The sequence below is a fragment of the Triticum dicoccoides genome, chromosome 5A (assembly GCF_002162155.2).
Source record: "Triticum dicoccoides isolate Atlit2015 ecotype Zavitan chromosome 5A, WEW_v2.0, whole genome shotgun sequence".
NCBI lineage: Eukaryota > Viridiplantae > Streptophyta > Magnoliopsida > Poales > Poaceae > Triticum > Triticum dicoccoides.
In genome coordinates, this window is record NC_041388.1 from 633155136 (window position 1) to 633226703 (window position 71568).

General features: G+C 47.3%; 3 protein-coding genes and 1 pseudogene across 3 annotated transcripts; 2 read left to right on the plus strand and 2 right to left on the minus strand.

Moving 5' to 3' along the window:
* Nucleotides 1–7484: 7484 nt before the first annotated feature.
* LOC119298198 (histone H2A-like) lies at nt 7485–8146 on the minus strand. Its single transcript, XM_037575690.1, has one exon. It carries the CDS (start codon nt 8051–8053, stop codon nt 7592–7594), a length of 462 nt encoding a protein of 153 aa, XP_037431587.1. The 5' UTR covers nt 8054–8146; the 3' UTR covers nt 7485–7591.
* Nucleotides 8147–13740: 5594 nt separating this feature from the next.
* LOC119303610 lies at nt 13741–20244 on the minus strand (annotated as a pseudogene).
* Nucleotides 20245–24778: 4534 nt separating this feature from the next.
* On the plus strand, nt 24779–31105 carry LOC119300252. The gene is made up of 3 exons (XM_037577275.1): nt 24779–24809; nt 28787–28966; nt 30902–31105. The coding sequence occupies exons 1-3, from the start codon at nt 24779–24781 to the stop codon at nt 31066–31068; spliced, it is 378 nt and encodes a 125-aa protein (XP_037433172.1). The 3' UTR covers nt 31069–31105.
* An 863-nt stretch (nt 31106–31968) lies between these two features.
* On the plus strand, nt 31969–41553 carry LOC119300253 (protein argonaute MEL1-like). Its single transcript, XM_037577276.1, has 24 exons — nt 31969–32712; nt 34647–34852; nt 34946–35095; nt 35197–35330; nt 35428–35537; nt 35645–35751; nt 36119–36257; nt 36334–36450; nt 36626–36733; nt 36818–36889; nt 37194–37313; nt 37599–37736; nt 37881–38023; nt 38106–38168; nt 38245–38308; nt 38417–38552; nt 38660–38936; nt 39043–39548; nt 39806–40047; nt 40141–40795; nt 40904–41046; nt 41129–41191; nt 41270–41333; nt 41428–41553. The coding sequence occupies exons 1-20, from the start codon at nt 31969–31971 to the stop codon at nt 40252–40254; spliced, it is 3690 nt and encodes a 1229-aa protein (XP_037433173.1). The 3' UTR covers nt 40255–40795; nt 40904–41046; nt 41129–41191; nt 41270–41333; nt 41428–41553.
* The last annotated feature ends 30015 nt before the right edge of the window (nt 41554–71568 follow it).

Below are 71568 nucleotides of genomic sequence, written 5' to 3' on the forward strand. Positions count from 1 at the left end.
TGCAGAAGTTTCTCTTATTACATCTTTAGAGGAAGGAACTCAAGTGTAAAAGGGGCGGAGCAGCTCCGCATTCCAAGCTCACGGCTCGTCGATCTGGCGATCAACATTGTAGAGGTGATACGCTCCGTTGTGGAGGACTCTGGTGACGATGAAGGGGCCTTCCCAAGTAGGAGCAAGCTTGTGTGGTTTCTGCTGATCCACTCGGAGGACCAAATCTCCTTCTTGGAAGGCTCGACTCTTGACATTCCTAGCGTGGAATCGACGCAAGTCTTGCTGATAAATGGTCGATCTGATCATGGCCATCTCTCTCTCTTCTTCCAGGAGGTCGACTGCATCTTGTCGGGCTTGTTCTGCTTCGTCTTTAGTGTAGAGCTCGACTCGGGGCGCGTTGTGAAGAAGATCACTCGGCAGAACTGCTTCGGCTCCATAAACCAGAAAGAATGGAGTTCTTCCAGTCGACCGGTTTGGGATGGTCCTCAATCCCCAAAGAACTGACGGAAGCTCGTCGACCCAAGCACCTGCCGCGTGCTTGAGATCGCGCATCAATCGAGGCTTTAGTCCTTTGAGAATCAGACCATTTGCTCTTTCGGCTTGTCCATTCGACTGGGGATGGGCGACCGATGCGTAGTCGACTCGTGTGCCTTGAGAGGCGCAAAAAGCTCTGAACTGGTCCAAATCGAAGTTTGACCCATTGTCAGTGATGATGCTATGCGGGACTCCATATCTGAATGTTAGTCCTCTGACGAAACTGATAGCAGTGCAAGCATCAAGATTCTTGATGGGCTTAGCTTCAATCCATTTGGTAAACTTGTCGACTGCCACCAGCACATGAGTGAAAGCGCTCCTGCCTGTTCTCAGTGGACCAACCATGTCTAGTCCCCAGACAGCAAAGGGCCAGACGAGTGGAATGGTCTTCAGGGCTGATGCAGGTTTATGTGACATGTTGGAGTAGAACTGGCACCCTTCACACTTGTCGACTATCTCTTTTGCCATCTCATTTTCTCTTGGCCAGTAAAATCCCGCTCGGTATGCTTTAGCCACAATTGTCCGAGAGGACGCATGGTGACCACAGGTCCCCGAGTGGATATCATCAAGGATTATCCGACCCTCTTCTGGTGTTATGCACTTCTGACCGATTCCAATCGCGCTTTCTCTATACAACTGTCCCTTTATGACTGTGAAGGCCTTGGATCGGCGGACGATCTGTCGAGCCTCTTCCTCGTCTTTCGGGAGTTCTCTCCTTAGGATATACGCGATGTACGGTATCGTCCAGTCGGGAGTGATTGCCAAGATTTCCATGATTAGGTCGACCACAGGAGGAACTTCGACTTCAGTCGGATCTGTGGCACTTTTCGGCTGCAGGGCTTCTTCTGTAAAAGGATCTTCTTGGACTGACGGTGAGTGAATGTGTTCCAAGAACACGTTGCTGGGAATGGCTTCTCTCTTGGAGCCTATCTTTGCCAAGTCGTCAGCTGCCTGATTTTTTAGTCGGGGGATGTGATGAAGCTCCAACCCCTTGAATTTCTTTTCTAGCTTTCTCACTGCATTGCAATAACCAGTCATAGCCAGACTCCTGACGTCCCACTCCTTCATCACCTGATTAACCACCAAATCTGAGTCGCCATAGACCATGAGGCGATGGACGCTGAGTGAAATGGCCATGCGCAACCCATATAAAAGTGCTTCATATTCTGCTTCATTATTGGAGGAATCGAAGTGAATCTGGAGAACGTATCTGAGCTTATCTCCTCGGGGGGAGACTAATACCACCCCAGCATCGGAACCATTCATCATCTTAGATAAATCGAAGAACATGGTCCAGTGCTCCGAGTGAACTTGAGTCAGAAGTTGCTGTTCAATCCACTCGGCGACGAAATCTGCGATTGCTTGGGACTTGATAGCCTTCTTTGCTTCAAACCTGATATCTAAGGGAAGGAGTTCAATCGCCCACTTAGCCACTCAACCAGTTGCATCTCTGTTGTGTAGGATCTCTGACAATGGGGCGTCGCTGACGACTGTAATGGAGTGGTCAGAGAAGTAATGTGCAACCTTCTTCGTGGTCATATAAATCCCATATACAAGCTTCTGGTAGTGAGGATATCTTTGTTTTGAAGGGGTCAAAACTTCAGACACATAATAAACTGGGTGCTGAACTCTGAAGGCCTTTCCTTCTTCTTCCCGCTCGACCGTAAGTACTGAACTGACAACTTGTCCTGTGGCTGCAATGTAAAGCAGCAGAGGCTCTTTGCTGATTGGGGCAGCAAGCACCGGCTGGGTGGAGAGCAGAGCTTTGAGCTCTGCAAATGCTGCATCAGCTTCTGGAGTCCACTCGAACTTGTCAGACTTCTTCATCAGTCGGTAAAGAGGCAACGCCTTTTCACCGAGACGAGAAATGAATCGACTTAGAGCGGCCAAGCAACCTGTAAGCTTTTGGACATCGTGCACACGCACAGGACGCTTCATCTGGAGTATGGTACCAATCTTTTCAGGATTGGCGTTGATCCCCCGTCCGGAAACGAGAAAACCGAGTAACTTTCTACCTGGAACTCCGAATGTACACTTTGATGGATTGAGCTTGATATCATACCTCCTGAGGTTGGCAAAGGTTTCAGCAAGGTCAGTCCGCAGGTCGGAACCTTTGCGTGACTTGATCACTATATCATCCATGTATGCCTCCACATTCTGACTGATTTGAGTGAGTAAACACTTCTGAATCATTCTCATGAACGTGGCTTCGGCGTTCTTGAGGCCGAACGGCATGGTGACATAACAGAAGCATCCGAATGGAGTGATGAAAGCTGTTTTGATCTCGTGGGGTCCATACAGACGGATCTGATGGTACCCGGAATAGGCATCTAGAAAAGACAATCTCTCGCACCCCGCAGTCGAGTCGACTATTTGGTTGATGCGAGGGAGAGGAAAATGATCTTTCGGGCAGGCCCGATTGATATGTTTGAAATCAATGCACATGCGAAGTGACTTGTCCTTCTTGGGGACCATGAAGACATTGGCGAGCCACTCGGAGTGGTAAATCTCTCGGATGAACTCTGCTGCTAAGAGCCGAGCCACCTCCTCGCCAATGGCTTGCTTCTTCTGGACGGCGGATCGCCGAAGATGTTCCTTCACAGGCTTGAATTTTGGGTCGACTCGTAGACGGTGCTCGGCCAGCTCTCTGGGAACTCCAGGCATGTCAGAGGGTTTCCATGCGAAGATGTCCCAGTTCTCACGGAGGAGCTGGACGAGCGCTTCTTCCTATTTGGAGTCGAGCGTCGTTGAGATGTGAGTCGGGGCACCATCGGGGTCGGTCGGGTGAATGTGGACTGTCTTTGTTTCACCGACCGACTGAAAAGCTGACTCTGAAGCAGGCTTCTTGGCCCGTAGCAATTCACTCGGATCGGAAGTCTTTTGGTACTCTTGTAGCCCTGTAACGGTGATCACACCTTTGGGACCAGGCATCTTCAATTTGAGATACACGTAACATGGTCGAGCCATGAAGCGTGCGTAAGCTGGCCTGCCCAGAATGGCATGATAAGCACTTTGGAAGTCCACAACTTCGAATGTCAACCTTTCCTTGCGGTAATTCTTTGAATCACCAAAAACCACATCAAGAGCAATTTGGCCGAGTGATTGGGCTTTCTTCCCAGGAATGACTCCGTGGAAGCTCATGTTACTGGCACTGAGTCTGGACATCGGAACGCCCATCCCTTTCAATGTTTCAGCATACAGTATGTTCAGGCCACTGCCGCCATCCATCAGGATTTTGGTCAGTCGAGTGCCTTCGACAATTGGGTCGACCACCAAAGCTTGCCTCCCAGGGGTGGCAATGTGCGTCGGGTGATCAGACTGGTCGAATGTGATGGCAGTCTGAGACCACTTCAGGTAACTGGGTGTTGCCGGAGCAACCATGTTCACCTCGCGGTTAATGACTTTCAGTCGACTTTTGCTTTTGACGTCGGCAAAAATCATCAGGGTGGAATTGACTTGGGGGTATCCATCATCACTGTCTTCCTTGTCCTCAACTCTGTCTGACTCTTTTTCCTTGTCCTTGGACTGCTTGCCTTGAAACTGCTGGATTAGGAGCCGGCATTGTCGAGTGGTATGTTTTGCGTAAATAAAATTACCCTCTTCATCTTTCTTGGTGTGGATGTGACATGGCAGATCCAAAACATCATTCCCATCCTGATCCTTGACTTTATTGGGCTTCCAGGGGCCCTTGGATTTTCCTTTGAAATTTCCCTGGGCCACGGCCAGGGCCTCCCCAGGGGCGGTGGTTCGGCCTTCCGCTTTTGCTTCCGACTGGAGTTCCCTCTGGTTTCTTGGGCGACTGCCTTGTACTTGCCACTCCGGAGTCGATCTTCGTCTTCACCATTAGCGTATTTGGTGGCAATCTCCATCATCCGATTCAGAGACATCTCTCCAGTTCGACCGAACTTCAGATTCAGTTCTCTGTACTTAACGCCTTCTTTAAAGGCACAAACTGCTTGGTGATCTGGCACATTCTCAACTGTGTGATGCAATGTGATCCACCTCTGGATGTAATCCCTCAGAGTTTCATTCGGTTTCTGCACGCAAGACCGCAATTCCGTAAGGCCTGCGGGTCGCTTGCATGTTCCCTCAAAGGTCGTGACAAACACTCGGGAGAGGTCCTCCCAAGTGTAGATGCTGCTGGGTGCCAACTGATTCAGCCACGCTCGGGCTGAGCCTTCTAACATGAGAGGCAAGTGCTTCATAGCCACCTCATCATTGCCGCCGCCAATCTGTATAGCCACTCGGTAATCTTCGAGCCAAGTATCAGGCTTAGACTCACTGGTGAACTTGCTGACTCCAGTCGCCAACCTGAAGTTGGGAGGAATCACTGCGGCTCTGATGGCTCGACTGAAACACTCTGGCCCCGAAACATGTACTCTGCTGCTGCTGGCGGGCGCATCTATGTTGTGGCCTTCCCGATGAGCTCTGTTCCTGTCAATCAAACCTTGAACGAGGATAGATCTCGCATCAAAGCCTGGGTCCCTGGGGTTGACTGGAATCCTCTGCCCAACACTGTGAGGGCGCCTGTCATCTCGATGTCGAGGCGCATATGACCCACTCCTCGGGGGAGGGGTTGGCACTCGACGTCGATCATCACGATCGGATCGGTGATCATGCTGCTCATTCCTCCTGTACTGATCATGCCGGTCGCCACGTCCCTCATGCCTTGGGGGCGATCTCGGGCTGTGAGCCGACTGGACTGTATCTGTTGCAACGGATCGACTGTGGATCCTATTCCGCGACTGAGAAATGGCGGAATTCTGGTTTCCTGCCGCCCGGAGCAACACTCTGATCTGCAACAAGCCCCTGTCGGCCTCTGAGTGGGAGGGCTGAATTGATTCTGCTATACGAGCTGCGGCGGCCAAATTCTGAACTAGGGAGCCCGCTGACGCGCTTGCTCGTCGAGTATTCGCTGGAGATTCTCCAGTCGAGTGCGCTCGGCCAGGTTAGCCAAGCGCGCGTCCTCTAAGGCCCGGGCCTCGGGGGTTTCTCTGACAATAGGAGTGTGGAGCGCGTCCATGTTCCGGCGGCAAAGCTCCTCTCGCTGCAATGACGTGAGGGGTTCAGGGAGATACTCATCGTGGGGATGCGACGGATCGCCCCTACCCGCGCCTCCATCAGCGCGAGGGAAACCAGGAGGACTGTGCGTTCCATCGACCGCCAGAACTTCAGCAGCTGGGTCGCTGCTGTCGCACTCGGATGCGGTCTCCGCGGAGCCAGCCGACAGGTCGAACAGGCCGCAGAGGGATTTGTCGGGCTCGATCGCCGCGACTTGTGGGGCTGCCGACTGGCGGGCCACGGCATGTCTCACCCACCGCTGAAGTCTCGACCGACCGGAGCGTTTGCGCTGGTGAGAGACAGGGCGGGGAGACGACACGGGGGCCGACCGATACTGGGTCGACGGCTGCCGCAGGAGGACGCCACGAATGCATGCGCGGAAGTGCGTCGCACCGCGGACGGGGAGCGCGTCGATGTCGAGTGGTGCCTCCTGAAGCCAGGCGGAGTCGTCGGCGATGAACGTGAGCGCGCCGAGACGGACCTCGCGGCCCTCCACCAAAACTCCGCAAGAAACCATGATCAAAGGGATCGGAAAAGATCGCAACTTCTCCAACTAAGCGCTAAGATTCCTGCCCCACGGTGGGCGCCAACTGTCGTGGTTCTAACTCTGACATTGATGTAGGGGGTGTGTATGGAGAGGCTAGATCTTAGCTATTGGGAAGTTGTAACACGCGAGGTTTACGAGTTCAGGCCCTTCTCGGAGGAAGTAATAGCCCTACGTCTCGGAGCCCGGAGGTGGTCGACTGGATTATGCGTGTATGGATTACAGGGGTGCGAACCTTCATACTGAGGAGGGGAGTGGCTTATATAGAGTTCGCCGGCCCCCTCCTGCCCTCAGTAATGCAGAGTTTAAGGTACATTTAAGGTTGGGCGTTACTGATAACGCCTCTAATAAGGTGCTATAATGACCATAAAGACTACTTATAGCTGACCGTTTGCCTGCGGAGTGACTTTAGGTCTCCTGGCAGTCGAGTGGTTGACTTCATGGTCGAGTGATAGCTTCTTGGTCGAGTGTCTTGAACCCGTCAAGTGGGATACCTTCAAGTCGATTGAAAGGTGACTTCTTCTAGGGATGTCCTTGGGTAGGGCTCTTTGGACGGGTCCGTGCCCCTACCCTAAGTACATAGCTTCATCAGGAAGTGCTCTCGGTGATCTTGCTAGCAGTCTTCCCGATTGCCCGATTAGCACTCCACCAAACCCCCTCTCCCAAACTGCAGGTTATCTGCTTCAAAAAAAAAACTGCAGGTTATCAATAATGGGTTTTGTCTGCTTTTCTTTCAGAGATGTGCAACTGAACTTATTCAGTCATCAACAAACATGGTTCTAGAATGTAGTGATCTTGGGTGACATAACCCATTGCTCCTGCCTAAGCTGGACATAGTACTTTATATATTCAAATGTCTGAACCTAAATTCCAGTGTATCCTCATAGAGTACATGACTACAGTCAGGGGATGCTCCTTGACTTGTTAATCTTGCAACTGACTTTCACTAGTCTTTCTAGAAATGGATGCTCCTTTATACATCATGTTTTAGAATGTAGTGATATCAGGTTGGGCGACAACCAATTACAGGAAAATGCTTCTGTGACTACAGCACTGGACAAAGCATGGTGAAACGTTGGCATTTGGTAGTACTTGACATACACAAATGTCTGAACCTGAACTCATGCTACGGGACACCTAAAATACAGGTTTGGGAGCTCCTCTGTTTCTCCAGCTTGCAACTCTGACTTCTAGTTTTTCTAGTAACAGACCAAGTTAATTTATCAGATTCAGATGAGCACTAAATACAATCAGGAGTACCATATATCCCACCTAACTGTAAAAGTCGATGGCATTGCAAAATCACGAACAGGAACAGACAGACAACAGAACAAATAATTTGCAGAGTCAAAGAGATTGCTGACATTCTTTTTATCAAAGCAGAACAGAACATTACTATATCGACACGATTATCCAGACAGCGAACACTAATTCTATGGAGAGTCACTAGACAGTAATCGACTAAGCCTTCTTGGGGGACTTGGCGGCCTTCTTGGGCGACTTGGGCTCCTTCTCTGCCGTCTTCTTGGGGAGCAGCACGGGGTTGATGTTGGGCAGCACGCCGCCGTGCGCGATGGTGACGCCGGCGAGCAGCTTGCCGAGCTCCTGGTCGTTCCGGATGGCGAGCAGCAGGTGGCGCGGGATGATGCGGGACTTCTTGTTGTCCTTGGCGGCGTTCCCGGCGAGCTCGAGCAGCTCGGCGGCGAGGTACTCGAGGACGGAGGCGAGGTAGACGGGGGCGCCCATGCCGACGCGCTGCGCGTAACGGCCCTTCTTGAGGAAGCGGCCGATGCGGCCGACGGGGAACTGCAGCCCGGCCTTGACGGACCGCGCCACCGCCTTCTTCCTGGGGCCGCCGCCAAGCTTGCGCCCCACCACGTACTTCTTCGCCTTGGAGACGGCGCCGGTGGCTGAGGCGTCCATGGCGGCTAGAGGGATTTGAGATTTGGCGCGATGGGGGATTTGAGAAGGCGAGAGTGTGCTGGTGCGGAGAGGTTTGGCGATGGGGATTTGAGATTTGAGTGTTGCGTTGGACGGTGGGGTTTGGGCAGAGTATTTAAACGGCGCGGGAAGGGGATGGTGTGGGCCCGTCGATCCGCGACCACAGGCAATGGACGGTCGGTTCGGTGGCGAATGGACGGCAGCGATGCGAAAATTACACTGTGCATTCCTATCATTCAGTCAATATTTTTGTCAACCGAAGAAATAAATGGAAGGAAACCCATAAAGCCAGGGGAGCATTATTTGGATACAAGGTTTTTCACTAGGAATCTTTTCTCATGAAAAAAAATGGGTCAAGGAATGAAACCACAAAATTATAAATTGGTCATGTAAACTCAAATCCATATGACATGCCAGGTATTATTAGAAATTTCCACTTTTGTTTTGTACGGGCGTAATATGACTATAAATTTCCTCTCTCTTGAATTTTGTTGTAAAAACCGTGTGAAACACTAAGAGCTAGTTTATAGGTTTCCAAAATTATGTTTCTTGAGGGATTACATAAGCCTTTTGTATCTCAAATGGCTTTCAAATAAGGTGTGACAGGAACACGCCTGCTTGCAATTAACATGCTGGACATTCACTATGATGGCAACACGAATATTGTGACGTTACGGCAAGTGTCTTCCGCAACCGCGAACCCTTCAAATGTCATCCGTACTTTAGGCTTGAATTTCTCATAACATTATGGTGTACAAGATGAACACTAAGGCCCCGCTTGGATTGGGTGTAAATTTATGCACCCGGATTTAATCTACAGGTGTATTTTACCGGCCGCTGCGTTATTTCCGCCCAATTTGAAAACGACGGCTGGAGGTCTGTTTTGATTACGGGGGTATTTAGGAGCAAACCGACAATCCAAGCAGGGCCTAAACGGAAATAAAAAGGCGGAATAAGCAACTTCATGCACAATAAACTGTGTATACGAAAATAGCACCATGGTTAGTGTAAGCCCATCAAACAAGAAGGAGTCGGAATGCTTGCTTTTGCTTTTGAGTGTAGTAAATTCTCCCTCATTCATCAATCTGTGTGATCCATCGTCTTACCCGAAAATCCAAAATACTACATAAGATAAGGCATCGTTACCAAAAGCTTGTTTTGGATTGGAACCCTGAGCTACCCGGCCAAAAAGTTGGAATGGGCCTGGTTGGGTTGGGTATGTGTTTGGATGGACACTAAAATTGCATGTCTTTCCCTCAAAACCACTATTATAACAAAGTACTTTTAATTATGACTCTGGTGACATAAATTTCATGTCATATAACCTTGTATATATGGAGTAATTAGTGGTCAAATGCATGTCTTAAGAGCATCTACAGCCGTGAGGACAAATTCGACCCCTCAAACGTCCACGGACGCGACCGGACACGCCTTACATTTTGTGTTCCACACTCGCCTTCCTCATGTCCGAAACCTCAAAACCATGCAATTCATGCAACGCTACATAAAACGCATGATCAAAGCGCAGTTCATCGGATTAGCCGGACAAAAGAAACATGATTCGCCGGAGTTCAACGGCGGACAGTGCAAATCCATACTATAAACTCATGAAACATAGCTAAAATATAAACAGAACGAGGAAGGGCGAAGGAAATCACCATTTCCTCGCCGGCCCCTTCCCCTTCCGGCCGTCGGCGCGGCTGTGCCCCGTGGGGGCTTCTTAGGAGGCGTCGCTGTGGAAGGCAGGAAGAAGAAGAGGCAATGGACCTTAGGTGCTGCCGATGTATTGCTCAATGTATATATAGTACAGGTACACTGGTACAGCACAAGGCGCGGAGCGCCGGGCGTAGCGACATGCATGAGATCGCGGAGATTATGCATGCAGGACGTGCACAGGAGCGAGACGGGAGAGAGAGTTGACTGCCTATCTGTTAATAGTGGCAATGGATTATGTTGGTTGTGCTTCTTTAGGTTCTCTGTTCGGTGTTCGTCCGGCTGAGTCAGGTGCTCCAGCATCGCTTTGGAGTGCAGCGTTCTCTCCCGGCCGCCAGAGCCTCGCCGGTGGTGTTCGCCCGGTGGGGCTGCGAGGTGCAGCTCTGGGAGCTCCAGCCGCAACACGTGTGGTGCATGATGAGCATGGACGCGCCGGCTCCGTACCTCTGTTAGATGCATGTAGAGTGGAAGCTGGGCTGGGCGGAGGAGCCGCCATGCAGAGTGGCGGTTGCTGCAGTACGTGGGGAGACAAGCCTGGTGGCGAGCAGTCAATCCATGGACCCCGGCGTTTTACGCCGGTCGAATGAGAGGACCGGCAAGAAGAAGACGACAAGGGTGATGCACGCCACGGGCGCCGTGAACCCATTGCTACGGCCGGCGAGCCCTCGCATTGCCGACAGCCGAAAGAGAAAGTGCAGCGCCTCCCCCACGGGCCACGGCCTTGCCACCGCCGAGCAGCGCCACCCGGTGGCTGGTGCAGCCTCGTGGTGAGGCGGAACGACGACAGCACGCCCGAGGTCCGACTCCGACACGCCGACACCGCAGCAAGGTCGTCTGCGGCGTGGCGACCAGAGCCGGCGTCCACTGCATCTGCTGCAACCCCGCCACGGCGCTCCGGGTCTTCTCGTCCCGCGCTGGCGTCAGGGCCTTAGCGTCACGGGAGAGGACGAACCGGGCCCCGGCCACCAGCCGCGTCCATGCCGGAAGCAACTCAAGTCAGCCGCGGGACGACGAACCCGGCCCGGCCCCGGCCACCAGCCGCGTCCTGCCCCCGACAGTGCTGATGTCGAGGATGCCCCCGCCGCTCTTGTGATCTTGTCGAGCGGGCTGGCGTTCGCCATCTGTGCCGAATGTATCTCATGATCAGAGTCCGTGACACCGGCGACGTGCGGGCACGCCGCAGACGTCCCCGAGATGATGTTGTACTCGACTCTGCGTGTGTCCATGTCGGTATCCGATCGTGGCGTCACTTGACCAGGCCGCGAGGATGCCACGCCCGACCACCGTCGGGCACGAGCGGGTGCTCGTCGGCGGGAGCAACCGTCACACAGGGTACGTGTTCGCCGGACGCGTGGAAGTCGATGACGAGGAAACGCGCGCTGCGCGAGCCGGCGGATGAGTCGTCGCTCTCGTCCTTGGGCATCACACAGGGTACGTGTTCACACAGGAGGAGCATCGCTACAACCTTGCTCTCACGCATCACCGGTCGACAGAGGGCCAGATCTATGGCGAATTCGCGAGCGAGGAGGCCGTGTCGGCCAAGGCTGCGAAGAACCCAAACTTCCTCGAGGGGCAGAGAGCGCTCTATGAGGCCATGTGCAACGCCCGCGCGGCGATGCCGACGCCTGACGTGTAGATGGCTCTGGAGGGTCACGGACGGGAACGTCGGTAGTTGTGCGCCATTATTGGCGCCGCTACGACCACGATGTCGATCCGTCCATGTTCAGGCAGCGGACTCCAACGAGGAAGAGTAGGACATGGGAGACGGCGGCGCCTCGTGTCTCATGTGGGCCAGTCGGCGTCCCATATCTTCTCTTCCTCGCAGGCGACCGCAACCTCACTTCGCCGGCTCACGGCTGCGAGCATGGACACAGAGGGGAACAACAAAAATTTGGAGGACGGGCATCGGTGGAGATTTAGACTAGGTTATTGTCTGGACATTTTTAATGAATATGTCAAAAATGTAATGAATGTGCTCCCGTTTAAATGAAATATATCGGATTTGCATGAAAATCATCTCGCCTATTCAAATACTGTTTAAAATGTATGTGTACACAGTTGGATGGCCGCACAGGCAGAGCTACGGCAATGTCGAATGGGCCATGGGCCGCCCATCTTTTTACAGTTTATAATAACAACAACAATAATAATAACAATAACAATAAATAATAATAATAATAATATTGTTATTGTTATTATTATTATTATTACAGTTTGTGCACTAATTCTGTTACTTCCGGGACTTAAAACACTAGCACACAAACTGTTTTCTACTTTTTTTTTTGAAACTGGAAACAGATTCTATTAAACATCAGACACAGCTAAGTAGCTGGCCACAAAGTCACGTAGTACATCAGTCGGCACGTCCTCCAACCACAGGCGGTGGGGATCATTGCCATTAGCTCCAATTGCAGCAAGAAGAGCATGAGCTACAGAATTACAAGTACGAGGAGCAAACGATACAGAAACTGAGTTAAACTGCAGTCGTACAAAGTGTGGCAAATCCCGGAACACGACACCCATTGGTGCTAGAATGTCTCCCACTGGTCTCTGCCAACATTGCTTCTCTCCTTTCCCAAAAACTGAATGGATTCAGTCGCCCAGGTTGGCGCCAGAACATGCTAGCGTTTTTTATCATCTGGAAGTTGGAGCACTTGTTGCATAACATGAGCGCCATCATCAAATGTTTCCAGTTTTTGCCTCAGTGACGAAAGAAAAGAAAGGGTGCAGGAGCGCGCGCGTTTGAGAACTGGAACGCATGGCGGCACGCTGCTTGATTTGGCGCCCGGTGGTGCGCGGGATGGGGTCGATGGATGGATGGATGGTTCTAGGTGGATGGATCCGATCGTGTCGTGTACAGCAACAAGGAACGGTGGGAGTGGAACGTGACGGCCGGCGGCAAGCACGCGCGTACCGCACGTCGTCGGCGCATGCACCGCAGCGGATCATTGGCACGGACCCAAGGTTCAGAGCGGCTCTACCAAAAACAGCTGATCTGATCGGACCGGATCCTATGTGGTAGTGGAGACGACCGAGGGAGGGAGGGAGGGAGAAACAGGACAATGGAAGGAAGGAAGGGACAGGTGGGAGGGAGGGAGGCAGGCAGGAAGCCAGGAATCGCCCTCCAAACTCCACTTCACCCAGACCCAGCCTTGCTTGCTCGGCCATTGCATGCCAGGTGATCTCGTCCTCACCTGTGACCACCTGCATGCATCCCTTCTCGGCATGCCATTGGCGATGGGCATCCGTTTCGCTCCTCCCCCACAAACTTTTTCCCTTTCCTTCCTTCCTTCCAATTGGATTGGATTTGTCGCGGAACACAGGCGAGAAAGGAGGATCGCGATGGTGGCCCCCAGAACCAGAACCCACACGACACGACACGACCATGACCACGACTTCGCCAGGGGAGGGAGGGAGGGAGGGCGGTGGTGGAACCAACCGAGGGTGGCTCACACTGCTGCCTTGTTTTCTCATCTTCCCTTCGCTTCCCTTCACCAATTTCTGTGGAGTGATATTTTTGTTTGTTTCCATCTCTCTTTTTAATCGGCAAGTAGGTAGCGTTGCCCATGTTCACCAGCCGCGCCTTGTTCCTTTTCGGACGGAACGGAACACGACATCTGTTGAAATACAAGTGGAGCCGGGGCCGAGAGCCCTTTTCCTCTAAAAAAAACATCTGTTGAAATGCTGTTACAAACTAACCAATGCACTACTGTGCATCCCCATTCTAGTTTCGTAACGTGGATCTCCACTATCTTATGGCAGCAATACTTCCATCTTGTAGTTACCACAAAGACAAGTTCGTGACATGAAAATTCTTGTTACAAACTTCCATCTTGAGTGACAGCATCTTATGGTTTGGGTCTCTACTGTCTACTGTTGTTACAAACCGAAGAGACTCAGTGAAATAACATCGGTTCAGTTACTCGGAATCTTTGACGGACAACTGCAAAAGACTATGAACTAACAGTTCACCGCACAAAAGGATAGCAGAAATGGTCTTTGCAACTAATCAAACACGCCTGGCGAGGGTTATTATAAACTCCTCTCGCCGACATACAAAACGCACCCAAAACACTTCGGTGTGGATACGGCCAAAGCATCATTTTGTATTCAGCAAATTCTTGATACCCCAAAAGGGCACCCCACTCCCCACATGACAGTTGATACAATGAAGAGAAGCGCCCCGGTGCCAATGGCGTATTTCAGACCCAGGTTCATGAGCAAGTTTACAAGCAACCCTGCGAGGACGACTCCCACCAAGTTCGCCAACAAGCCTGACCAGAACGGCATGCCAAGGACAGACGCGATGATGGCGCCAGTCCATGCTCCGGTGCCTGGGAATGGGACGTCGACAAACAGCATCAGCCCGAGCCACTGGAAGTCTGGAACTCCTTGGCGGGTGCAGCCTCCCGTCACTCCCACTCGAAGAGGAGGTCCATCATCCAGGCCGCCCAAGCGCTTCTTTGCGAGAGGAAAGTTGCGAGTTTCTTCAGGCAGAGGATGATGACAGGCACCATGTTCCTGGAGAAACGGAGAGTAGATATCAAGTTCTGTGCATATATAGCATGAAACATTTTCTCAAGAGAGATGACATGTTGCTGACACTAGAGCGACAACCCGCAATTTACATTTTAGTCAGGTCATTGTAAAATGACAGTAAAACATCATCATGGCCCTATATATCAATCACCAGGATAAAAAACCACTAACATCAATGCTGAATAGTACTTGGCTCCCACATCACCTTCTTCCTGCCCACCCCCACCTCTCTCCCTCTCTCCCTCTTCTCTTCAGTCTTCTGCACACTACAGAAATGGAAGTGCAGATTTTCTTCGAATGTTGATGTATTGGGATTCTTCTGTTGGGATGCGTCTTCTCTCGTGACGTTTGGGCAGCGGTTCTGACGGCACGGGGGAAGATAGACTGGATGCCTGACCTGAATACAGACTTTGTTGACTAGTGGAGCTCGTGAGCGACCGAGGGGCGGAGTGCCAGGGATACCTCGTGTTCTGGACTATATGGAAAACACTGGAATGACATAGTCTTCAACAACGCGGCTCCGTTCACGCATGTGGTTCTCCAAAAGGTTTGCGACGAGGCGAGGGACTGGAAGTCGGCAAAGCTACTGAGTTTTGCTCTTCCGATGGAGTTAGATGTGGGACGGGTTGTTAGTGAGTAGTTAATTCGGGAACCTTGGGCCTCCGGCTGGCTGGAGGTGTTGTAACTGGTTTCCGGTGTTGTAGTGGCCACTTTGCCTTTGCTTCTTCTATGATACTGATGCATCCGCTGGGATGTATCCTTGAAAAAAAATGATTGGAATTCTGCAGGAGGTTGTCAAAGACGTTTCAAATAGAGGCGACACTGACCTTTGTAGTAGTGAAAGGCGGGCAGCAGTTGAGTCGGGTAGTTGGGGCTAAGAGGGAAGAGCTTGAGAGGAAGATCAACACGTTCATCTCATCCTCTTCAAAACTGAATACCTGTACTCCAATACTAGTACCACTTCCTAGTTTCTCACAGTGGAAGGGGGCTCCTATGGCTTGTCCATATAGTACTGCCAATTCTCCTGAAAATGCTACCAGTGTGGTGCATTCATCTTATTGATGTCAATTCAAAAGAGGAAACAAGTCGCTGATATAAGTTGTACTACATTCATGCAATCCCCGCACATTGCTTCCAACCAAGAATTAATCGCATGCACGGATCTATAATAGATTAATGGTCCCCAGAATTCCTCAAACGAGCAAATCAAAAGGAGAGGGGGTGGGATCGTCTCACTGCTATTCAGAGGTGATAAGCAAAGTCGGTGAGAAGGAGGCAACGTAGAGCTCTAACTGGTAGGCGTGCTGTGCGGCCAACTTCAATACCGAGTCACCGACACAACATAGAGAATCAGTGGGCTTTGTGTGCTGGACGGAGAGCGAAAAGGAGAGCCAGCGCAACCAGGCTGGTAAAGACGTGCAAGATGTTCGAGCGCCTTTTCCTGGAGCGCATAAGCCAGCGGCTCTCAGATAGTTGAGGTGTGAGTGGCACAGGAGGGAAAAGAAGGAGGAAGAAGGTGAAATACCACCGGCATGTGCAAAACCAAGATGAGGTGCATGCCACTCGAGCAAAACCATCAACCACGCCATTAAAGTCGTTGCCGAAACCAGGCGGGGAGTAATGTGCCATGTGGTCCTCTGTCTCCGGCTGTTGCTGGTTATGTCGCCTATGGTTGCTGCTTCTGGTCGGTGGATGGTCAATACAATCTTCTTGTTTGTTCACCGCATTGTTTTCTTCAATGGAATATAAAGCTCCTTAACTGAAACATGAGAGAGTTGAACAACCCGGCCTGGAGGAGGCCGGTAGGTCGCTACAGAAATTTTTCTCAGCTTAACCAGTGCAACATTGTATGTCTTCAAGAAACTAAATCGGCTGATGTTGATAAAAGTATTGTGGCTGATGTCCTGGGCAGCAGATTTTCTGAAGACTTCCTCAGAGCTACTAATGGTACAAGAGGTCGGATCCTGGTTGCCAGTACAGATGATTTTGCTATTTCCTTTGACTATAATGCCTCAGGCTCTCACTTTATTACTGGTACTATTACTGATCTGACCAAATAATGCTGCTGTGTATGGGCCTCCGGAGGACAGTGATAAGACTGTTTTTCTCAACGAGCTTAAGAGCATAAAGAATATTGTGTTGCCTGATTGGATGATTCTTGGGCACTTTAATCTCATTTGCCATGTCAGCGACAATAGCAACGCCAACATTAATCTCAGAATGATGGCCGTTTTAGAAACATGATTGAGGATCTTGAGCTCCAGGAAATTGCTCTTAATGGAAGAAGGTTCACCTGGTCTAAGGAGAGAGAGAGAGAGAGAGAGCTCGGTTCATTTCAAGATCGATCGTGTTAATCTTGGGAGCCGAGCCACTTGTAATATCAGTTGTCTCTGGCCTCAACTGTCATTTCGCATCACTGCCCAATGATCCCCCAGAAGATGCATGTCAAGCACTATAAAGAGTTCAGATTAGAGGCTTGTTGGCTAAGGATGGAGGGATTCAGAGAGAAGGTGCTTGAGGCTAGGCTAAACCTGTTCGCTCGAAGGATGCTGTAAAGATTCTGCACATCAAGCTGTCAAGAACCGATCATGCTCTGAAGTTGTGATATACAAGATTAAAGAAGGACGTGAGATTCAGAAAGGAAGTAGCCACTGAGGTGATTTTCCAGTTGGACCTTGATCAGGAGGAACGTGAGCTATTCGCTAAGGAATGAAACCTTTGTTTTCTCTTGAAATCGCGCTTGACAATGAGATGGCATCAGAAATCTTGTATTATGTGGATCAAGTCTGCAGATGCAAACACAAAAGCTTTTCACGTTAAAGTGAATGACCCAGAGGAGGAAGAATCGCATTCCTGTTCTGAAAATTTTGAGGGGTGAAGAGACGTCTGACCATGATGCTAAAGCTCAGGTGCTGCTGCATCACTTCAATTCCCTGCTCGGGGAGGCTTGCCAGGGATGGATTTATTGGGGCTTTTGACAAAACCTGTGGGGATATCGTGTGCTCGGACCTTCTGGTTGCCCTAAATCAAATGCATGAGTTGAGAGGTGATCATTGGCACCTGCTTAAGTGCTGAATACTACCAATATTGTTCTCATTCCAAAAAAGATGCGACTTCTTCACCTCTTGCTTCCAGCCTGTGAGTCATACGCATAGTATTGCTAAGATATTATGGAAGTTCATTGCTTCTCGCCTTGCCCTGGAGCTGCATACCCTGATCTCTGAGAGCCAAATCGGCTTCATTAAGAAAAGGTCGATCCAGGATAACTCTGTTTGTGAAGAACATTATGAATGAAGCTCACTTGAAGAAAATACCTCTACTTATCGTCAAACTGGACTTTGCTAAGGCGTTTGATTTTTCTGCTTGAGGCAGGGTTATTGTTTCAGTGCTCGTTGGAGGGGTCATTTTACGTTGACCCTGAGTCCTTCGTCCTCAAGAGTTCTGCTCAATGGGAAGCCTGGTGGCACTTTTATTCATAGGGGAGGGTTGAGACAGGAGACCCGCTTGCCCCAATGCTCTTCATTTTGGCTCTGGAACCTTTACAGTGCATTCTGACCAAAGCTACTGGTCATGGCCTCTTATCCCCTGTCACGCAAAGAGCTGAGAAGATGAGAACAGTTTTTATGTGGATGACATCACTCTCTTCTTGAACTCTATCAATGGAGGAGCTTGCTGTGGCCTCGGGCCTCCTTCATTTTTTCGGCAATGCTCTGGTCTTCAGGTGAATCTCAACAAGTGTGTGGCCTATCCTATTCGCTATGACCACCTGGATCTACAGGATCTTTTATCTGCTTTTGGTGGTTTGCCGGGGTCGTTGACATGCAACTATTTAGGGCTTCCTCTCAGCACCAGGACCCGTAGAAGAATTAAATGCCAACCTTTTTTTGACAGAATTGCTGGGAGGTTGAAGTCATGGAAGGTAAAATTCATGTCCGGAAAGGGGCATCTAATGCTTATCAATTCTGTGCTGACTGCGCTCACAACCTATTTCTTCACTGCTTTTCCACCATCCAAGTGGATTATCAAAAAGATAGACAAGACCAGGACAAGTTTTCTCTGGTGTGGATAAGAGGCGCATGGGGGCAAGCGTTTAGTAAGCTGGGTGAAAATCTGCTCGTCTAAACACTGTTAGGGATTAGGAGTAAAAGATTTGGAGCACTTTAACAGGGCATTGCGGTTAAGATGGCTATGGTTCAACTGGGACAATGTGCACAGACTTTGGAAAGGGCTGCCTGTTCCTTGCAATGCGACCGATCAGCAGCTCTTTGCGACCTGCACTTCGATTCATATTGAGAATGGGGAAAAGGCGAGCCTCATTCTGGTTCAACGGTTTGCTTGATGGAGTCCCTCAGAAAGATATGGCGTCCAGCTTATACCGGTTGTCCTATAGGAAAATAATCTCTTTTGTGATGGGATCGGGGGCAGGCAGGGGAGTGGATGAAGGGCCTTCAAAGGATTAACTTGGAGGAGGAAATTGACATATTCTTGCATATTTGGTGTAATGTGAGGGGGTCAGCTATCTGAAAACCAAGACTACATATCTTACAAGCTCACAGCCTGCAACTCTTACTTGGCGGTGTCTACGTATGATTAGCAGTTCTTCGACAAAATTCATTGTAACGACCTCCTGAAGATTTGGAGTGTTGGAGCTGTAGAAGAAGTGCATATTTTTTTCTCTGGCTTCTCCTGCAGAACAGAATCTGGACTGCGGGCAGGCTGCATTCGAGAGGATGGCCGCACAATGATGCGTGACCAGGTGGTTGAGTCGGTGAACCATCTAATGTTGCGATGTTCTATTGCTCGGTTTGCCTTCACCTCTCATCCTAGACCTTTTGTCATTGCCCTGAGATCTTCTGTCACTGCCGGTGGAGAAAACCTTCACATGGAGTCAGAAATCCGCAATGCCAGAAGATGGAGTCCATGGCTATTTATGTAGTCACCTGTGGTAGGAGCAGCCGTGGGATTTTCCAGAATGCCCAGGCCTCCTCTGATGAAGGCATGTCTTTAGTGAGTGCTGAGTGCTGACCTTCAGTGTATAGGCCAGGTTGATCGAGAGTAGTGGCATGTATTTTTCTTTGGTTTTCTACTAGTAGTTGGTTTCGAGCTGTGTACAAACTTCCCCTATTTTAAATGCAAACTAAGAATGGTAAGTCTGAAGTGAATTTTAGTCAGTGCAGCACCAGCAATTCATCGAACATTTGGCGGGTAAACACCAGATCTCACATTATCAAAGGAACAAGAGAGATGAAAAAATACCCCAAAACTGCTAGGCCGGTGAGTCGGACCGGATGGAGTTGCATCCAGTAGCCAGACGGAATAGCTCCCCGCAGCTCGAGCACCGACAACGTGGCAAGCCTGAATACGACGGCGACATCGGGCCAGCCGAGGCTCCGCAGCGATGCCGCCACCCGCAGCCCGAACCCGGACGCCTTGATGGAGTCCTCGGCCGCCGCGGCAGCCGAGCAGGGCGGCGGAGGCGCGGAGCCCAGGAACCCGCCCAGCGCCGGTCGCCCCCAAGCGCGCTCCAGTTGCGGGGCGCCTGGCCCGGCTCCTCACCCCCGCCTCGCGTCGGCGCCGCCGCGCACGCGGCTCTGGCGACGGGAGCGAGAGCTTTGCGGGGAGGCGGCGGGATTCCGGGAGGAGCAAAGGCTGGATCCCTCGGGCGGAGCGCGGGCGGTGGAGCCGCGAGAAGAGGCCTCCGTCTCCAAAATGTCAGCGGGAGAGGCGAGCGCGTGGCGGCGAGAAGTGCGGCCGCCATGGGCCCATGGCTGTCTGGATCAAGGACAGAGGTGCCGTCGCGGCCGTGGTGCTCTGCGAATTTGGGTCGGTACGGACGGTGGTTACGAGGAGACGAGGGCTCGTCGGAGTTGGTCTCCTGTAACTGTTCAACGAGCCACACGTATGTCCAGTTTTTCTCTGGTTCAACTGTTCATTACCTATCACGAAAAAAATAGCATATGCTATAGCATTTTGAACAACGCCTCGCCAAATAAACCAGTCTAGTTCACTTTTGGTTTTCTAGTGTGTTTATACCGCTGAAAAAACAGCACACTATAGCACCGCTAATTGCCAGCTATACCATCCTGAGCAATTCCTCGCCAAATAAATCAGTGTATAATAGATTTTGTAGTGTGTTTAGATCACTGAAAAAATAGCACGCTATGGCACCACTAATAGCAATCTATAGCGTTATGAGCAATTTCTCATTAAATAAATCGGTGTATAATGTCTGGCTAATAGTGTATTTTAAAGGCGGCGCTATAGCACACTAATTTTTTCATTGGTTTAGACTAGACTAGATGTTTCTCATGGACTCCCGAAACTGCACGGGTCCCACCCTATCACTTTATCCTCTCGCATCAATCTGGCGCAACCGCATCTTCTTCTCTTCTTCCTCCTCCGGTTCAAATCCACCCTTCCTTTGGGAGTCGGGTCCAGTGCGACAGGGCAGGGCTAAAGTGGCAGGACACGACGTGCGAGTCGAGCAGTTCGATGATTGGCGGAAACATCGGGTGCCTTGTATTGGTTGATGGAGGCGCCATGGAAGATGGCCTCGAACGTCAAGGGTCTCCTTGTCCACCGCCCCGCTGACGCCAGCGCCGCCTGTGGTCAACAGCTCCCAGTAGATGAAGTGGTGCCCGGGGGATGCTCTTGGTGCAGACCTGGATGGTGTACTTCGTGGAGTGAATAGCATAAAACTACCACTTTTTGCCCTATGGTTCCAAAAGACTACCAGATGTTTCTTTGTGAATGATAACTACCCAAATATGTGTCAGCTGTTTCAAAAAACCCAAATAGCACGTGGTTAACATTTAATCGGGTTTATGACAGCTGGGGTCCGCTCCTAAACAAACCGTTTGTTTGACTGTTTAGTTGCCGTTAGCTTACATGTGGGACCTACATGCAAGATACCTAACATGGAAAGTGATAGTTTCATGCTACGCAGGCTAGTGGTTGATTTGGCGGCGGCTTTGCACGGGAGAGTGGGATGGTCGGATGGATAGATGGAATGGATGCGCGGGAGAGTGGGATGGTCGGATGGATGGATGGAATGGATGCGCAGGTGGCGGGGGAAGATTCGTCTGTCAATGGAAATCAAGGCGCGCGTGTGGGAATTGTGATGGGCAAGCGAGTCGGTCGATCGTTGTAGGCAGATTTGGTTGTGTGTAACAATAACACGGTGGGACATATAACAGCCGGCGGCACGTACACGCGTACCGCTTGCACGTCTGTGGCACATGCACCGCACCTGCTACCTAGGCGGATCGATGGCATGACTCGAAGGTTCAAAATGGCTCTGGCAAAAGCAGCAAATCGGAAAGGACTGGACGAATACTGGTCGGCGTCCCATGTACTCTAGTACTGGAGAACGAGGGAGAAAGAGGATAAGGAAGGAAGGTACGGGCACGTGTCTTCACGGCCAAGAAAGACACACCGCAACAAGGGGAGGAAGGGAGGCGGGAATCACAGTACTGCACAGAGGGAAAGGAGAGCAGAAATGTCTCTGCAACTAATTAGACATGGCTCTCAACGGATATTATAACTCCTGGAACCACATAGAAGATGCACCCAAAAAACATTTTAAACCGGACTCCGCCAAAATGCTTAAAATGACTTGTTGAGGGACAGCCATATGTACTACCTACTGTCGTTACAAACTGAAGGGATTCACTGAATGGGACGTGCGTCCATAGCCACGGCTAGGAAATGTCACGACACCTACGAGCCGGTGGGAGGGGGGAGGACCGGAGGAGGAGCCGGGTGTAAGCAACTCGCTAGATCGGGAAGGAATTTAGGGATTCGATTTCGAATTGGGGAAAAGTTCGGTAGCTAGCCACCCAACCACCCTCACAGCTATCCGATTACACCGGCCGAAGCCGTCATTCCAATCCTAGCCAACTATTACAGGAAGAGATCGATCTCTATTTAAACCAGTTACCGTTGGCTCGATTAACGGGCCAGGCTGTAGTCGTCGAGCCAACGCGGTGGGTTGGTCGCTCGCTTGGGCCGCTGGGCCGGCCCATCTCCTTGATTGAATTCCATCGCGCCATCTTCTGTTGCCGGATCCGCTACAGTCTGTTGTTTGGCAATAACTCGTCTCGACTGAACCAGTGGTTCAGTCCTTGTCTTGGCGATGCTGACATCCCCCTCTCCTTGTGAACTGGCTTGTCCCCAAGCCGGAGCTTGGGGAAACTCCTGCTTCAACGAATCCAGATCCTCCCAAGTAGCAGTGGCTGGTGTACCGCAACTCCAGAGAATTAAACCCTGCATCACTGTCTTGCGGCCCGACTGACGAACGCGACGATCCAGAACCTGAACAAGCACTTGCAGACTGGCGGTAGGAGAGGGTAACTGTGTTTGCACCCGAGTCGTTGGCGGAATGAACTTCTTGAGCTGAGACACATGAAACACTGGGTGGATGCGACTATCAGGAGGCAACTCCAGTCGGTATGCAACTTCTCCAATTTTGTCGAGTATCTTGTAACGACCAGAGTACTTGAATGAAAGTTTGTGGTTGGCTCTTCAGACAACTGATGATTGCACGTATGGTTGCAGTTTGAGGAACACGAGATCGTTGACAGCAAAAACTCGTTCAGTTCGTTTCTTGTCTGCTTGATGCTTCATTCTCTGCTGAACACGCAACAAGTGCTGTTTCACCGATGCGATCATCAACTGTCGGGAGTCCAGCCACGATTGGACATCGACGGGAGCAATTGTATCAGAAGCAGATATTCCAAAGAACCGCGGAGTCTGCCCATAAATGATTTCAAAAGGCGTTTTGTTCAGTGCCGAATGCCAGTTGGTATTGTACCAGAATTCACAAAGCGACAACCATTTGCTCCATTTAGTAGGATGGGCACTGATGAAACACCGCAAGAAACACTCAATTTGCTGATTTACTCTTTCAGTTTGGCCGTCAGTCTCTGGGTGATATGCTGTACTTATGTTCAGCTCTGCGCCAGTTTTGGAAATAAGCAGTTGCCAGAATGTGCTAGTGAAAACAGGGTCTCTGTCACAGATGATAATCCTGGGCATCCCATGTAACTTGTACACATTGTCTAGAAAGGCTTCAGCCACTTCTGAGCATTGAAAGGGTGTGAGAGAGGAACGAAATGGCCATATTTAGAGAACTTGTCAATCACCACAAGTATGCAGTTGTACTGGAAGGATGTAGGAAGACCTGAGATAAAATCCATAGATACCGTGTCCCAAGCTTTGGAAGGTACTGGCAGAGGAGATAGCAATCCAGGGTACTGAACTCTTTCTGGTTTAGCTTGCTGACACACCAAGCAGGATTGGACTTGAGTTTTGATGAAGGTTTTCATTCCTTGCCACCTAAAGAGGGAGATTATTCGTTTGTATGTGACTGGAAAGCCAAAATGACCCCCAACTGGACTAGCATGAAAGGCTGTAAAATTTTTGAGGTGTAGATCTGTATCAGGCCCAACCCATATACTGTTCTTATAGCGAAGGAGACCTTGGTGCAGAGAGAACTGTGGTTTAGATGCAGGATCTATGGTCAGTTGTTGTAAAATGTCTTGTGTTTAGGGTCACCATTGTAGCTCTGATACCAACTGTAAGCAACTCGCTAGATCGGGAAGGAATTTAGGGATTCGATTTCGAATTGGGGAAAAGTTCGGTAGCTAGCCACCCAACCACCCTCACAGCTATCCGATTACACCGGCCGAAGCCGTCATTCCAATCCTAGCCAACTATTACAGGAAGAGATCGATCTCTATTTAAACCAGTTACCGTTGGCTCGATTAACGGGCCAGGTTGTAGTCGTCGAGCCAACGCGGTGGGTTGGTCGCTCGCTTGGGCCGCTGGGCCGGCCCATTTCCTTGATTGAATTCCATCGCGCCATCTTCTGTTGCCGGATCCGCTACAGTCTGTTGTTTGGCAATAACTCGTCTCGACTGAACCAGTGGTTCAGTCCTTGTCTTGGCGATGCTGACACCGGGGGAGGTGACCCATGCCGCCCTGAGACCGGATCTCGAGGGGGGTGAGGGAGGGTTGGGGCATGTCGAGGGGGGTGGCGGTAGGTTTTCCCGCGTGTCGTTCGTCGCTTCGCTGGGGTGAGAAAGTAACATGGTCCTTGTTGTGTACTCCCTGCTTGGTATAGTCATCAGTGGTAAATTAAATGTGATTACTGATTTTTTTTTTGACGGCTAAACGAAGCAAGAAGAATACTTGCCGTGCTTTGAAGTTTTGAACAGCAGGTTTTTGACAATCGTTGGGCGTAGAGTGTTAGGAGGGAGTATGTATATGTTAGTTGGGACTAAAACCTTGAGTCAGTATAGAAGGCAGATGCACGGGAGTGTAGGATCATGCATGCATGTAGACCATACGTGATCGCTGCGAGCGGGACGATCGACGGAGCCGGGCGCGCGCGCACTAGGCGTTCCGGTGCAACGGGACTGCGAGAGACGGCGTGTTGGTGGAGGGCCGGGGGACATGCACGACCTGCGCCTGCGCGCCTGGCCAGGTCCGGCCACCCCTACCCTGCCAGCTGCTCCGGCCGGGCAAAAAGCAAAGATAGACCAAGCCGCGCCGCGCCGTGACGTGCGTGTGCGTACGTTCCTGCCCATCTGCGCCGGCTTGGCCAGGGAGAGAGAGAGGGGTTGCGTGGGTCGTACGCGCTCCGCGGGGGGTGGATGGATGGATGCGCGCGCGTGTGGAGGTGGAGATCGACAAGGCGCGCGCGCACCGCACCTCCTGCCTAGGCTAGGCGGATCCCTCCTCCACGGTCTTTTACCAGTACCTTCTCTGTCCTGCATTGCGATTGCGATTGGGTGGGGTCTTGGGGATCAAGCGCGGGCGACATACAGTAGGATGGGAGTCCCGGGCTGGCGTGGGGACCCACCAAACTCCACTTCGCCCAGGCTTTGCTCCGCAGCGCGGGCCAGCCATTGCATGCATGCACCAGATGATGCGCACCTCTCCTCCTCGCCCGTGATCACCTGGTCCCCTCTCTCGGCCATTGGCGAGGCGATGGCGATGGGCGCTGCATGCATGCCGTTGCCCTCTCTCGTGCTCTTCTACAACCAAATGGAAGGAAGGAAGGAAGGAAGGCCAAACTATTCCATGATAACTACGGTACCATGGTTAAAAATAGTGAAAATGCCATAATCTAATTAATAGAATTTTTTTCCATGATCTAACGGATAAAAGTGCGTAGATCTAAGGAATAACCACTAATTAACATGGTCTAAATAATTTTCTTGCCATGGTCTAATTAATTGCACCCACAAAAAATAATAATTAAAATGCCATGCTAACTACAACAAAAACTGCCATGGTCTAATTTAGAAAAATAATTTGTTGGAGCAGCACCGGTCCACCTGATGGGAACATGTACTAAAGTATGAGGCCAAGAGCTCCATAGTGTGGGTTAAGTGTGTGACCTCTGTAGAGTGTAAATCTGTTCGAATAACCGCGTTATCGGTCTTGGGACACAATTCGTACTAGGTCACACTATTTGGTCTGTGTCGAGTCTAGAGGAATAAACCATATAATGTTGTTGCTAAAAATGAACTAGATAAAAGGTAAGGAGCTCCATATAATGTAAATCTACTCCCTTTTAACATTTTATCCATGAGATCTTTCTAGCAATACCATCCAGGAGCTTATGAATTTGTAGCCAAACCGGCATGTAAACAATGCTCACCTCCCTCAGCTTTGGTAAATCCATCATATGGGCACATCAAGACTGCCTAGTTTCTGAACAACAAAGGACCTTGCTCCATCATGCGCTCCCGATCCCCCAGGCAAGATGCTTGGACAGTTAACAAATTCGGTCCTCCCGGGCGGAATCTGACTTCCTCCGTCGGGCTACACGCATCTCTCATATCTCTATAGAAAGCGGTTGACTAGATGACTTCTCTGTATGAAATCTAGCTAGGGCAAGCCAATGAACACTATAGTTGAATGCAGGATCATCCTCATCTATCTCAACATCATCAAAGACTTCATCGTTCAATTCGAATTGGTAAAAATCCACCTAGATTAGAATTTCCAATGGCCACACCATCGCAGCTGGTTGTAGACTGGTGTCCGAAAACATCACACATGGGCTGTCGGAGGAGACGACCGCCACACGTTCGTCCAAACCCTAGGCCATGGAGGAAAGAACCCTAGCCACGCCATAGGGGAAACTCGTCCGCTTATTAACTTTGACCTAAAGTTGGACCAGGTTTATAGGAAACAATATGAACATTTACTATGGCAAATCCATATAACGTGAAAATATGTTCAATGATGAAGCTAATGATATTGATTTGGTGGTGTATATGTTGATTTTTTTTCTGCAACCTTGATAAAAGTTTAGAAAGTTTGACATTAGACAAAATTAATATGTGGAGTAAATAAAAACAGAGGCAGTGTTAGTTATGTGGATATGTGCAATAAGTGTGTCCAACAGAGGCAACTATTAATTCTATCCCAGCTAAAAAAGAATATTAGTTCTATAAATGCACCAGTTTTTATTATTTGTGCACACATACTTATTAAATGTTTAACTAAAATTAAGATTGTCCGTATGATATGGAAATGTCCCGAGTCGCAACCTGTAGCTAGCTAGGCAGAAATCAAATCAAAATTTGAAACTCGTGTCTACAATCCCGTTTACACCTGACCCGCCCGCGGTTATCATTTTCGGAACCATGGTTACAAAAGCAACTAGGTGTACTCACTCACAGAAAGGCCCTCGCGCCGCCGCACATTTTCCGAGACCGCCACACACTGTCATCCATGCACCCAAGCGGAGTCGGACAATTCTCCTACGGACGACAACCTTTTTATGCATGATTCCGGACGGAACCATGACATTTAGAACCCTAGCCACCCACTCTCCCATGTACGTGCATGGAATGCGGTCACTGCGTTAGCTAAGGTTTCGAGTCTTTATCAATAATAAAGATGCGTGACAATGGTTTTAACAATATTAAACTACCTGATGCATATAAAAGAATTCCCAACATGTTCTTTGATAATCAAATTGATCGAGTCAAAAATATCATTGCCAAAGGTTTTGCCAAAGGTTTAGAAGGAATGTCCATAATTATTGAAAACACGGTGATTACCTTTAGCACAAATAATGTTTAACATGGCAATCACTTCAAGCCCAACCCTTGAGACAAGATCAAATACAAACAATTGTTTCTTTTATGCGCTATTTCAACCAATCACACAATTTAGAATATAATATGAGCACAAGTCTCGGTTCCATGCCCTAATCATTGGCATGAGAACGCAATGTTGGGGTTTCAAAAAGTCAAAAACAAAGAAAATATTGCATCAATGCAACTGATAATTAGGCCACGAAGAAGACTTTATAATTAATATTAATGCAAGGAGTTTGGATTGCCATGCAACTACAATGCACATGGAGTTATGTTTGAATGAAAGCTCTCCTCTGGGCTAGTGCAGGTGCATCCAACTTGCTTGCTAATGAAGACCTAAAGCTAATTTGAGGAGGCTCGTCATTGTATGAGACAAGTTCTATAATATGAGGTCCCCATCAGTATATGAACCAATGAAAATCCCGAACGGCCGTGCCACGTGGCTCGACAGAAGGGTTATTCGTCGAGTCCTTTTGTTTTACCGACGGCTCTCGGCGAACGAAGGATTACACAGAGTACGCTCTATTGCCGAGTCATGTCCTTGGCACACAGTTGTTTTGCCGTGTGCCCGTGAGTGGGAGCTTGGCACTCAGCAAAGACGAATTTTCCAGTTTTGATATAGGGAAGGGGAAAGAGATTATAAAGTCGGTAGCTCGTAGTTGGTTGACGCAAAGTGGATTGGCTAGCCAACATGTAGTTGCGAGATAATTTGGTCCAAGAAACTATCTTAGCCTGTAAAGACACACCCTCCTTTCTCCCTCACCACGGTTGACAACACTGGCGAAGGAGAGAGGAAGGAGGATGTCAAAATTTAACACTCCCGTGCCAAGCTTTCGAATATGCCACTAAGCTAGACAGAGGGAAGGGGAAAGAGAGAGCGAGTCAGCGGTTCGTAGTTAGTTGATGCGGAGTGGTTGGCCAGGCAACCCAGCTGCGAGATAATTTGGTGCAAGAAACCTCATAACATGTTTTTAGGACACGGTTCACATTACTATTCATCCAATAAAGGTGTATTGGAAGCATCTACCCCGATTAGAAGTAACTAAAACCACTTTCCATATAAGCTCTGTTTGTGATGATGTTGCCATTTTGAAATCAATTTCACGTGAAGAAGAGTCTATTTATTATGTGGATAGATGTGTACGTAGAAATTTCAGTCCATAACCAAAAGGCCGGGGAGAGACGCCACAAAAGCTGGGTTCTACCAATGCATCGGAATTAATTGTTTTTACACACATACTTGCTCTTTAATTAAATGCACCAAATAAAACCATTGCAGGTGTTTTAGCTGAGTCTCAACCTTTATGCCCTAACTCTAAAAAAAGAATGAAAACCATTGCAGGTGATTTAAATGATATATGGAGGAAGGAGGAGATCAAGGCTAGACAGAGATCCAGGGAGAAGGAGATACTGGAGGGAGAACTCAATACTGGATACTTCAGAGCAGTGGCCAATCAAAAAAGGAGAAGGAAACAGATTGCTGTACTAGAAACCCCTTCAGGTCCTGTGGAAGACACTAAAGGTATTTTGCAGATAGCTGTTGATTATTATAAAAGGCTGTTTGGTTTTGTTCCTACTATTGATATTGATCTCAAAGATGATTTTTGGGATCAGGATAGTTTACTTTCCACAGAGCATTTTAATTTACTGGAAAAGCCTTTCTCTGAGGAGGAAATCAAGGCTGCTGTATTTGGCTCTTATGCTGAAGGAGCTCCAGGCCGTGATGGATTTCCTTTTCTTTTTTACCAGAAATACTGGGATTTAATCAAGCATGATCTTTTTGCTCTTTTTAGAGATTGGGAGGCTGGTAATCTAGATCTATATAGACTCAACTTCTCCCTTTTGACCTTGGTCCCTAAAGAACCTAATGCAGTTAAACTAGATAGGTTTAGGCCTCTAGCCATGATCAATTGCAGTTTTAAAATATTTGCTAAATGTGCTACAAATAGATTTGGCCCTGTTTGTAATGTTCTTATTTCCCCTAATCAGACTGCTTTCCTGAAAGGGAGATTTATTCTGGAAAGCATTGTAGCTGCTCATGAGGTGGTCCATGTAGTGGCCTCCAATAAAATGTCTGGTTTCTGTTTTAAATTAGATTATGAAAAAGCTTATGATATGATTAGTAGAGAGTTTCTTTTGAAAATGCTGAGGCAGAGAGGCTTTGGTCCTATTTGGATGTATAAGCTTGAATCTTTGCTCTGCAATGGATCTGTGGGTGTCAGAATTAATGACACCAACAATGACTATTTTATAGCTGGCAAGGGAGCTAGACAAGGTGATCCTGTCTCTCCTTTATTGTTTAACTTAGTGGCTGATGTGTTCACTAGGATTTTGATTAAAGCTGCTAAGGCAAACTTAATTGCTGGTGTTTTCCCCCCTTCTAATCTTGCTGGTATCATTAGCATGCAGTATGCTGATGACACCTTGTTTTTCTTAGATAATAATCTTGACCATGCCAGAAACCTCAAACCTTGGCAGCCACAAATACCATCTGACTGCCTGGAAGTCTATTACCATGAGGAAAGAATTTGGGGGTTTTGGTATTACTGACATTGGGGACATGAATTTGGCTTTATTAGCCTCTTGGGTCAGTAGATACTATAACTCAGAGGGTAAGATCTGGAAAAATATAATTGATTCCAAATATAAACCTCAAAGCAATCTATTTGCTTGCCCTAATACTGGAGCATCTCCTTTTTGGAAAGGGGTGCTCTGGGCAGCTCAAGCTGCTAAAGTTGGTTTTTCTTTGAAAATTGGTAAGGGTAAAAGGATCAGATTCTGGGAGGACCATTGGGTTGGTAATGCCACCTTGGCCACCCAATATTGGGATCTCTATGTCCTTGCTAATGAGCATAATGCCACCATTGATAAAATTTGGGACGACAGTAACCCTAAAATTACTTTCCGAAGATGCTTCACTCAGGAACTTATGTCTCTTTGGTACGAGCTTTTGGAAATTGCCAGTTCTATTCATCTCTCTGTAGAGGATGACTCCCCTGTCTGGAATATGAATTCCAAAGGGATATACTCTGTTAAATCCTTTTATAAGTTCTTAAATTTCAGAGGTGTGTTGCCCAGTAGTTCTCCTGCCATTTGGAAGATCAAAATTCCTCCTAGGATTCAGATTTTTCTCTGGCTATTGACTAACAACAAGTTGTTGACCAGAGATAATTTGTCTAAAAGGCAGGAGGTAGGCGATTCCACCTGTGTTTTTTGCGCTGAACAGGAAACTTGTTCTCATTTATTTAGCACCTGTGTCGTTGCTACTGAATTCTGGAAAGCCTTATGTATCCTAACTGGGATTGATGAAGACATCAGTATAATGTCCATCTCCCAGTACAGGATCAGAGGAGATACCTTTGCTGTAACAAATATTGTCCATGCAGCTGGGCTTTGGGCTATCTGGAAAACTCACAATGACATGGTTTTCAACAATGTTGTTTGGTCTGGATTACAGGCTATCTGGCGAAAAACTGCGTCAAATCTGTCTACATGGGAGTGCCTGTCCTCAGGGTGTGCCAAGGACAGGGTGGTGTGGGCTGCGAAAGAACTGGAGATGAAAGCGAGAAGCCCACCTCTGCTAATGTGGCCAGATCCTGGATGAGGCGTGGAGATACATTTTGAAGCCATTTCCTCTGTAGGCTGCTACTCTCTCTTAGAGGAGTCGCTTTGTGCCTCTCTTATCGCTGGCTAGGCTATGGCTTCTGCCCCATTGCCCTTTATTCGGCATTTGCTGTTTTAGTTCAAACTTTTAGTCTTGTAGCTTTTCCTGCTTCCTCTGCGGCAGCCTTCCTGCTGTCCGCCGTTTGCCTAATTTGTAAGACGATTCTGTAATTGTTGTTTCGTTTCTTCAAGAAATGGAACAGAGGCGCGGCCCTTTTCATCTAAAAAAAAAACCGAAGACCAACGAAGTGCATGTACCGAAAATCAAGGTTTCCCAGCAGTTGGCAGTTCAATCATTGTCCATCCATCGGACTCGCACCAGCAGCCACAAACGAAATTTGAAACCCCCCGTCTACAGTGCCTTTTGCACCTGACCCAACCAACCCCAACCCAACCGTGGTTACCCACCCCCCGCTTTACCATGGTTACTTTAGCAAAGCAAGCCAGGCGCGCACGGCGCACGGCACAGCCGCGCAGTTTGCAGAAAGGCCCCTCGCGCGGCGGCGCATTTCCGGGGCCGCCCCCCCGCGCGCGCGTTCTGATCCGCGCACCCGAAGCGAACCCAGATATTTCTCCTCTGGACGACGCCCTTTTACACGCCGATCCTTACAGAATCACGAAGTCCGGCCCACCTCCCCCTCCCTCTCGCACGTACGGACCACGCCATGCGCTCACCACCCGCTGGCTAGGGTTTCTCCCTTACACTGGCTGGCCCCGGCGTCGCCGATCCTCCCACCAACTCACCCCATCCTCATCCGCTCCCCCTCGCTTCGCTCCTTTCTTCCTCTCCAATCCACCACCCTAGCGTTGCCTTGCCCTCCCACCACCACCACCACCACCGCTCTCGCTCTCTCTCCCGCCATGGCCTACCGCGGAGGCGGAGGCCGGGGCGCGCCGGCGGGAGGAGGGCGTGGGGCCACGCGCTGGCCGCCTCCGCGCGCGTCTTCAGCGCCTCGCCCCGCCGCGACGGCGCCCGTGGTGGCCGACAACCCCAACGCCGCGGGGCCGCACCAGGGCGCCTACCAGCACGGCGTCGTCGTCCGCAACCCCGCGCTGGCACCCTACGCCACCGTCCGCGCGCCTTCGCCCGCGGTCACCATCCGCGCGCCCTCGCCCACGCCGGCCACCATCCGCGCTACTGCTCCGACGCCCTCGCCGGCCCCGGCCCCGTTCCAGCCGGCCCGCGTCTCCGCCCCCGCTCCCGCTCCGCCGACCCCCGCGGCCGTCGCCAACGAGCTGGAGCACAAGATCTTCAACACCGAGACCGTGCTGGCGCGTCCCGCCGCCGCGGCCCCGTTCCAGCCGGCCCGCGTCTCCGCCCCCGCTCCCGCTCCGCCGACCCCCGCGTCCGTCGCCAAGGAGCTCGAGCAGAAGCTCTTCGTCACGGAGACCGCGCTGGCGCCGCCCGCCGCCGCGGCCGCGGCGGCGGTCGCGGCGACGCAGCCCGAGGAGGAGAAGGCCCCCGACGTGGACCTCGCGCCGGTGTCCAAGAAGGGGCTCGCCCACCCGGCGCGGCCCGGCGCCGGCACCGTGGGCAAGAAGGTGATGATCCGCGCCAACCACTTCCTCGTCAACGTCGCCGACAACAACCTCTTCCACTACGATGTGAGCTGAACCCCATCCCGCTCCCTTACGTACCATCTCCGTTCACGTACTAGCTAGTTCTTGTTCGGATCTGGCGTTCCATGCATGTTGTCGTATCGTACGTCGTTTTTACGTTGTCCGCGCTAGCTTGCTCGTAGATCTACCAGTATACGATTGTGATGGTGCAGTTTTCTCCCGCTCTGCTTTCGTTTTTCTCCATGCGACGTGCGTCTCCGACCCCATCCATCCATCCATGGATGCTTGGTCGAGCGCTGTCGCTACACGTAGTGACGCCTCGGTGCTTCTCTCTTTTGCCGTTATAAAATCTTTGCGTTTTCTCCCGCTACATGCATGGATGGTTTTCTCCTGTTCTCATGCATGAACAGTGAGTTCTTGGAATGCAAAAGCCATCCTGCAGACAGTAGCTATCGCTTCTTGGTCTTGTGGTTTCCGTCTGGTCCTTGTCCTCGTTCGGGGACAGAAGGGCAAAGCAACGAACGTACCATCCGTCCGTTGGGACATGGCAGACGCATCCGTCCGTCCGTGTACGTGTCTTCCATACATTTTGGGCAAAGCAGGAGGCCTGTTGGTGTTGTTGCCCTTGCCACCTTTGTTTGTGATTCCTCTGGCTCTGCCCTGCCTGCATGCATGAGGTCCCGCGGCAGCTTTTGGTTTTGTCTTTGGTTCAAAGCATGCAACGCCGAGGCCGTGCTCGGATCTCCTGTGTCGCGCACCTCGAGCGCAATTCCGTGGCTCTCTGTGTTTGCATCTAGTCCGTCAACTTTCTTTTTTGGGGGAGATTCTTTTCCCCCTCTCGGTCCAGCCTTGGACGTTTCCTCTTTGTGTATGTATGTGGGTGGAACAACAGTGGTAGATCTGTTTTTTTTTCGCTGAATGGTCGACACGTACGGGGATTTAAATATTAGTACTGTTTTTGACGTGAGGTTTAATATTATTGTTTTTCAGCCTTTTACAGTGAGCTCTATTTTGCTTTAAAATCTCATTCTCTGCTCCTACATGTATATGCGTACCTCCTTTGTTGCCAAACTATTTTATATTCCAAATGCAAAAAAACTACTTTATATTCGTCTAGTACATTTATATATGGTAAATTGGCGACGAATTATTTTGCTACTCCTCGTAACAAGTACCCCTACAGTATCTGGTATACAGTCCGTAGTTCCTTTCCCTTTTTTAAGTACATATATACAGTTCGATGCAAAAAAAAAGTACATATATACAGTACGCAGGTCCTTTTTTTTACTAGACGCAGTACGCAGGTCAGGTCCTTTTTTCTATACTATACACACGGTACACAGGTCCGCTTATTGTATTCTGTACCGCATGATTGCACCAAGATTCGTGCCCTCGCACCCACCCCCACCATGCCGTCGCAGCCTCCCACTCAACCCCTCCTCACCCGGACGGAGCGCCGCCGCCCCTTCTCCGCCTCCGGCCTGCTCGCCCGCGGCCCGTCAGGAACCCTAGCATGGCCGTGCCAGAAAATTACTCTACTGTGCTGTGCCCCCTTGAGTATTGGGAGTTCGATTTGGGATCCAGACTTCTTCCCCCACTTGATTGACTCTATACTACAGGGCTTCTTCCGTTTCAACTGGATTTTTTTCTGGTCTCTGTAAGTCGAAATGGAGGCCGGCACATGGTATGTCTTGCCGTTTGCCTGCTACATTTCCAGTCCTGCGATGCCACTAGCAGCTAATTTCGTTTATTGCCTAATTTTGGTTTACTGGTTTCTTAAGATCCGCTAGTTTTTCTTTTCCCTCACAGATTGAATGAAGTATAGCATAAGTACTGAGAATTAAAATATTTCATTTGATTTTTTTTAAATTCATTGGACACTAATCAGAGGGCTAATCGTCTCTATTCTGTGTACTGAATGTAGAACAGAGTCTCTCTTGTTTGTGCATACATACTGATGTTGAAATGTGTTGCTGTAGGTCTCCATTAACCCGGAGTCAAAATCAAGGGCTGTGAACAGGGAGGTACTCAGTGAGCTAATCAAGTTGCACGGCAAGACATCCCTTGGGGGCAAATTGCCTGCCTACGATGGAAGAAAGAGTCTTTACACTGCAGGCTCACTCCCTTTTGAGTCTGAGGAGTTTTCTGTTACACTGGTTGATCCCGAAAAGAAAGACAAAGAAAAGTATGATTGGATTCTTTACCTTCAATCTTGTCCAACTTGATTACCCATTGTATTTGTTTTTTAGCTACTGACTTGTTCCCTCTTCATTTGCAGGGCTGAAAGGGAGTACAAGATCACCATTCGGATTGCTGGGAGGACAGACCTGTACCACCTCCAGCAGTTCCTCAAAGGAAGACAGAGGGATATGCCTCAAGAAACCATCCAAGTTCTTGATGTTGTCCTCAGGGAGTCACCATCCTGGAAGTATGACATCCACTTTCCAGCAGTTTATTGCCATCAGTTTTTCTTGATCATACTAACTAGTTCTCTAGAGCCCTAACACTATTGCACTTTTTTCATTGCAGCTATGTCACAGTGTCCAGATCCTTCTTCTCCACCACCTTTGGTCACAGAGGAGACATTGGTGAAGGATTAGAGTGCTGGAGAGGTTACTACCAGAGCTTACGTCCAACCCAGATGGGGCTGTCACTCAATATAGGTACTCCCCTCCCCTCCCCTGTCTGTTACTGTTACTGTTTTCCGATTGCAGTGTGTCCTAGCCTTGTTTATCTGATGATCTGCACTTCATTTTTCAGACATATCTGCGACATCCTTCTTCAAGCCTGTGACAGTGGTCCAGTTTGTGCTAGAGTTCCTCAACTTACGTGATGCCTCGCGGCCTCTGACAGACAGGGACCGTGTTAAGGTACTATTCGTCTATGCTAAGCTAGTTTTAGAATTCATGTTCTGTAGATTGCACCATGTTATTGTCTTGAAATAGTTGACTAATCTCATTGTATGCACTGTATGCAGATAAAGAAAGCACTCCGTGGGGTGCGTGTCGAAACAAACCACCAGGAAGACCAAATCCGAAGATACAAGATAACAGGGATTACTCCTGTTCCCATGAGCCAGCTCATGTAAATAACTTCCCTCAAATGCTATAATATTTTCCATTATGTATTTTCTCTCTATGTTCTGGTCCAACTAATCAGGGTTGCTGGAATATTAAAAAGATGTGTAGTTGTATAGATTTTTGGCTTATTGCATCTTCATTGATGTTGGTGTGTCAGGAACTGGTTAGGGGATTAATTTTGTTTACAACATTCTTCCTGTGGCATATGCTTTTGATTTCTGCAGCATAGCAAGATCTGTTTGTGCCAAATTGTTTCCTGTTCACAGTTTTCCTTAGGAATGTCTAGACCACAGTTAACTTTTTAGCATCTATCCATGATTGTTATTCCCTTTCTAATAGCACTCTACTCATGTTGTTTTGTTTGTTGTTAGATTTCCTGTTGATGAGAGAGGAACAAGAATGTCAGTTGTTCAGTACTTCATGCAAAGATACAAATACAATCTGCAGTATACTTCTTGGCCCTGCTTGCAGTCTGGAAGTGATGCTCGGCCTGTGTATCTGCCTATGGAGGTATTGTGTCCATGCCTGCTTCGTCATATTTGAATTATGCATTGTTTGCTCATGGTTCTCTACAAATTGATTGTAGGCGTGCAAGATTGTTGAAGGGCAAAGGTACTCTAAGAAACTGAATGACAAGCAGGTCACCAACATACTTAGAGCTACCTGTCAACGTCCCCAGCAGAGGGAGCAAAGCATTCGTGAGGTATGTACCTGTTGTCAACTGCATTCTGGAAATACCTGCCCATGTCTTCTCGCATGTGGTAGTTCATTCCAATCTGTTCGAACTCATGTAGTTAGGAATGTCCTTTTCAAGGCATATTTGTCATGTTTGCCTGTAATGTGTAGTCTTTCTCATGACACTCTTTTTCACACTGTAGATGGTTCTGCACAACAAGTATGCTGAGGACAAGTTTGCTCAGGAGTTCGGGATCAATGTCTGCAGTGACCTGGTCTCTGTTCCAGCCCGTGTGCTGCCTACCCCCATGGTAAGAATGCTGTATTTCCCTCCTTTCTCTGAGCTGCTTCACTAGAAGGATTTGTAGTAATCACATCCTTTCTATGTGTTTCAGTTGAGATTTCATGATTCTGGAAAGGAGAAAACTTGTGCGCCAAGTGTTGGACAGTGGAACATGATTAACAAGGTATTTCCCTGTTCAGTGTCTTCACTCCCAATTTTACTATGCATTACTTCTTCTTGGAACTAAATACATGGAGAACTTGTTGAGTTTCTTTTGTTTGTTCTAAATGCATTGGACAGGTCATTATTTTGTATGTAGCAACTCAAATTATTTTGCTTGATTGCACTTTTTTGATCATGTAGTTTTCACACTAGTTACTTAAATTGAGAAACAGTTGAGCTTGTTTGCGACTTGGCTCATTATTTTGTATGTAGTATATCCATGATGGTACAAATGATAGGTCTCATTTGAGTTTTTTTTACTGTAGAAAATGATCAATGGAGGAATCATAGACAACTGGGCCTGTGTGAGTTTTTCACGCATGCGTCCTGAGGAGGTACACAGGTTCTGTTGTGATCTGATTCAGATGTGCAATATGACTGGAATGGTAAAGGCTTGCATTCCTTTCCTGTTTCTAAGGCATTTATGATTTATGTGTGTATGTTATAGCTGACTGACTATGTAGCAACTCAAATTATTTTTGAGCATGTTATCTAAGAATTACTTTTTCTTGGAACTAAATACGTGGAGAACTTGTTGAGTATGTAGCAACTCAAATTATTTTGCTTGACACTTTATTGATCATGTAGTTTTCACACTAGTTACTTAAATGTAGTAAAAAAACTCGATGAAGGCCTTTATTGATCATGTGATAATTCTGTGTCTTAACTAGGTTGGGCGGCCACCTTCCATTGAGAAGGCCTTTACTAGATTTGGTGTTCCGTCTGTGAAAAATATCCCAACAATCATCTTTGGTGCTGATGTTACACACCCCCCACCTGGAGAGGACTCTGCATCATCAATTGCTGCGGTTAGTTCTTCCCCGTAGCTAACAGTTTGTCAACTCGTTATTTGTTTCTATCTGATTTTATCTTTCAAATGGAATTATCATCTTGATGCACATACCTGTTGAGTACAAATAGGCTTACCCGTTTCTTATATTGGATTGATGTAGGTGGTGGCATCAATGGACTGGCCAGAGATCACCAAGTACAGTGGTCTTGTCTCTGCTCAACCACACAGGCAGGAGATAATCGAAGACCTCTTCAGTGTCACCAAAGTTCCGCAGAGGGGTAATGTCAATGGTGGCATGATCAGGTGAGTTTTGTGATTAGTCAGAGACGATTGCTAGCAATTGCCCTGTGGATCAACTGCTAACCTGACATAATTTTCTTTACAGGGAGTTACTGATTGCCTTCCGCAGGAAGACAGGCCGGAGGCCTGAGAGGATACTCTTCTTCAGGTGTGTGCACAAATTCATGACTCTTTTCATCCTGTCCATTCAATGAAATTGCCTGACCGATCATTCTCATGTACAGGGATGGCGTAAGTGAAGGCCAATTCAGCCATGTTCTGCTTCATGAAATGGACGCAATCAGGAAGGTAAGCCTGCAGCATATGATTACATGCAAATTTCTGTTTTGATCTATCTCTTCTGATGTTATCCTTGGCTTTTCTCATTCTGACGATTTTCTACTTTGTTGTTGCAAGGCCTGTGCCTCATTGGAGGAGGGTTATCAACCTGAGGTCAATTTTGTTCCTGTTGAGAAGAAACATTACACCAGGCTACTCTCTGAGGATCATGGGAGGCATGATATGACTGACAAAAGTGGAAACAAACTTCCTGGTTAGAAACTGATAACTATCAATTACTTTCTCGAATAATTGTGTGGCTCATGGTAGAAATGGCTTTTACTTATAGGTGACTGATATGATTTTTTTTAACCTTTTTAGGTCTTGTCACGGCTCATGAAAATAATGGGCAGCACAGACCCATCAATATATTTATTGACTGTCCAGCAGGTAGATTAGTAGTACAGGTCCCTTTAAGCAGTACGTGCTATTCACTGAAGACTGCTATTGAAAAGGAACTGAATGTTTCAATCAATAGTTGTTCATTGTATCTTGTAAGAAAGCCTATTAACTATGGAAAGACCCTATCTTACTATGGCTTACGGGATGGGTCTGTGCTTAGGATGGAGGCAAAATTGCTAGGCGGTGCTTCTATTGGGTAAATTAATTTTATTAATTGCAGTTATTCCTTCATTAATTAATACTTGGTGGAATTTTTGTGAAATGGGAGTAAAAATTTAATGCTGCATTTAATTTTTGTGCAGGGTTCCTCAAACGGTTGCTCAAACTTTCTTAGACCAAAACTTAAAAGAATACAGTGCTGATAGCACCAAGTTCTTCCGACAGGTGCTTGTTCGAGATAAAGATAGGCTTGGGAGAAACAAACTTATTACAGTATTCAGCAAGAAGGGCAATATTCTTGGTCCTAGTGTATTAGATCAACTGAAGAAAGCAATTAAAGAAAAAAAATCATGGAATGGTGAACTAAAAAAGAAAGATTTTAGGGTAGTTGATGGGCGGGCTGTGATAATTAAAAAGCCTATGTATAATATTGATGCCGTTAATTTTCCCAATGATTGTAAAAAGATATCGAAAATTCTAAAGAAAATCTTTAAGACAGAAATCAGTGGGGCCGACGCACCTTTTCTGCAGTGGAATCCTTTCCTCACAGACTTGCTAAGAGAGTTAGAATTGGCAACATTCAGCGACCTGTACTGGCTAGTTCCATTTATCAAGACGAATTTTGCGTTTAAGACGGCAATCCAACGCGGTATGTTTGAGCATCTCTGATTTTAGTCTGTTTTCATGTTCGTGTGCATCATGTGCATTTTTTTCAGGCAAAAATATATAGGCGTTCTTTTTATTATTTGACAATGATTGATTTAACAGTATTAATGTATCTGGTTCAGTAGTAGTTAGGGCTTATTGATTTCTGTACCACAAGCTTGCAATGAGATTCATGCCTTTGCCCCCTTGGCTTTTTGTATTCTACTCTGCCTCTTTTAAGTGTCTTTTTTTCTAATGCAGGAAATGCATCTTATAACATTTTAAGATATTATGAAGGTTTGAACGGGAAAGACAAGGCGCGTTTCGAAGCAATTGTTGACGGGGTCATTGCTCCGGCTGACTGGTGTTCATGCAAAGTGCAAACACATCACTTCTTTAGCAAAACAATACAGTATGCTATGAAGAAGTTTGGGTGCACGTACTCTTTGACTTCTTTCGGATGCTTCAAATTTCAAAGGAATCAAGCGACTCATGCGAAAGTGGTAATACCTGTTGTTCATTGCTTTTGTTTTGTTCTGTAGCATATATTTAGATGATGATGATGTTGATGCTGGCATTTTTGTTTTTCTGAACAGTTTCCATTTCACTTGAGTGACCACGAGATTACTATGTTCTTAAGAAGTTTTGTTGCGAGGGTTATTCGGGAGCTCTTGAAGAAGCGTGTCCCGATCAAGAAGGCCTTGCAGTAAATCGCTGACAGTATACCCTATGCCCAGATCAAGGAGAACGTCAAGGACGTCTTGTTCTACTGCTGAGCTCCCATGGAGCTGTTCTTTGTGCGAGCTACCCTAGCCTGAGTTGTGTGTGAGAGAGCATGAGATGGCGATGACTTTGTTTTGCCGTGGAGCCTGTTGCTCGTAGTTATCTTGTTCAGTTCGTAGTAGCCAGGATATCTATGACTCTGTCTTTGTTACCTTTAACTCTATTTGAGACCTATCCTATGCAAGTGGTTTAAGTTACCAAGTGGTTTTGCTAGTTGCCATATTGTTGTGTGCTATTCTGATCTTTGGGTTCTTAAAGTTAGATTCTTCTTCGGCTTTGTGGCTGGGATCTGGTGAACTATTTTGGTTCTGGATTTTGGGTTTGTAACAGGTCCAAGTCAGAGGAGCAACTTGTTTCAGTTTCTCTTGGCTTGCACTTGGGCTTCAGATCCAAATTGGTCAGCCATGAATTGGTGCTGATGTTACGCACCCCCCACCTGGAGAGGACTCTGCATCATCTATTGCTGCGGTTAGTTCTTCCCCATAGCTAACTGTTTGTCAATTCGTTATTTGTTTCTGTCTGATTTTATCTTTCAAATGGAATTATCGTCTTGATGCACATATTGGATTGATGTAGGTGGTGGCATCAATGGACTGGCCAGAGATCACCAAGTACAGATGTCTTGTCTCTGCTCAACCACACAGGCAGGAGATAATCGAAGACCTCTTCAGTGTCACCAAAGATCCGCAGAGGGGTAATGGCAATGGTGGCATGATCAGGTGAGTTTTGTGATTAGTCAGAGACGATTGGTAGCAATTGCCCTATGGATCAACTGCTAACCTGACATAATTGTCTCTACAGGGAGTTACTGATTGCCTTCCGCAGAAAGACAGGCCGGAGGCCTGAGAGGATACTCTTCTACAGGTGTGTGCACAAATTCATGACACTCTTTTCATCCTGTCCATTCAATGGAACTGCCTGACCGATTATTCTCATGTACAGGGATGGCGCAAGCGAAGGCCAATTCAGCCATGTTCTGCTTCATGAAATGGACGCAATCAGGAAGGTAAGCCTGCATCATATGATTACATGCAAATTTCTGTTTTGTTTACATTCTTGGCTTTTCTCATTCTGATGGTTCTTAATTTTGCTGTTGCAAGGCCTGCGCCTCATTGGAGGAGGGGTATATGCCCCCAGTCACCTTTGTGGTTGTCCAGAAAAGGCATCACACCAGGCTGTTCCCTGAGGTTCATGGGAGGCGTGATATGACTGACAAGAGTGGGAACATACTTCCAGGTTAGCAGATACACTGGTCTTTCAATCTCACCGGTTACAACTATCTGCTACTTGTTGAAGCATCGCTGACTGTGATTGGGTGCATTTCTGTTTCTGTTGTCCTGCAGGAACTGTGGTTGACCTCATGATTTGCCACCCTACAGAGTTTGATTTCTACTTGTGCAGCCATGCTGGCATTAAGGTAGACGCTTTGTCCACATGTCCATTTGTTCCTATGCAGCTTATCTTCAGTGCTTGCATGCTGAGTGTGTTTGCAAAATGCTCCTCAGGGAACTAGCAGGCCAACACACTACCATGTTCTTTATGATGAGAATCACTTCACAGCCGATGCGCTTCAGTAACTGACCAACAATCTCTGCTACACGTAATCCTCTCTCTTTCTGTCTCTTCCCCTCTCTCTTCTTCTCTCTGTTGTGTTATGACTCTGATGATGGTTTAAATTCTGATCCATATGCAGCTATGCTCGTTGCACTCGTGCGGTCTCTCTTCTTCTCTCTGTTGTGTTATGACTCGTGTGGTTTAAATTCTGATCCATTTGATTTTACTACCCTTGTTCTTTGCAGAAGAGTTTTCCAGAGTCATCTCCATAGTCTTGTAGCTAGAGTTCCATGTGGAGTTTAAGTTCTCAAAGAGAGCTTGCTTCCAAGGACTGTTAGAGTTAAATATATATAGCCATGTAACACCTTTTCGTATTTACCCTATTGTATAAGGGGTTTCTTGCATATATTCCACATATGTACATGTATATATACTGGCCTATGGCCAACTGAAAATACAAGTTGCATATTCCTATCATGGTATTAGAGCTAGGTCAATTTTATAGCACGTGCAACTCATGTTGTTGATCCACCTCCGTCGCGACGCCTCCATCCTTGGCTGTGCTGACTCTCCGTGGTGGCCAAATCCTCAGGCTGCTACTGGTTGTTCTTCCTCCCACCCCCGATCGAGACTTCAGCTGTCGCCCAGATCGATCTGCTCGATCCGCCTCTGTCTCGTGAGGCCGCCGCCCGCCACCCCCGATCGAAGACTCCCGCTGTCGCCCCCGACCGCCCTCGATCAATTTCCCTGCCCAGATCGAGCAGAGAAGGTCCCGATCGAGATTCCTGCCTCTGCTTCCGATCGAGACTCCCGCCTCAGTCGCCACCCGTTTTTGTCTTCGCTGCAACGTTCGTGCTGGACATGGTCTTCGTCCGCCTGGATTTGGTCTCCGCTGCTTGCCCGCGTGGACTTGGTCTCCGCTTCTGCTAGCCCCGTGTGTGCGCTCGCTGTTCAGTTCTCCGTCTGCTTCCGTTAAAAAAAGAAAAAAAGGAAAAAAAAGAAGGTACTATGTTCCTCGCTGTCCAATGATTTTTGATGGTACCAACTTCATTGAGTTTGCTTCATGCGCATTCACATGCGTGGCCTTCGTCTTTGGGGCGTTCTTTCTGGCGAGGTCCCCAGTCCGCCGTGTCCAGTTCCTCCTGTGGCTCCTACTCCACTGACGCCACCGGTTCTTGCTGCCGACGCTGATCAGGCTGTGAAGGATGCAGCTAAGCTGGCTGATGACGCTGCCGTTCTTGCTTATGATGAGCAGGTTCAGACCTATGAGGACGCACTTTAGACTTATCATGCAGCTCTGTCTGCTTACACTCAGTGGCTTGATGATGATGCTCGTGCCACAGCTATTTTGACTGCTAGTGTTCTGCCTCAGTTTGCTTCTGAGTTTCTAGGCCTCTCTACTATATTTGAGATGTGGACTCGACTTCGTCAGCGCTATCAGCCCTCTGGTGATGCCTTATACATGTCTGTGGTTCATCAGGAGCATGCTCTTCAGCAGGGTGACTCCACTGTTGATGAGTTCTATGCACAGAGTTCTGCTATCTGGCGTCAGCTTGATTCTCTCCACACAGCTGGTTGTCATACTTGTCAGTGTTGCCAGGCTGTGCAGGCTGATTTGGAGTTTCATCGTGTCTACGAGTTCTTGTCTCGACCCCGTAAGGAGTTTGAGCCCCGGCGCGCTCAGTTGTTTGCTCGTGGTCGTATCTCCCTCATGGAGGCGCTTTCTAAGATCCGTGCTGAGGAGACCCACCTCCGTGGCGCTGGTTTACTTGAGGTTTCCTCTGTGCTTGCTACTCGAGTTCCTGCTATGCCTGTTGCACCGACTCCTTCCCACTCGAGTGCTCCGCCGCTCTTGCCTACTCCTACGGGCGGCCAGGGTCGGTCTCGTCTTCACTGCGGCTACTGCAAGATGGATGGTCATGTTGAGTCTCAGTTCTTCCAGAAGAAGAAACACCTGCGTAAGGCCGGATCATCAGCTTCAGGAACTTCTTCTACTTCGACATCTTCAGCCACCGCTTTGACGGAGCAGGATATTCTGTGATTTAAGCGTCTGCTTGCCGCTTCAGGTTCTCCTTCGACGAGTACTGCAGGTTCTGTGACTGATGCTTCCCGCACTGAGCAACCACCGTCTACACAGTCAGGTACATCCTCGTGGGTTCTGGACTCCGGAGCTTCTTTTCATATGTCTTCTCATTCTTCAAATTTGTCCTCTCTTAAATCGCTTGATTTTCCTGTTCATGTACTCACTACTGATGGTACTCCTCTTTCTGTTGCTAGTCGAGGCAATCTTACCACACCTTCTTATTCTGTTCCTGATGTTTCTCATGTTCCTCGACTTACCATGAATCTTTTTTCTGCCGGCCAACTTACTGATTCTGGTTGTAGCATCATCCTTGACGTTGACTCTTGTTCTGTTCAGGATCGTGGAACACACACTTTGGTTGGGGCTGGCCCTCGCCGCCGTGACTCTCAGGGTCTTTGGGAGCTAGACTGGCTTCATGTTCCTTCCGCTGCCACCACTATCGCCAGTTCATCCGCTTCCGTCGCTTCAGCTACCGGCTCCTTCCAGCAGTGGCATCATCGACTTGGTCATCTTTGTGGGTCTCGCTTGTCGTCATTAGTTCGTCGTGGTCTTCTGGGGTCTGTCTCAGGAGATGTCTCTTTAGAGTGTCAGGGCTGTATACTAGGAAAATAGATTTAGTTACCTTACCCTACTAGTGAGTCGGTGTCTCAACATCCTTTTGATTTAGTCCATTCTGATGTATGGGGTCCGGCTCCCTTCGCTTCGAAAGGGGGCCATCGATACTATATTATTTTCATAGATGATTTCTCTCGTTACACTTGGCTTTATTTTATGACTTCTCGCAATGAGGTTCTTTCCATCTATAAGCGTTTTGCTGCCATGGTTCACACTCAGTTCTCTTCCCCTATTCGTGTGTTCCGTGCTGACTCCGCTGGCGAGTATATTTCCAAGATGTTGCGTGGTGTTCTTGCTGAGCAGGGCACTCTTCCTCAGTTCTCTTGTCCTGATGCTCATGCTCAGAATGGCGTGGCTGAGCGAAAGCATCGCCACCTTCTTGAGACGGCTCATGCGTTGATGATCACCGCTTCTCTTCCACCTCGTTTTGGGGCTGAGGCTATATTCACCTCCACCTATCTCATCAATATTCAGCCGTCCGCTGCTCTCCAGGGCGGTGTTCCTTTCGAGCGCCTCTTTGATCGTTCTCCTGATTATTCGATGCTTCGCTTGTTTGGTTGCATTTGCTATGTTCTTCTTGCCCCTCGCGAACGCACCAAACTGACCGCTCAGTCTGTTGAGTGTGTTTTCTTAGGCTATAGTGATGAGCATAAGGGCTATCGTTGTTGGGATCATATCGGTCGTCGGATGCATATTTCTCGGGATGTGACTTTTGATGAGTCTCGTCCCTTCTACCCGCGTCCATCTTCCTCGACCTTTTCTGTGGAGGATATCTCTTTCCTCACTTTTCCCGACACACCTATCACTCCAGTTGAGACCTTGTCTCTCCGTCCTGCTCACTCTACTTCTCCACCTCTTGCTGATTTGCCACCACCATCTCCCACGGTTTCCTCGCCTCGCATGTCACCAGATTCTGCACCTTCATCCCCAGTGATTTCTTTGTCTCCACCTCCTGATTCTACCTCGGCTATTCCTCCTTGTTTTCTTCCATCTTTTCCTCAGTATTACACTCGTCGTTCACGTACTGTGGATGCATCTGCTGATATGCCGTCCTCCTTGTCTCAGCCTTCCTATGGCTTGCGTCCTCGTCCGCTTCCGCCTATTGATCGCCTTGGTTTTTCAACCGCTGGTGCTGCTGTTCTTGAGCCGACTTCTTATTGTGAGGCTGTTGTTCATCCTGAATGGTAGTTTGCGATGGCGGAGGAGATTGCTGCTCTTGAACGCACTGGCACATGGGATCTTGTTTCTCTTCCTCCAGGTGTCCGTCCCATCACTTGTAAGTGGATCTACAAGGTTAAGACTCGCTCCGATGGTTCTCTTGAGAGTTACAAAGCTCGTCTTGTGGCTCGTGGTTTTCAGCAGGAGCATGGTCGTGATTACGATGAGACATTTGCTCCTGTGGCCCATATGACCACTATCCACACACTTCTTGCCGTGGCCTCTGCGCGCCACTGGTCTGTATCTCAGCTTGATGTTAAGAATGCCTTTCTTAATGGTGAGCTGCGTGAGGAGGTATACATGCGCCCACCACCTGGGTATTCTGTTCCTGATGGCATGGTATGTCGTCTTCGTCGATCTCTCTATGGCTTTAAGCAACCCCCCGCGCCTGGTTTGAGCGTTTTGCCTCTGTGGTGACTGCCGCTGGTTTTTCAGCGAGTGCTCATGATCCAGCATTGTTTGTCCACCTTTCTCCTCGTGGTCGGACTCTTCTTCTTCTCTATGTTGATGACATGATCATCACTGGCGACGACCCCGAGTATATTGCCTTTGTAAAGGCCCGTCTTAGTGAGCAGTTTCTTATGTCTGATCTTGGACCTCTTCGCTACTTTCTTGGGATTGAAGTCTCTTCTACCTCTGATGGCTTTTTTATATCCCAGGAAAAGTATATACATGATCTCCTTGCTCGTGCTGCTCTTACCGATGAGCGCATTGTTGAGACTCCCATGGAGATCAACGTTCACCTCCATGATACTGATGGTGACCCCTTGCCTGCCCGACGCGTTATCGTCATCTTGTTGGGAGTCTTGTCTATCTAGCTGTCACTCGTCCGGATATCTCTTATCCGGTTCATATTCTGAGTCAGTTTGTCTTCGCTCCCACTTCGGTTCACTATAGTCACCTCCTTCGTGTTCTCCGATATCTTCGGGGCACGATCTCTCACCGTCTATTCTTTCCTCGCTCCAGTTCTTTACAGTTTCAGGCCTATTCGGATGCTAGATGGGCTAGTGATCCCTCCGATCGCCGCTCACTTTCTGCTTACTGTGTTTTTCTTGGTGGTTCTCTCATTGCCTGGAAGACGAAGAAACAGACTGCAATTTCTCGTTCGAGTGCAGAGGCTGAGTTACGAGCTATGGCTCTTTTGACGGCAGAGGTGACTTGGTTACGGTGGTTACTTCAGGATTTTGGCGTTTCTGTTACTACACCTACTTCGCTCTTGTCTGACAGTACATGTGCTATTAGCATTGCGCGCGATCCTGTGAAGCATGAGCTCACCAAGCATATTGGTGTTGATGCTTTCTATGTGCGCGCTGGTGTGCAGGATCAGGTTATTGCTCTTCAGTATGTGCCTTCCGAGTTGCAGTTGGCGGATTTTCTGACGAAGGCCCAGACTAGAGCGCATCATGGCTTCTGTCTCTCCAAACTCAGTGTTATTCATCCATCATGAGTTTGAGGGGGTGTGTGTGTGTTAGAGTTATATATATATAGCCATGTAACCTTTTCGTATTTACCCTATTGTATAAGGGGTTTCCTGCATATATTTCACACCTATACCTATACATGTATATATACTGGCCTATGGCCACCTGGAAATACAAGTTGCATATTCCTATCACCAAGGACAACTTTTCACAAATGCCACTCTGCATCTTCTTTTGCCCAACGAAAGAAGGCAGGATTTTTAGTTGTAAGTATGAATTTCATGGAGTTTGTGGTACACATGTCTGTACACATAATGTGGTCACAAGACACTCACTGTGTGTCCTTCTAAACTTGTTCCTTTTGATAAGCTTCAGGCTGTTTGAGTTGCTCGGCTTGGATTTAGGCTCCACATCCAAATTGGTCAGCCAGGAATTGGCGTTTGCACAATACATCTTTGGTCTTGTTGCTCAGAAGACTCTTGTAGACATAGTTCCATGTTGTGTCGTCATAGACACAAGTTCTGATAGCGCTGTTGCTTCAAAGGAGTAGAACTTCTCAAAAGGATCAGACTGCACCTTTCTTTTTCCAATGAATGAACTTCAAAAAGGCAAGATTTTACTCCCAACAGCGAATCGTTCATAAATATAAAATGTTTTGGAAATTTCAATATGGACTACATACAGACCAAAATCGTATCTGTATATATCAGATTCTGAAAATAGTTAGAACATTTTTTACTTTGTGAACGGAGGGAGTAGTTAGTAGGCATACAGCCGATCGCAAAAGCCTAACCATGTTAGTACACAATCACGTGTCACAAGATTCACAGCACACTTTGCTGTGTGCCATTCTAAACTTATTCCTTTTTTGGAAGCTTCAGGCTCTACTTCTGCGTCGATGGGTGAATAAAATCTCTACGCCAAAAGCAAAAAGGTTCACAACACAGATAAGATACAAAGATGACAAGCTTCACACCACAGATAAGATACAAAGATCACGCGGACAGCAGATGTATTTTCCCACTTCATTTCTTTCATCTACTTTGAAGATGTATACCTGGCTAACAACGTGACATTTGTGCGAGCCTATATATGCATAGGCTATGTTTCTTCTAACAATAATTAGCTCAAATTACACATAATATATCTGTCTATTTTGTTGGTTTTAAAAATATCCATCCCGCATGAAGGGCACAGATTCTTTGAATTTGTGCTACACCATTATCTCCACTCAAATCAAGGTAGCAAGTGCCACAAAATTTTGATACAAACTATCCAATTGTTTGGTATGTTCATATTTTGGTACAGGAACTAATTCGAGTATGCCTACTCGGATGACTTCTGTGATGCAGAAGCTAGCCTGTAAGAACATACTCTCAAACGAGAAACAGAGAACCAACTACTTATAGCCCGATCGATGGTGATCCAGTGACCAGTTCTATCCTTGTGTGGGTATCTATCGCCTGTATCATTTGATGTTGAAATACAGATGAAGAATCCCATGCTCAAATGTGCACTTGAAGCCCTTCTTGTGTGAGTATTCCCACTCCGTGTTGACATAAGAAAAGACTGCCAAGGAAAACTAGAGTAATTAAGTGGATCTTCCATGGAACAGCTAAATGAAAAGGAGAGGCAAAAGACTTACAATATCCTTGCACGGAGGACCAGCATGGAACTTTATATGGCACGTCTCCCCAGCACTTCCATCTTTCTCTATAGTGTATATTGGTGCTTTTGATTTATCCACAAGATCAGGGTAAAATATGTTGAACTAGTAGCCCTGGACGATTTTAGGAGGTCGGTTGTATTTGTTCCACTCGTATCCAGTATGCACACGGTTGAAGTACTTCGGTTTCCTTGGTCCTGTACTTGTCGTACCACCAGTACACCTGTGAGGACGTTAAGCAAGTATGAGAATCCAGCTGAGAGTTTGAGAGTGAATGGAGGTTCACTAGCAATAGTTCAATGCGCCAAAGTTGCTAGAATTTTTCTAGTATGTAAAAGCACATTATCATCCAAATTGCCGAGTAGATATCAAATATAGCTTTAGAATCATATTAATATATCCACAACTTAAAATTCAATGAATTTTCAATCCTCAGTTCCTGACTACTCCCTCCGTTCCAAAATAGATGACTCAACTTTGTACAATTGTACAAAGTTGAGTCATCTATTTTGGAACGGAGGGAGTACAAGTGAATCCAGCATATCAACATAATGTTGGAAACTCTACTACATTTCTCAGATAAAGAAGAAGATTACAGTATTGTTTATGTCTAGAAGGCAGATGAGACAAACATGTGAATCCAGGCTCACTTCAGCACCTGAACCAAATACAGCGTCCCTTCCTCCATTGCTCCCATCACTTTCATTGCCTTCAGCTCCAGCTCATCTTTTTTTTCCTTAGCTGTCATCACCTCCTTAACTTTCCTTTGATGCTTGGTAACTACAGCTTCACGTTGCCGATCCTGGAGAGTATTTTGCAGGACAAGCACATGTGTGAGACTGGCCAGCCAACTTCATTTCAGATTTGTAATAAACACATGAAATGTACTCTCGCAACAAACTAAGAGAAAAAGATATTCCCTCTCAGAAAAAAGTGTCCAAAATAACCTTAGAACTAGGTTTTGGCTGGTTTCCCTTATTTACCGCCCCCAAAAAATTTACTTAATGAAGAGGCAGAGCTCCCGGTGAAGGATGAGGAGATTAAGCATAGATGGTGGGAGTACTTCGACAAGCTGCTCAATGGGGAGAATGAGAGCTCTACCATTGAACTAGACGACTCCTTTGATGATACCAACATGCGTTTTGTGCGGCAAATCCAGGAGTCGGAGGTCAGGAAGGCTTTAAAAAGGATGAAAGGAGGAAGACGATGAGCCCTGATTGTATCCCATTGAGGTGTGGAGAGGCCTCAGAGACATAGCTATAGTATGGCTAACTAAGCTTTTCAACCTCATTTTTCGGGCAAATAAGATGCCAGAAGAATGAAGAAGGAGTATATTAGTATCAATCTTCAAGAACAAGGGGGATGTTCAGAGTTGTACTAATTACCGTGGAATTAAACTGACAAGCCATACAATGAAGCTATGGGAGAGTCATTGGGCACCGCTTAAGAAGTATGACAAGCGTGACCAGAAATCAGTTTGGTTTCATGCCTGGGAGGTCGACCATGGGAGCCATTTTCTCGGTACGACAACTCATGGAGAGATACAAGGAGCAAAAGGACCTGCATATGGTGTTCATTAACTTAGAAGGCCTATGATAAGATACCGCAGAATGTCATGTGGTGGGCCTTGGAGAAACACAAAGTCCTAGCAAAGTATATTACCCTCATCAATGACATGTACGATAATGTTGTGACAAGTGTTCGAACAAGTGATGGCGACACTGATGACTTCCTGATTAAAATAGGACTGCACCAGGGGTCCGAAGGAAATATGCCCTAGAGGCAATAATAAAGTTGTTATTTTATATTTACTTATATCATGATAAATGTTTATTATTTATGCTAGAACTGTATTAACCGGAAATTCAATACATGTGTGGATACATAGACAAAACACCGTGTCTCTAGTAAGCCTCTACTAGACTAGCTCATTAATCAAAGATGGTTAAGTTTCCTAATGATGTGATGGAGAAGACCCATACGTTAGCTTAGCATATTGATCGTTCAGTTTTATTGCTATTGCTTTCTTGATGTCAAATAAATATTCTTTGACTATGAGATTATGCAACTCCCGGATACCGGAGGAATACCTTGTGTGCTATCAAACGTCACAACGTAATTGGGTGATTATAAAGATTCTCTACAGGTATCTCCGAAGGTGTTTGTTCGGTTGGCATAGATCGAGATTAGGATTTATGACTCCGAGTATTAGAGAGGTATCTCTGGGCCCTCTCGGTAATGCACATCATAAGAAGCCTTGCAAGGAAAGTGACTAATGAGTTAGTTGCGGAATGATGTATTACGGAACGAGTAAAGAGACTTGCCGGTAACGAGATTGAACTAGGTATAAAGATACCGATGATCGAATCTCGGGCAAGTAACATACCAATGACAAAGGGAATAACGTATGTTGTCATTACGGTTCGACCAATAAAGATCTTCGTAGAATATGTAGGAACCAATATGAGCATCCAGGCTCCGCTGTTGGGTTATTGACCGGAGAGGTGTCTCGGTCATGTCTACATAGTTCTCGAACCCGTATGGTCCGCACGCTTAACGTTCGATGACGATTTAGTATTATATGAGTTATGTGATTTGGTGACCGAATGTTATTTGGAGCCTCGGATGAGATCATGGACATGATGAAGAGTCTCGAAATGGTCGATAGGTAAAGATTGATATATAGGATGATAGTATTCGGACACCAGAAGTGTATCGGGTATTTATCGGACTAGGGGAGGGGGGTACCGGAACCCCCGGGGGAATAATGGGCCTTATGGGCCATAAGAGGGGAGCACACCAGCCCACAAGGGGTTGCGCGCCCCCTTTAGGCAGGAGGCCGAATAGGAGAAGGAAGAGGGGGTTCGGCCCCCCTTTCCTTCCTCCCTTCCCTTTTCCCCTCTGGTTAAATAAGGAAGGGGGGGGGGGCGAATTGGGATATGAACCCCAAGTAGAGATTCCTCCTACTTGGGGCGCCCCAAGGCTGCTCCCCTCCCCCTCCCACCTATATATACGTGGGGAGGGGGCACCTAAAACACACACCAACAATTGTTAGCCGTGTGCGGCGCCATTACCCTCCACAGTTTACGCCTCCGGTCATATCTTCGTAGTGCTTAGGCGAAGTCCTGCGCGGATCACTTCACCATCACCGTCACCACGCCGTCGTGCTGACAGAACTTATCTTCTTCCTCGACACCTTTGCTGCATCAAGAGGACGAGGGACTGATGTCTACTACACAACCTTCTTCTTGTAGACGTTGTTGGGCCTCCAAGTGCAGAGGTTTGTAGGTCAGTAGAAAATTTCCCTCAAGTGGATGACCTAAGGTTTATCAATCCGTGGGAGGCGTAGGATGAAGATGGTCTCTCTCAAACAACCCTGCAACCAAATAACAAAGAGTCTCTTGTGTCCCCAACACACCCAATACAATGGTAAATTGTATAGGTGCACTAGTTCGGTGAAGAGATGGCGATACAAGTGCAATATGGATGGTAGATATAGGTGAGGGAGTCCTGGATTAGGGGGTGTCCGGATAGCCGGACTATACCTTCAGCCGGACTCTAGGACTATGAAGATACAAGATTGAAGACTTCGTCCCGTGTCCGGAAGGGGCTTTCCTTGGCGTGGAAGGCAAGCTTGGCGATACGGATATGTAGATCTCCTACCATTGTAAGCGACTCTGTGTAACCCTAACCCTCTCCGGTGTCTATATAAACCGAAGGGTTTTAGTCCGTAGAACAACAAACAATCATACCATAGGCTAGCTTCTAGGGTTTAGCCTCCTTGATCTCGTGGTAGATCTACTCTTGTACTACCCATATCATCAATATTAATCAAGCAGGACGTAGGGTTTTACCTCCATCAAGAGGGCCCGAACCTGGGTAAAACATCATGTCCCTTGTCTCCTGTTACCATCCGCCTAGACGCACAGTTCGGGACCCCCTACCCGAGATCCGCCGGTTTTGACACCGACATTGATGCTTCCATTGAGAGTTCCTCTGTGTTGTCACTTTTAGGCCCGATGGCTACTCCGATCATCAATAACGATGTAGTCCAGGGTGAGACTTTTCTCCCCGGACAGATCTTCGTCTTCGGCGGCTTCGCACTACGGGCCAATTCGCTTGGCCACCTGGAGCAGATCGAAGGCTACGCCCCTGGCCATCAGGTCAGGTTTGGAAGTTTAAACTACACGGCTGACGTCCGCGGGGACTTGATCTTCGACGGATTCGAGCCACAGCCGAGCGCGCCGCAGTGTCACGATGGGCATGATCTAGCTCTGCCGCCGAACAGTGCCCTGGAGGCCGCACACGCATCGGTTCCGACCCTTAATTCGGAGCCAACTGCGCCGATCGAGGATGACTGGTTGGACGCCGCCTCGGGGGCTGCGATCCCAACAGCGATCAAGCCGAACACCAGCCCCGTACTCCGCAAGGCCCGTGACTCCGAGGGGCCGGACTCCTCTCCGGACTCCGAGTCCTCCGCGCCCCTACCGATCGAATCCAATTGGGCGCCGGTCATGGAGTTCACCGCCGCGGACATCTTTCAGCACTCGCCCTTTGGCGATATTCTGAAGTCACTAAAGTCTCTCTCTTTATCAGGAGAGCCCTGGCCGGACTACGGTCAGCAAGGTTGGGATACGGACGATGAAGAAATTAAAAGCCCACCCACCACCCATTTGGTAGCCACTGTCGATAATTTAAACAACGTGCTCAATTTTGACTCCGAAGACATCGACGGTATGGACGACGATGTAGGAGACGCACATGAACCAACGCCTATAGGGCACTGGACAGCCACCTCATCTCATGATGTGTACATGGTGGACACACCTAAAGGAAGCGACGACGAGGAACACAGGGATGCAACGAGGGATCGTTCTCTCGAAAAGCAAGCAAAGCGGCGACGAAAGCGCCGCTCCAAGCCCCACCTCGATAAAGACAGTAGCCATACAGACCCAGCCATAGAGCAGGACGAGCCAGCGGACGACGAGCATGCCTTAGAGAAACCGTCTGAATAGGACAATTTGGATAAACAAACCGAACAACCCGTCCCCGGCGAAAACGGCATTCCGGACGACCTTACACCGGATAAGCTCGTGGAGCAGAAGAACCTCCACAAAAGGCTCGTTGCCACTACACGTAGCCTGAAAAAGCAGAAGCGGAAGCTCAAAACTGCGGAAGAGGCACTCAGAATCAGATGGAGCAAAGTACTCAACACCGCAGACAAGTACGGCGGCAGTCGCTGCACAAAAAGCTATCCGAAGCGAAAGCTACTGCCTGAATTCAATGAGGAGGCCTTAGAAGCCCCGCACTCAAAAAGTAAGAAAGCCACCCGGTTGGATAGACGACCCCATGGCCAGCATGGAGCGGCAAGCGGCGCCGCACACAAGCCGGCACGCGATCCACTTAAGGATTCGCATAAAAAAGATGGCCCAGCCAGATCTATTTATGGGCCAAGAAAGCAAGCTCTCGTAAGCAATGCAACACCACCAGTATCTGAACATCACGGCGCACCCAAATACAGGGGTGCCGCACACCCCCTATGTTTCACCAATGAGGTCCTGGATCATGAATTTCCAGCGGGATTCAAGCCCGTAAACATAGAGGCGTACGACGGAACACCAGACCCTGGAGTCTGGATCGAGGATTATATCCTCCACATACATATGGCCAGAGGAGATGACCTCCACGCCATAAAATACTCACCCCTCAAACTTAAAGGGCCAGCTCGGCATTGGCTCAAAAGCCTTCCTGAAAACACCATTGGAAGTTGGGAGGAGCTCGAGGATGCTTTCCGGGCAAATTTTCAAGGGACTTATGTCCGCGCTCCGTACGCAGATTATCTAAGTCACATAACTCAATAGCCCGGAGAGTCAGCCCGGAAATTCTGGAATAGATTCCTTACTAAAAAGAATCAGATAGTCGACTGTCCGGACGCCGAAGCCCTAGCAGCTTTTCGGCATAATGTTCGAGACGAATGGCTCGCCAGACACCTCGGCCAAGAAAAGCCAAGAACAATGGCCGCATTAACAAACCTCATGACCCGCTTTTGCGCAGGAGAGGACAACTGGTTGGCAAGATGTAACACCAACAACCCAAGTACATCCAAAATTAGGGATGGAAATGGAAAACCGCGACGCAACAAGGACCAGCGCCGGACTAAGGAAAGCAGTCCGAAGAGCACGGCAGTCAATTCCGGATTCAAAAGCTCTCGGCAAAATCAGAAAAATCCGCCCCTCAAGGATAACAGGGACGAGCTATCCAACTTAAACAAAATCTTGGACAAGATATGCCAAATACACAGTACTCTCGAGAAGCCCGCAAACCATACCCACAGAGATTGTTGGGTTTTCAAGCAATCCGGCAAACTCAATGCCGAACACAAGGGGCTCGACACACCAAGCGAAGACGATGACGAACCCCAAAAGCAGGGCACCAGGAAACAAAAGAATTTTCCACAAGAAGTAAAAATAGTAAACTTACTTCACACAACAAAACGAGTGGCGCCCATAGAGGTACGCGTCACACGGCCTATCCCAAAGGAGTCTCACCACTGGTTGTTAAAACCAATCACATTTGATCATCTGGATTACTCTAGAAGTACCAGGAACGCAGGCTGGACTGCCTTGGTATTAGATCCAATAATTGGCGGACTCCACTTTACAAATGTCCTGATGGACGGCGGCAGTAGTTTAAACCTGTTATATCAGGACACAATCCGCCGCATGGGGATAGACCCAACAAAAGTTCGCCATGGCAACACTTCCTTTCAAGGAGTAACGCCAGGCCCGGTTGCCCACTGCATGGGCTCTCTCCGGCTAGAAGTTATGTTCGGCACTCCCGACAACTTCCGTCGCGAAAGGCTAACCTTCCATATCGCCCCATTTTCAAGTAGCTATCAAGCACTACTGGGACGCGAAGCTTTCGCCCACTTTAACGCAATACTGCATTATGCGTCTCTTACGCTCAAGATGCCCGGTCCACGAGGCATCATCTCATTAAAGGGAAAACATTGAGTGCGCCCCCCATTGTGCGGCTGCCTTAACAACCCCACAATAAAAGGCTTCACCAGCCAAAACATCTAAACAGGTCGTTAAGACCACGGACGCGGCTAGACGAGTCCGGCATAAACATATAATTGATAAAGGCTTAATAGCCGTATACCCCTGCACTAGGGGCTCAGTGCATATAAAATAAGAGAAAATCAAGCTCAATTTTACCCATTTCAATTTATACTTTGTTTATTTCACATAACTTCTATTCGGCACGACCCCTTTTTCAACTAAGTTCCTCTCTTTTACAGATGAACACCGTGCTGCGCCCGTCCAGGATACGGCACAACGGAGACACAGGCGCAGACATGCAGCAGGGACCCGTTCCAAGGATTCTTTTCAGATTAAGACCCTGCGTAAACCTTTTTTACTGTCTCTTGTTGATACACATCCCCTTGTTTTTTGGTATAACCAAGGAGGAGGCTGGCGTCTTGGCATGTGGCCACGTCAGAATTTTTGCGCATACCTGGACACTAGGGGCTTATAACTAAGGGCGTTGTCTTGCCCGCCCTCATAAAGACCGAATACCTTAGGGAGTGTTCAGTGTCGCGAGTTTGGCCTTATATGCATCAACTCCGAATCATGTCTTTGGTCAAATGTTGGGTTGCCCGGCTCCTGTGTTTTGCCGCCTTACGTTCCGCTCTATCGGCTAAGGCGGCACCAGGAGAACTACTGTGATTGTGCCCCGGTTCGGCCAGGCGAGCACCTCAGTAGAGAAAGCCGAAAACTGACTGTCATGATATAGCGTGAGACTGGTCAACCACTCGATGACTTACCGGAATCTATAGGATTCCTCCGCATTAACGAAGGGCCGTTTCCCGGCCAGGCACATACGCGCCCCGAATTCGGGCGAGCGCGGGCGCCACCAGGGGCTATCTAAGTAGCCTCACTGTCAAGCTCCTATGGCTAAGTGAAAGTGATAAAGCATTATAGTCCGATTGCCTAGTTCGCTGCGCTATCACCTCCTTTGTAGGACCAAGATGTTGGATCAAGTGTGAAAACGCGCCTTCTGCGAACACCCCCGCATTATTTGCATGGGGGCTGAAGCCGACTACTGCCATCTTTCAAATTATATATATATTAAACGGCCGCACAGGAGGTGTTACAATACTTGAAAGCACAAGTATAAAAAGCTTCTACAATTTATCAAAATATTATTTTACAATAACACATGCTATTCGAATATAGCATCCTTCGAGCACTGCGTCTCTATTACACGAGCGCCTTGCAGAACTTCTAGAAAATAGTGCTCGGCAGGTGCCCGGCTTCCGTCCGAATCTCGGGATGCAACAGCGGTGGTTTCCATCTCCGCCCAGTATGTCTTGACACGGGCAAGAGCCATCCGTGCACCCTCTATGCATGCTGACCTCTTCATTGCATTAATACGCGGCACCACACCAAGGAACTGCTGCACCAAGCTGAAATAGCTCTTCGGCTCCGATCTCTCCGGCCATAGATGACTCATGACGCACTTCATGGAGAGTCCGGACAACCTATTCAGTTCGGCCCATTCGGCCAGACGAACGGCCACTAACAGTGGATGCTCTGGATTGTGGAACTGCGACTAGAAGAGCTTTTCCACTTCGCGATCTTCTTGATCTCGAAAGTGTTCGGTCGCATCAGCAGCACTCGCCGCCAAATCCAGATAGGTGTCCGCCGTACTCCACAACCAGTCTAACGGAGCATGCTTAGGATCACAAAACTTCCTCCGCAGCATAAAGGGCTTTCCAGCCGCGATCTCTCCAGCCTGACGCAGCTCCTCCTTCGCAGCTCTCATCGCAGAGCGAGCATCCTTGGCATCGGCAACGGCCTTCTCCAAGTCCGTCTGTTTTGTCCGGTCTTCTTTTTCAAGAAGCTTGCAATGGTCAGCAGCGCTCTTCAGCTTCACGGCCATCTCGGCCATCTCTTTCTTGCTTCGGTAGTGAGCAGCCTGTTCGGCTCTCAGCTCTTCAAGGGCCTTCACGGCAGCCGCATCACTTTTTCTGGCTTGCTCCTTGGCTCGGGCAAGTTACGCCCGAAGATTCTCCATGGCAGCAGCACCGTCTGCATCAAGCACACAGACTGTAAGATAATGGCATAAAAATCTCCTCTTACCAGGTGCCACCGGAGGGATTACATACCTTGTGCCTCGTCAAGCCGCTTGTTAACAAGCATGATGTCGGCATCTGCCACGTCAAGTTGCCGCTTTAGCTCGGCAAATTCATCAGTCCGGCTGGATGCCGGACACTTCGCCACCTACATACAAAGGCGGCATTTTAGACTTGGGATTATGATCCTCTGTGCGCCGTCACTTTTGACAACGCACAGAGTCTCAGGGGCTACTATCTACACTGGGCGCATCTTATTTATGCGCAACTGTCAAAAAGGGTGCGTTATTTCGCGTACCTCAAAGCCCGTCAGTAAACTTCCGACGGCCTCGTGCAATCCGCTTTCCGCGAACAAAATCCTTTCAATCACCGCGCACATCAATGCACGGTGCTCCTCTGAGATAGATGCTCGCCCTAGCAGATCCTTCAGCTCCTCCGACCGCGCACCGGACGGTGCCGGACTAGTCCTATGGCCTTTTTCGAAGGCCGGACGCGGAGAACCTTGGGGGTCCATATGGCTACCTTCCGGCCCTGCCGGATTCGGAGAAACCCTCCGCGACGATACCTCAGGGTCGCCCGCCTCGCTAGGCGGTACGGCAGGGGGAGGCGTTCCGCTCTCCATCATCTCCGGAAGAAGATCCCCCGAAGACGAGCTCTGCTGAGAAGGGCTGAGGTCCGAACTACAAGGTAAATTTTTGGTTACTCTTCTCAGATATAAAGCAAGGATTCCTCTCAAAGAAAAATCTCTCTCTACTTATGGCTCGGTGGAGGGCTGATCCCCTTGAGGGCGTAATTCGGCCGGGGTATTCCCCCGGCGCAGGACCCCCTGACGAGGATTTCTTCCCCCGTTTTGAGGCCATGGTCTCCGGGTTTTCAGAGGCGGTCCTCTTCTTCCCCTAAGGAGAGGAATTTTCGATTCCTTACCTCCGAACAACCTCCTTCGAGGAGGCCGTAGTTTCCTTGTCCCCTCCCTTGCTTTCCTCCAAAGGCACAATCTTCAACATCCTCACCAGCACGGAATCCGGCGTGGTCTTGGGGAGGGGAGCCGGACACCTGATAAGCTTTGCTTTCGCTATCCACTCCTGTTTAAAGAACAACTCTTTAGGGGCAAGTTTTATGACAAATATATGGATGGCGAGTCCGGGCACAAGGCTACTTACTTGAGTATCCGGGCGATTGCAGCTCAGACCTGCGTCCTCGGTCAAGTCTGGACACATTGCTTGTGATCCGAAGAACAATTTATACATCTTCGCGGGCATTGCGCCCATGAAATGCTGGAGAGCTCGCGGTCCCTCCGGATTAAACTCCCACAGGCGAAGGGAGCGACGTTTGCTGGGCAGGGTTCAGCTGATCAGCATGACCTGCGTCACTTTGACCAGGCTGAGGTCTCTTTCTAAGAGATCCCTGATGCGGCCCTGCAACAAGGGCACGTCCTTGGGTGACCCCTAGTCTAGTCCTTTATTGACCCATGATGCTAGCTGTGTGGGGGACCCGAGCGAAAGGCAGGTGGCGCCACCCACTTGGTGCCCCTGGGAGCGGTGATATAGAACCACTCTCGTTGCCATAAGATGAGCTCCTCTTGAAAAGAGCCCTCGGGCCATGGAGCATCGACATTCTTGCTTATAACAGCACCTCCGCACTCTGTGTGCCGCCCCTCGATCATCTTCGGCACTACTTTGAAGGTCTTGAGCCATAGTCCAAAGTGAGGAGTGACATGGAGGAAGGCTTCACACACGATGATGAAAGAGGAAATGTGGAGGATGGACTCCGGAGTTAAGTCGTGAAATTCCAGCCCATAATAAAACATGAGCCCCCTCACGAAGGGATCCATCGGGAAGCCTAGCCCCCGAAGGAAGTGAGACATGAACACCACGCTCTCACTAGACTTGGGAGTGGGAATGACCTGCCCTTGAGCAGGCAACCTATGCGTGATTTCGCCGGTCAAGAGCCTGGCCTCTCTCAGCTTTAGCATGTCCTCCTCCGTAACAGAAGAGGGCACCCATCGGCCTCGAAGGTCGGAACTGGACATTGTCGAAGATCCGAAGCGCCCGAAATCTGGAGCCTTGGGTGTTGGAACTCGAGGCGAAGGGCGAAATCGTCTGAGATTGAAAGAAAGGAGTAAGGCATTGGTCTCTTTATAAGAGGTTGAATACCAAGGGCCCTCCCCGTAACCGTTTGGAACTCGCCTTTAATCGAGAAGACATGCCAACGGACACGATTGGGTTAACCACGTCCGTATTGATGAGAATCCCGTAAATAAAGGGGACACGATCTCTGCTTTGACAAGACGTGCCAAGGAAACCGCCTCGCGAAACGCGCTGAGGTGGGGGAGTACAAACGATTCGAATAAAGGCTTGGCCGTGGTGTGATGTCACGCTGCGGAATACGTCAGCAGATTAGATTTGTGTAAATGTTATTCTCTCTATGGCAATATGTAGAAACTTATTTTGCAGAGCCGGACACTATCCTTAGTGTTCAAAATCTTCTATGAAGTACTTGGAGGAGGAACCCGCCTTGCAATGCCGAAGACAATCTACGCGCCGGACTCGTCATCATTGAAGCCTGGTTCAGGGGCTACTGAGGGAGTCCTGGATTAGGGGGTGTCCGGATAGCCGGACTATACCTTCAGCCGGACTCCAGGACTATGAAGATACAAGATTGAAGACTTCGTCCCGTGTCCGGAAGGGGCTTTCCTTGGCGTGGAAGGCAAGCTTGGCGATACGGATATGTAGATCTCCTACCATTGTAACCGACTCTGTGTAACCCTAACCCTCTCCGGTGTCTATATAAACCAAAGGGTTTTAGTCCGTCGAACAACAAACAATCATACCATAGGCTAGCTTCTAGGGTTTAGCCTCCTTGATCTCGTGGTAGATCTACTCTTGTACTACCCATATCATCAATATTAATCAAGCAGGACGTAGGGTTTTACCTCCATCAAGAGGGCCCGAACCTGGGTAAAACATCGTGTCCCTTGTCTCATGTTACCATCTGCCTAGACGCACAGTTCGGGACCCCCTACCCGAGATCCGCCGGTTTTGACACCGACAATAGGTTTTTGTAAACTGAAAAATATAAAAACAGCAAGGTAGCAAGCGAGAAAAGTGAGCGTAAACGGTATTGCATTGCTAGGAAACAAGGCCTAGGGTTCATACTTTCACTAGTGCAAGTTCTCTCAACAATAATAACATAGTTGGATCATATAACTATCCCTCAACATGCAACAAAGAGTCACTCCAAAGTCACTAATAGTGGAGAACAAACGAAGAGATTATGGTAGGGTACGAAACCACCTCAAAGTTATTCTTTCTAATCAATCCGTTGGGCCATTCCTATAAGTGTCACAAACAGCCCTAGAGTTCGTACTAGAATAACACCTTAAGACACAAATCAACCAAAACCCTAATGTCACCTAGATACTCCAATGTCACCTCAAGTATCCATGGGCATGATTATACGATATGCATCACACAATCTCAGATTCATCTATTCAACCAACACATAGAACCTCAAAGAGTGCCCCAAAGTTTCTACCGGAGAATCACGATGAAAACGTGTGCCAACCCCTATGCATTAGTTCATGGGCGGAACCAACAAGTTGGTCACCAAAACATACATCAAGTGGCACGAGATATCCCATTGTCACCTCAAATACGCACGGTAAGACATACATTAAGTGTTCTCAAATATTTAAAGACTCAATCCGGTAAGATTACTTCAAGGGGAAAACTCAATCCATTACAAGAGAGAAGAGGGGGAGAAGAAACATAAGATCCAACTATAATAGCAAAGCTCACGATACATCAAGATCCTGCCAAATCAAGAACATGAGAGAGAGAGAGAGAGATCAAACACATAGCTACTGGTACATACCCTCAGCCTCGAGGGTGAACTACTCCCTCCTCATCATGGAGAGCGCCGGGATGATGAAGATGGCCACCGGTGAGGGTTCCCCCCTCCGGTAGGGTGCCGGAACAGGGTCCCGATTGGTTTTTGGTGGCTACACAGGCTTGCGGCGGCGGAACTCCCGATCTATCTTCTGTTCTGAAAGTTTTAGGATACGTAGGTATATATGGGAGCTGGGAGTACGTCGGAGGAGCCACGGGGGCCCCACGAGGCAGGGGGGCGCGCCCTAGGGGGGTGGGCGTGCCCCCACCCTCGTGGGCAGCCCGTATCTCCCCTGACGTGCACTCCAAGTTCCTCCGGTTGCTTTCCTTCCGAAAATAACTTCTCCAGTTGATTTCGTTCCGTTTCGACTTCGTTTGATATTCCTTTTCTTCGAAACACTGAAATAGGCAAAAAACAGCAAATCTGGGCTGGGCCTCCGGTTAATAGGTTAGTCCCAGAAGTAATATAAAAGTGGATAATAAAGCCCAATATAGCCCAAAACAGTAGATAATATAGCATGGAGCAATCAAAAATTATAGATACGTTGGAGACGTATCAAGCATCCCCAAGCTTAATTCCTGCTCGTCCTCGAGTAGGTAAATGATAAAAAAGATAATTTTTGATGTGGAATGCTAGTTGGCATAATTTCAATGTAAATCTTCTTACTTGTGATATGAATATTCATATCAGAAAGATTCAAGACAAAAGTTCATATTGACATAAAAATAATAATACTTCAAGCATACTTACTAAGCAATTATGTCTTCTCAAAATAACATGGCCAAAGAAAGTTCATCCCTACAAAATCATATAGTTTAGTCATGCTCCATTTTCGTCACACAAGAATGCTCTCATCATGCACAACCCCGATGACAAGCCAAGCAATTGTTTCATACTTTAGTAATCTCAAACTCATAAACCTTCACACAATACATGAGCGTGAGCCATGGATATAGCACTATGGGTGGAATAGAATATGATGATGGGGGTTATGTGGAGAAGACAAAAAGGGAGAAAGTCTCACATCAACGAGGCTAATCAATGAGCTATGGAGATGCCCATCGATTGATGTTAATGCGAGGAGTAGGGATTGCCATGCAACGGATGCACTAGAGCTATAAATGTATGAAATCTCAACAAAATAAACTAAGTGGGTGTGCATCCAACTTGCTTGCTCACGAAGACCTAGGGCATTTGAGGAAGCCCATTGTTGGAATATACAAGCCAAGTTCTATAATGAAAAATTCCCACTAGTATATGAAAGTGACAAAACAAAAGACTTTCTACTATGCGGACCATGGTGCTACTTTAAAGCACAAGTGTGGAAAAAGGATAGTAGCATTGTCCCTTTTTATTTTTATTTTTTTATTTTTTGGGCCTTTCTTTTTTTATTATTTGGCCTTTCTTTTTTGGGCCTTTTTTGGGACAATGCTCCATTAATGATGATCATCACACTTCTATCTATTTACAACTCAATGATTACAACTCGATACTAGAACAAAGTATGACTCTATATGAATGCCTTCGGCGGTGTACCGGGATATGCAATGAATCAAGAGTGACATGTATGAAAGAATTATGAATGGTGGCTTTGCCACAAATACGATGTGAATTACATGCTAAGCAATATGACAATGATGAATGTGTCATGATAAACTGGATGGTGGAAAGTTGCATGGCAATATATCTCGGAATGGCTATGGAAATGCCATAATAGGTAGGTATGGTGGCTGTTTTGAGGAAGATATAAGGAGTTTTATGTGTGAAAGAGTGTATCATATCATGGGGTTTGGATGCACCGGCGAAGTTTGCACCGACTCTCAATGTGAGAAAGGGCAATGCACGGTACCAAAGAGGCTAACAATGATGGAAGGGTGGCAGACTAAGGCATAGCCTAGTGGTGGGAAGGGGTTGATGCCTTCCCACCCACCCAGGTTCAAGGCACGGTACTTGCAATTTGGGTTTGTTGCACCAATTATACTGTAGGGGGTTCCCTTACAGTCTTTCTGTCAAAAAAATGATGGAAGGGTGAGAGTGCGTATAATCCATGGACTCAACATTAGTCATAAAGAACTCATATACTTATTGCAAAAATCTACAAGCCATCAAAAACCAAAGCACTACGCGCATGCTCCTAGGGGGATAAATTGGTAGGAAAAGACCATCGCTCGTCCCCGACCGCCACTCATAAGGAGGACAATCAAAGAACACCTCATGTTTCAAATTTGTCACATAACGTTTACCATACGTGAATGCTACGGGACTTGCAAACTTCAACACAAGCATTTATCAAATTCACAACTACTCAACTAGCACAACTTTAATATCACTACCTCCATATCTCAAAACAATCATCAAGCATCAAACTTCTCTTAGTATTCAACACACTCATAAGAATTCTTACAAATCTTATATGCTTAGCATATTATGATTAAGCACATTACCATGCTATTTAAGACTCTCAAAATAATATAAGTGAAGCATGAGAGTTCATCTATTTCTTCAAAATAAAACTACCACCGTGCTCTAAAAGATATAAGTGAAGTACTAGAGCAATAACAAAACTACTCCGGAAGATATAAGTGAAGATCAATGAGTAGTTGGATAATTATGCAACTATGTGAAGACTCTCCCATTTAATAATTTCAGATCTTGGTACTTTATTCAAACATCAAGCAAAGCTAAATAAAACGACAATTCAAGGATAGCACACATCATGTGACGAAGCAAAAACTTAGGTTCACCCGACACTAACCGATAATTGTTGGAGAAGAAAGGTGGGATGCCTACCGGGGCATCCCCAAGCTTAGATGCTTGAGACTTCTTGAAATATTATCTTGGGGTGCCTTGGGCATCCCCAAGCTTAGGCTCTTGCCACTCCTTATTCCATAGTCCATCGAATCTTTACCCAAAACTTGAAAACTTCACAACACAAAACTTAACAGAAAACTCGTAAGCGCCGTTAGCGAAAGAAAACAAAACACCACTTCAAGGTACTGTAATGAAATCATTATTTATTTATATTGGTGTTAAACCTACTGTATTACAACTTCTCTATGGTTTATAAACTATTTTATTAGCCATAGATTCATCAAAATAAGCAAACAACACACGAAAAACAGAATCTGTCAAAAACAGAACAGTCTGTAGTAATCTGTAACTAACGCAAACTTCTGGAACTCAAACAATTCTAAAATAAATTGGTGGACCTGAGGATTTTTTCTAGTAATCATCTGCTAAAAGAATCAACTAAATAGCACTCTCCAGTAAAAAGTTCTAGCTAATCTCGTGAGCGCTAAAGTTTCTGTTTTTTACAGCATGATCATAAAGACTTCACCCAAGTCTTCCCAAAGGTTCTACTTGGCACAAACACTAATTAAAACACAAAACCACATCTACACAGAGTCTAGATGGATTATTTATTACTAAACAGTACCAAAAAGCAAGAAACTAAAATAAAATTGGGTTGCCTCCCAACAAGCGTTATCGTTTAACGCCCCTAGCTAGGCATGATGATTTCAATGATGCTCACATAAAAGATAAGAATTGAAACATAAAGAGAGCATCATGAAGAATATGACTAGCACATTTAAGTCTAACCCACTTCCTATGCATAGGGATTTTGTGAGAAAACAACTTATGGGAACAAGAATCAACTTGCATAGGAAGGTAAAACAAGCATAACTTCAAAACTTTTAGCACATAGAGAGGAAACTTGATATTATTGCAATTCCTACAAGCATATATTCCTCCCTCATAATGATTTTCAGTAGCATCATGAATGAATTCAACAATATAACCAGCACCTAAAGCATTCTTTTCATGATCTACAAGCATAGAATTTTTATTACTCTCCACATAAGCAAATTTATTCTCATGAATAGTAGTGGGAGCAAACTCAACAAAATAACTATCATATGATTGAGAATTAAGATCAAGATGACAAGTTTCATGGTTATTATTATTTAAAGCATACGTGTCATCACAATAATTATCATAGATAGGAGGCATGCTTTCACCATAGTAAATTTGCTCATCAAAGCTTGGGGGACAAAAAAATATCATATTCATCAAACATAGCTTCCCCAAGCTTGTGGATTTGCATATCATTAGCATCATGGATATTCAAGGAATTCATACTAACAACATTGCAATCATGCTCATCATTCAAATATTTAGTGCCAAACATTTTATAGATTTCTTCTTCTAGTACTTGAGCACAATTTTCCTTTCCATCATACTCACGAAAGATATTAAAAAGATGAAGCGTGTGAGATAAACTCAATTCCATTTTTTGGTAGTTTTATAAACTGACTAGTGCTAAAACAAGAAACAAAAAGATTCGAATGCAAGATCTAAAGATATACCTTCACTTACCTAGCCTCCCCGGCAACGGCGCCAGAAAAGAGCTTGATGTCTACTACACAACCTTCTGCTTGTAGACGTTGTTGGGCCTCCAAGTGCAGAGGTTTGTAGGACAGTAGCAAATTTCCCTCAAGTGGATGACCTAAGGTTTATCAATCCGTGGGAGGCGTATGATGAAGATGGTCTCTCTCAAGCAACCCTGCAACCAAATAAGAAAGAGTCTTTTGTGTCCCCAACACACCCAATACAATGGTAAATTGTATAGGTGCACTAGTTCGGCGAAGAGATGGCGATACAAGTGCAATATGGATGGTAGATATAGGTTTTTGTAAACTGAAAATATAAAAAACAGCAAGGTAACTAACGGTAAAAGTGAGCGTAAATGGTATTGCAATGATAGGAAACAGGGCCTAGGGTTCATACTTTCACTAGTGCAAGTTCTCTCAACAATAATAACATAGTTGGATCATATAACTATCCCTCAACATGCAACAAAGAGTCACTCCAAAGTCACTAATAGCGGAGAACAAATGAAGAGATTATGGTAGGGTACTGAAAGTGCAACTATCCCTGGGTGGTTTTGGTAATTCCTAACAACATATAGCTCATTGAGCTAACATTATTCCAAGATGAATATTTCAGGAAAAGCTCAATGGATGGCATGGAATGGATGAGGAAAGTGGATCCCTCAAAATTATAAGGACAAAGGATTGGCTCAAACTTCAAGGACAAGACTCTACATTTTATGTTTTAGTGATCCAAGATCACATTGAGTCCATAGGAAAAGCCAATACTATTAAGAAGGGATGAGGTGTTGCTTAATGAGCCTTTTGCTTTATGTGCTTAGTGATATGCTCCAAAATCTTGATCTCTAGCCTTCCCCAAGTTGCTTTCCACTCAAATCATCTTTCCACCAAATCCAATCCTATGAGAGAGAGTTGAGTGTTGGGGAGACTATCATTTGAAGCACAAGAGCAAGGAGTTCATCATCAACACACCATTTGTTACTTCTTGGAGAGTGGTGTCTCCTAGATTGGCTAGGTGTCACTTGGGAGCCTCCGACAAGATTGTGCAGTTGAACCAAGGAGTTTGTAAGGGCAAGGAGATCGCCTACTTCGTGAAGATCTACCACTAGTGAGGCAAGTCCTTCGTGGGCGACGGCCGTGATGGAATAGACAAGGTTGCTTCTTCATGGACCCTTCGTGGGTGGAGCCCTCCGTGGACTCGCGCAACCGTTACTCTCCATGGGTTGAAGTCTCCATCAACGTGGATGTACGATAGCACCACCTATCGGGACCACACCAAAAACATCCGTGTATCCAATTGCGTTTGAATCCTCCAAACCCTTCCCTTTACATTCTTGCAAGTTGCATGCTTTACTTTCCGCTGCTCATATACTCTTTGCATGCTTGCTTGAATTGTGTGGAGATTGCTTGACTTGTGCTAAGATAGCTAAAATCTACCAAGAATTAAAATTGGGAAAAGGATAGATTTTTATTTGGTCAAGTAGTATAATCACCCCCCTCTAGACATACTTCCGATCCTACAGGTACGAAACCACCTCAAATTTATTCTTTCCAATCAATCCGTTGGGCCGTTCCTATAAGTGTCACAAACAGCCCTAGAGTTCGTACTAGAATAACACCTTAAGACACAAATCAACCGAAACCCTAATGTCACCTAGATACTCCAATGTCACCTCAAGTATCCATGGGCATGATTATACGATATGCATCACACAATCTCAGATTCATCTATTCAACCAACACATAGAACCTCAAAGAGTGCCCCAAAGTTTCTACCGGAGAATCACGACGAAAACGTGTGCCAACCCCTATGCATTAGTTCATGGGCGGAACCAACAAGTTGGTCACCAAAACATACATCAAGTGGCACGAGATATCCCATTGTCACCACAGATACGCACGGCAAGACATACATTAAGTGTTCTCAAATCTTTAAAGACTCAATCCGGTAAGATTACTTCAAGGGGAAAACTCAATCCATTACAAGAGAGAAGAGGGGGAGAAGAAACATAAGATCCAACTATAATAGCAAAGCTCGCGATACATCAAGATCGTGCCAAATCAAGAACATGAGAGAGAGAGAGAGAGAGAGAGAGAGAGAGATCAAACACATAGCTACATACCCTCAACCCCGAGGGTGAACTACTCCCTCCTCTTCATGGAGAGCGCCGGGATGATGAAGATGGCCGCCGGTGAGGGTTCCCCCCTCCGGCAGGGTGCCGGAATAGGGTCCCGATTGGTTTTTGGTGGCTACAGAGGCTTGCGGCGGCGGAACTCCTGATCTATCTTCTATTCTGGAAGTTTTAGGGTACGTAGGTATATATGGGAGCCGAGAGTACGTCGGAGGAGCCACGGGGGCCCCACGAGGCAGGGGGCGCGCCCTAGGGGGGTGGGCGCGCCCCCACCCTCGTGGGAAGCCCGTATCTCCCCTGACGTGCACTCCAAGTTCCCCCGGTTGCTTTCCTTCCGAAAATAACTTCTCCAGTTGATTTCGTTCCGTTTCGACTTCGTTTGATATTCCTTTTCTTCGAAACACTGAAATAGGCAAAAAACAGCAAATCTGGGCTGGGCCTCCGGTTAATAGGTTAGTCCCAAAAGTAATATAAAAGTGGATAATAAAGCCCAATATAGCCCAAAACAGTAGATAATATAGCATGGAGCAATCAAAAATTATAGATACGTTGGAGACGTATCACATAGCCACTCCGAGATATATTGCCATGCAACTTCCGCCGTTCCGTTTATTAGGAAACACTTCATCATTGTCATATTGCTTTGCATGATCATGTAGTTGCCATCGTATTTGTGGCAAAGCCACCTTTCATAATTTTTTCATACATGTTACTCTTGATTCATTGCATATCCTAGTACACCGCCGGAGGCACTCACATAGAGTCATATTTTGTTCTAAGTATCGAGTTGTAATTCTTGAGTTGTAAGTAAATAAAAGTGTGATGATCTTCATTATTAGAACATTGTCCTATGTGAGGAAGGGATGATGGAGACTATGATCCCCCCACAAGTCGGGATGAGACTCCGGACGAAAAAAAGAGGCTATAAAAAAGAGAAAAGGCCCAAATAAAAAAAGAAAAAAATGAGAGAAAAAGAGAGAAGGGACAATGCTACTATCCTTTTACCACACTTGTGCTTCAAAGTAGCACCATGATCTTCATGATAGAGAGTCTCTTATTTTGTCACTTTCATATACTAGTGGGATTTTTTCATTATAGAACATGGCTTGTATATTCCAACAATGGGCTTCCTCAAATGCCCTAGGTCTTCATGAGCAAGGAAGTTGGATGCACACCCACTAGTTTTCTTTTTTGAGCTTTCATACACTTATAGCTCTAGTGCATTCGTTGCATGGCAATCCCTACTCACTCACATCGATATCTATTGATGGGCATCTCCATAGCCCGTTGATACACCTAGTTGATGTGAGACCATCTCCCTCTTTTTGTATTCTCCACAACCACCATATTCTATTCCACCTATAGTGCTATGTCCATGGCTCACGCTCATGTATTGCGTGGAGATTGAAAAAGTTTGAGAACATCAAAAGTATGAAACAATTGCTTGGCTTGTCATCAGGGTTGTGCATGATTTAAGTATTTTGTGTGATGAAAATGGAGCATAGCCAGACTATATGATTTTGTAGGGATAAACTTTCTTTGGCCATGTTATTTTGAGAAGACATGATTACTTTGTTAGTATGCTTGAAGTATTATTATTTTTATGTCAAAATGAACTTTTGTCTTGAATCTTATGGATCTGAATATTCATGCCACAATAAAGAGATTACATTGAAAATTATGTTAGGTAGCATTCCACATCAAAAATTCTGTTTTTATCATTTACCTACTCAAGGACGAGCATGAATTAAGCTTGGGGATGCTTGATACGTCTCCAACGTATCTATAATTTTTGATTGTTCCATGCTATTATATTATCTGTTTAGGATGTTTAATGGGATTTAATATGCTCTTTTATATTATTTTTGGGACTAACCTATTAACCGGAGGCCTAGTGCCAAATTCTGTTTTTCTGCCTATTTTAGTGTTTTGCACATAAGGAAATCAAACGGAGTGAAACTTCCGCGAGGATCTTTCTTTAACCGAAAGCAATCTAGGAGACTTGGAGACGAAGTCTGGAACGCCGCGAGGCGGCCACGAGGCAGGAGGGCGCGCCCAGGGGTTAGGCGCGCCCCACCCTCGTGGGCCTCACGGAGCTCCACCGATGTACTTCTTTCGCCTATATATACCCTTATACCCTAGAAACATCAGGGGGAACCACGAAACCAATTTTCCACCGCCGCAACTCTCTGTACCCGTGAGATCCCATCTTGGGGCCTTTTCCGGCACTCCGCTGGAGGGGGAATCGATCACGGAGGGCTTCTACATCAACACCATAGCCTCTCCGATGAAGCGTAAGTAGTTTACCATGGACCTACGGGTCCATAGTTATTAGCTAGATGGATTCTTCTCTCTCTTTGATTCTCAATACAAAGTTCTCCTCAATGTTCTTGGAGATCTATTCGATGTAATATTCTTTTGCGGTGTGTTTGTCGAGATTCGATGAATTGTGGATTTATGAGCAAGTTTATCTATGAATATTATTTGGTTCTTCTCTGAATTCTTATATGCATGATTTGATATCTTTGCAAGTCTCTTCGAATTATTGGTTTAGTTTGGCCTACTAGATTGAGCTTTCTTGCAATGGGAGAAGTGCATGGCTTTGGGTTCAATCTTGCGGTGTCCTTTCCTAGTGACATCAGGGGCTGCAAGGCACGTATTTTATTGTTGCCATCGAGGATAAAAAGATGGGGTTTATATCATATTTCTTGAGTTTATCCCTCTACATCATGTCATCTTGCCTAATGCATTACTCTGTTCTTATGAACTTAATACTCTAGATGCATGCTAGATAGTGGTCGATGTGTGGAGTAATAGTAGTAGATGCAGAATCGTTTCGGTCTACTTGACACGGATGTGATGCCTATGTTCATGATCATTGCCTTAGATAACTTCATAATTTTGCGCTTTTCAATCAATTGCTTGACAGTAATTTGTTCACCCACCGTAATACATGCTATCTTGAGAGAAGCCACCAGTGAAACCTATGGCCTTCGTGTCTCTTTCTTATTATATTGCATCTCTTTTATTTACATTGCATCTCGTTTACTATTTTGCAATCTTTACTTTCCAATCTATACAACAAAAATACCAAAAATATTTATCTTACTATCTTTATCAGATCTCACTTTTGTGAT

Bases quoted from the DNA above. Each gene is read 5' to 3' on its own strand.
- LOC119298198 (XM_037575690.1), bottom strand. From the start codon at position 8,053: ATGGACGCCTCAGCCACCGGCGCCGTCTCCAAGGCGAAGAAGTACGTG.
- LOC119300252 (XM_037577275.1), top strand. From the start codon at position 24,779: ATGCACGACCTGCGCCTGCGCGCCTGGCCAG. The intron at 24,810-28,786 runs GTCCGGCCACCC...AAACCATTGCAG, and splicing joins GCGCCTGCGCGCCTGGCCAG to GTGATTTAAATGATATATGG. The intron at 28,967-30,901 runs GTATTTTGCAGA...TCTGGATTACAG, and splicing joins TCCTGTGGAAGACACTAAAG to GCTATCTGGCGAAAAACTGC.
- LOC119300253 (XM_037577276.1), top strand. From the start codon at position 31,969: ATGGCCTACCGCGGAGGCGGAGGCCGGGGCGCGCCGGCGGGAGGAGGG. The intron at 35,752-36,118 runs GTAAATAACTTC...GTTTGTTGTTAG, and splicing joins GTTCCCATGAGCCAGCTCAT to ATTTCCTGTTGATGAGAGAG. The intron at 36,451-36,625 runs GTATGTACCTGT...TTCACACTGTAG, and splicing joins GGGAGCAAAGCATTCGTGAG to ATGGTTCTGCACAACAAGTA.